We start from the raw sequence: 72089 nt of genomic DNA on the forward strand, positions 1-72089 counted from the left end.
AAGAGGGTGAACCTTAACCAAATCCTTCCAAAACTGTGACCCCCCTAGGGGAGGCAAACATAGGATTAGAGGAGTGGAAGTATATTGCCTTGAGAATAGATAACCAAAGGGAGTCTTGGCCCGAGGAGATGATTTTCCACCACCACTTGATCATAAGGCATTTGTTCATCACCGTGGTATTAATGATGCCCAACCCTCCCATGTTTTTGAGCCTACAAATGATGTTCCATTTGACCAACCGATACTTACGCTTATTCTCCGCAGAATTCCAATAAAAAGCACCTCTATGCTTGTCGAAACCATCATGCATACCCGCAGAGAGAAGGTAAAAGCCCATAATGAACATGGGAAGGGAGGAAAGACAAGAATTAGTCAAGGCCACTTTACTCGCGTTCGTATTATATCTACCGCTCCATGACATCACCCTATTACCAACCTTGGTCACAATAGGTGTGAAATCCTTGGCGCAAAGCTTATCCGAGACAATAAGAGACCCAAGTATTTAAAAGGAAAGGAACCCAGGCTATAATTAAGGAGGTGCGCCACGCGTATAGCCTCACCATCATCAACATCAATGATAATGACCTTGCTTTTCGCAAAGTTAATTTTGAGCCTCGACAGAGCTTCAAAGCAAAGCAGGATGAACTTGAGATGAGCAAGGCATGAGTCATTAAGCTCCACCATGATAATGGTATGATCCACATACTGAAGGTGGGTTACCCCGTGGGGGATGAGATGAGATATTACCGGAGGGATATGTCCAGAAGCAACAGCCCGAGACAGAATACGCAAAAAAGCATCGGCAACAAAATTAAAAAGGATTGGGGATGCCGTATCCCCTTGCCTTATGCCCCTGGCATTAGCAAAAAAGGTACTAGTATCACCGTTCACCAAGATCACCGTGTGCCCACCCGAAACCAACTGCATAATACGATGCACGTAAGCCCCTTCAAAACCTTTGGCGAGCAGAACCTACCTAAGGAAAGGCCAACTGACCGAGTCGTAAGCTTTCTCGAAATCCAGCTTAAGGATCACCGCCTTCGCATTGCGAGACTTAAGACCATGGACAATCTCATGAAGGCAGAGAAACCCATCCAGGATAAATCTACCTTTAATGAACGCAGAATGGAAAGGGCTAAGCGTGCGATGCGAACAGAGGACATGCACGTGGCAAAACCCTTGGCAGGAAATTTCGCCATATGATTGATAAGGGCAATCGGCCTAAATTGGGATATCAGCTCCGCACCTTTGACCTTAGGAATGAGGAAGATAACAACATATTTAAGGCGGGAGATATTCACCGTCCCAATATAGAACCCTGGAATGATCTTACAGACGAGGGCCTTAAGCTCTGGCCAGAATTCCCCTTACAGACGAGAACGACACTTATTGTCTCAAATTCCCCTTATCATGTTCGGGTCCCCACAAATTGGTATTTGAGCTCAAGTTCCTAGGCGGCGTTTTTGGTTGGTGATTTTTTGGTCAGATCGATCAAATCCCATCCTCTCGTGGCGGTGGTGTTGAGTGATTATAATGGCTCGGGTGATAGTGGCGGTGGCGGTGATTGTTTGCGTGAAGATCAGTCGAGCGGAGTGGTTGTTCAAGAATATCTCTTGTTTGGTAAGATTCCACGTCTAGCTCTGATATGTGCACCATGGAGTCAATGATCATTAGTCGCAGTAGGATCTGAATACGGAGATGGGCTGCTTGTTAGTGGTAAAATCCTCACCTGTTTTGAGATCAAGGAGATCATGAGGACCAATGAGAACATCAATGAGGCTTTGTTCGATTCCACTGGAAGCAAACCTCTAGGGTATTAGACCCATCTAGGGATTTGGTGTTCCCCACCTCGTCACCCAATCCCCTAACCAACAAACCTGCTAATCCCTGTACAACATAGTCTGTTCGGTTAGTCCCCAACAACCTCCCATTGATGGCCTTACACTGCAGCACCAAATCAACCATACCGCGTGAGGGGGGGGGAGATCTTACCAGCGTGAAAGCTTGGGGAGGGACACCAGAGTAGGTAGCCGTGGCCGCCGAGCTCACGCCAGGATGGAAGACGAGGGTCGCAGATCGTCTGCTGATTTGGGGAGAGGTGGGGAGGTGGGGAGGGGGGGAGAGCTAGAAGGATGGTCAGGAGCCGGTCTTCAGTCGCCTAGTTCTTCCGCGCCGGCGCCGCTCTCGTGGGGACGAGATGAGAGGTTTTCTTCCACGCGTTTATTTCAAGCGAGAAGACGAGATGATAGGTTTTCTTCCACGCGTGGGGAGGCGTGGGTCAAAACCCGGCAAAATCCCTGTGGTTTGGGGTGGATTTGGATGGGAAGTAAACCCGGTCGTGTTTAACTGAATACGCATGTAAGATACACGTGGAACCAACCCCGGCGAGGGTAAAAACCACGGGGTTCGGGCCAAAACCCCTCCTATCCCGGCGGGGGTGGGGATTAAATGAACAAAGCCTCAGGCGGATATGCAAGAAGTTCTGTCTATAAAAGAATAATTAATATTTTTTCAATAGGAGAGCGCAACTCTACGGACAAACGTCTCTAAATTACAGGAGGACGTTCGGTCTATTAGCTCCAAGCAAGGTCATATTTATCTAGAAGTTGGAAGAGTGGAACAAGCATTAGTATAACTAGCAAAAATGCCCGTGCGTTGCAATGGGGAGTAAACATTTTATTTTATTTAAGCTATTATTTTAATTTTGACTCAATTTGAATTTTGACTTGTTATATTGATGACATGCACTTACAATTATACTAAGGAGGCCGGCCTATAAATTAACTTTACTTAAGAAAACCTATATGTATCACTTTCACATACACCGAATGGAACACAAATTAGGATCCTACTTATTGGTTCAATATTAACGTTCATGGCTATCACACAAATAGTTCAAACATTTTTAAAATAAACCATCATGTACTTATAATGTTCATGAATTTATAAGTGTATGTACATCACAAAATTGCTTATATATTCAATACAAAGAGAATAAAAGATAGTATAGCCCGATGGTAAGTACGCATGGGTTTCAAAAAAATAAGGTATATACGTACGGTCATATATCGCCCAACATGTATAAAGAGAGAATCTCATGCAAATATAGCATTGACAAGGACTATATTTTTTTCCTTTGCTCACTCCTTGCCAACCAACGTTGATACGAAATAAAAACGTACCGTGTATCATCTATTAAGTTACACCCTAAATAACATTTTAAAAATATTGAACATGGAGAATATCGCCATATTCAAATTATACATATTTTTCTAATCAAATTTCATATATAACATGTTAAAATTGGAGTTACGATTTAAGAGATATGTTTATTTGAATATATATATTAATTCTTAATAGATGCGAGATGATTAACACATATATTAGGGGGATTTATGTGAAACTTGAAATACGGTTCATAGTCACTTAAAATAGGGATTGCGGGTTATTCGTATTAAATGTAGGAGGTCTTGCGTAAAACATAAAAACGGTTCAACCTAACTTACAGAAGGACGGTAGGTTAATTACTTGAATAGACAGGGACTTTTTTGCAAAAACGTCAGTGATGTACGACCAGAAGCAGTATTTTCTTTATTATTAGGTAGAAATTGGGCGAAAGACTATCAGCTTCAAGAAGGCATTGACTCATTTGAAAAACCCATGGTAAAGTGGGTTCTGAAGACCATCACTATCTCTACTTCATCAAGTGGTACCTCAACTCTGAGGATCTCTATCAAGTTGATGTGGCTCCTCAAAATAAGAACTAGAGAAGTTCTTGAGGGGTGACTCCGCCAGCAAAATTCACTCACACCTAATTCTGGCAAGAACTATTTGCAATCAACTCCAACATTATGCAATAGTTCAAGGAGTCACATATTCCCTCATAGGTAAGCAAGGGACAAGGTAATGAATTAATCAATGGCATCATGTGTTTCACTCCATGTCCATAGATATCCTTTTATTTGTTCCTTATGTGGGACTAACCCATGTAGGTGAGAAGAGTACGAAATAACAAGATGTCTCCCAACTCAAGATGATATTCATCAACTATGAGCATCCACTACTACAACACCTACATGAAGTTTCAACGACAAACCCAAGGTTAGTTTGTCCCTCTTAGGGGGGATATCACATCAAGGGGAGCTTTACTCCAAGATTTGAGTCAAAGCATCTGTTAAGATGTGAAAACATTAAAAGTTTTATGTAAAAGTGGTAACCCCACTTGTGCTTAAATGATGAGTATGCCCTATGATCAAGTATTCTTAGTTGGCTCCTAAGTCAATATACACATATATATAGATGACCTCGTCATCGCCAAAGTGCTTGGTAGATAGTAGAGTGGTTGTGCATGTTTTCCATGTTTTATTTGACATCTTATTGTGTGAGCATGTTGATATGCACATTTTTACTCATTCGAGGATATCCATTTGTTGTTATTTGGCTTTCACTTTCTTTGGCCAATTGGATGTACAATAATGCCTAAGTACCCCTCTCTAGCTATCTATGCTTTTTCGTCTCAAATTCTGTTCGTGCTTAATCAAAAAATTTGCACAAGCACTTTCCGGGCCCTCTTTGTGAGAAGCACTTGGAGTTCCGTCTCGACAAGGGTCGACCATCCCATGTGCCACTCGGTGTAACCAGCTCTAAAAACTTGGTTTCAACGACGCACTAGGGTTAATCTAGGTTTTCAATCTTGGCACCATCGATCTTAAAATCTCGGCATCATCGATTTGTTGTGTCCTCACGCAGTTAGGCAACTCGGTGGTTAGGTGTCACAACAATAGGAGGGTATATATATCATGTGGGTCTGAATTAATAAATCAATCTTCAAATGATGAACCCCGCATCCCTCTACCGCCGCCGCTTGTGTCTATAGACCTCTACTTGCCTCCCATGCACCCTCGCCGTGGGAGTCCGCCGTCGTTAACGAAAATCTTCCGTTCCGTTGTCATCATAGTGAAATCTTCACCAAGTCAGGGTAAGATTTTGATCCCTTATGCGCTCCAAACTCCAATTCTTGCACATTAGGATGAGTTTCACATCTTGCCACTATTTGCAATGCATCTATCCATGACAAAATTACGTTAGATTAGGCAAACAAAAGATTTCAGGTTTAGGTTTCCATCGTATGCGTCTTGGAGTCATCGAGCGAAAACGAATCGGTGTCCCTGATGACGAGTTGATGGATATACTTCTCGCCCCTTGTTGGTTACCCCAAGTGGAAGGTGGAGATGTAGTCAGCAACAGATCTCCCTTACACGGAGACTGTAAGGTTTATCGAACCAAGAGGACTCCTAGGCTCAACAAGTAGGTGTCTTCCACCCTGGCGCTTGCTGCGGCAACAAAAGTCCTTCCCTGGCGCGTAGGAATTCTTCTTGTTACTTCTCTGGTTTGCGTCGGTTTTTCCCTTGAAGAGGAAAGGGTGATGCAGCACAGGAGGAGTAAGTATTTCCCTCAGTTTGAGAACCAAGGTATCGATCCAGAAGGAGGGCCTCATCAAGTCCAAAGTACCTGCGCAAACACAAACAAGCTTGCACCCAACGCTTCAAAGGGGTTGTCAATCCCTTCAAGATTGTTTGCAAAGTGAGATCTGAAGGCGGAAAGTGCAACAAAGCAAAAAGTGTAAGGCTGAAAATATTGTGTGGAGTAGACCCTGGGGGCCATAGTGTTCACTAGAGGCTTCTCTCATAATAGCAAATATCACGGTGGATGAACAAATTACTGTTGATTAATTTATAGGACCGCGCAAAGTCATGACGATATCTAAGGCAATGATCTAGCATATAGGCATCACGTCCGAGACAAGTAGACCGATACTTTCTGCATCTACTAATATTACTCTACACATTGACCGCTATCCAGCATGCATCTAGTGTATTGAGTTCATGACGAACAGAGTAATGCTTTAAGCAAGATGACATGATGTAGAGGGATAATCTCAAACCAATGATGAAAACCCCATCTTTTTACCCTTGATGGCAACAACACAATACGTGCCTCGCTACCCCTTCTGTCACTGGGTGAGGTCACCGCATGGTATGAACCCAAAACCAAGCACTTCTCCCATTGCAAGAATCATAGATCTAGTTGGCCAAACAAAACCCACAACTCAAAGAGAATTACAAGGATATGAAATCATGCATAAGAGAGATCAGAAGAAAATCAAATAAGATTCATAGATAATCTGATCATAAATCCCCAATTCATCGGATCTCGACAAACAAACCGCAAAAGAAGATTACATCGGATAGATCTCCATGAAGATCATGGATAACTTTGTATTGAAGATCCAAGAGAGAGAAGAAGCCATCTAGTTACTAGCTATGGACCCGTAGGTCTATGGTGAACTACTCACGCATCATCAGAGAGGTCATGGTGTTGATGAAGAAGCCCTCCATGTCCAAATCCCCCCTCTGGCAGGGCACCAGGACGTGCCCCAGATGGGATCTTACGGAGACCTCCAGGGGGCCCACAAGCCTGGAATATATAGGCCCAGATTGCGATCGTCTCCTGATATTTTTGGGAATATTTGGGAATATATAGGCGCAAGATCTAGGTTAGGGGACCTCCAGGGGGCCCACAATCCTGGATGGCGCGCCCCCTGGCCGCGGGGTGGGGGCTTGTGGGGCCCCTGGGGCTCTTCTTGCTTGGCTCCCAAGTTCTCCGATCTTCTTCCGTTCGAGAAAAAATCTTTTCGGGGATTTTCTTCCGTTTGGACTCCGTTTCAAAATCTCCTCTGAAAGGGGTCAAAAACATGGAAAAAACAGGAACTGGCACTTGGCACTGAGTTAATAAGTTAGTCCCAGAAAATAAATAAAAGGCATGCAAAACATCCAAAGTTTGACAAGATAATAGCATGAAACCATCAAAAATTATAGATACGTTGGAGACGTATCAAGCATCCCCAAGCTTAACTCATGCTCGTCCTCGAGTAGGGAAGTGATAAAGAATGAATTTTTGATGTGGAACGCTACCTAGCATAGTTGTCATTTGCAACTTATTTCACGTGGCATGAATGTTCAGATCCGTAAGATTCAAAACAATAGTTTGCTATTGACATGAAAACAATAATACTTCAAGCAAACTAGCAAGGTAATCATGAACTTTCAAAATAACAAGGCCAAAGAAAGTTATCCCTACAAAATCATATAGTCTGGCTATGCTCCATCATCCTCACACAACTAATGTAAATCATGCACAACCCCGGAGTTGGACAAGTAATTGTTTTCGCACTCTTACTTTCTCAAACTTTTTATAACTATCACGCAATACATGAGCGCGAGCCATGGATATATCACTATAGGTAGAATAGAGTGTGGTGGTGGTTGTGAGGTAAAAAGGAGGAGATGGTCACACTGACTCAGCGTATCAATAGGCTATGAAGATGCCCATTAATAGATATCAATGTGAATGAGTAGGGATTGCCATACAAGATATGCACTAGAGCTATAAGTATGTGAAGCTCAAGAGGAAAACTAGTGGGTGTGCATCCAACTTGCTTGCTCACAAAGACATAGGGCAATTTTGAGGAAGCCTATCATTGGAATATAAAAGCCAACTTATAAAACGAAGATCCCCACTAGCATATGGTAGTGACAAAGCAAGAAGCTCTCAATCATGAAGAACAGGGTGCTAATCATGAAGCACAAGTGTGGAAAAAGATAGTAGCATTGTCCCTTCTCTCTTTTTCTCTCATTTCTTTTTTTCTTTGGTCTCTTAGGCCTCTTCTTTCTTTTCTCTCTCTTTTTTGTTTTTTGTTTTTTGGGGCTCTTTGGCCTCTTTTTTTTTATTTCCTCACATAGGACAATGCTCTAATAATGATGATCATCACACTTTTTAGTTACTCAAAGCTCAAAGATCACAATGATGATGACTCCATAGGAAATGCCTCCGGCAGTGTACCGGGATGTGCAACGATCTAGTATGATCCTGCAATGGCAATATGAGAGTGACGGCACAAGTCATGAGACGAAACGGTGGGAGTTGCATGGCAATATATCTCGGAATGGCTATGAAAATGCCATAGTATGTAGGTATGGTGGCTGTTTTGAGGAAGGAATTTGGTGGGTTTGTGCACCGGCGAGAATTGCGCGGCACTAGAGAGGCTAGCAATGGTGGAAGGTGAAAGTGCGTATAATCCATGGGCTCACATTTGTCATGAAGAACTCACATACTTATTGCGAAAGTTTTTATTAGTAATCGAAACAAAGTGCTAAACGCATACTCCGAGGGGAAGGGTTGGTAGGTGTAAACCATCGCGCGATCCCGACCTCAACACAAAGGATGACAATCAATAGATCAATTATGCTCCGACTTCCTAACATAGCGGTTAACCATACATGCATGCTATGGGAATCACTAACTCCAACACAAGTATCTCTAGATTCACAACACCCTACTAACATAACTCTCAATATTACCGAATCCACGTCTCAAAACTAATTGAGAGGTATCAAAACTTCTCTTTCTATTCAATGCACATGAAGATGGAGGTTTTTGCATCCTCTTTGGATATCTAGCACATTTGGGACTACTTTCATAGCATAAGCCAACTACCAAATCACGCACCGCCGTTCTATAAAGGTATAAGTGAAGCACAAGAGCAAAAGTATCTAGCTCAAAAGATATAAGTGAAGCACTAGAGCAAAAGTATCTAGCTCAAAATATATAAGTTAAGCACTAGAGCAAAAGTATTTAGCTCAAAAGATATAAGTGAAGCACTATGAGCATTCTAGCAAAATCACGATGAGTGCATGTCTCTCTTTCTCTCTCAAAAAGGTGTGCAGTAAGGATGATTGTGACACAACAAAAAGAAAAGACTCCTAATATACAAGACGCTCCAAGCAAAACACATATCATGTGGTGAATAAAAATATAGCTCCAAGTAATGTTACCGATGGATTGAAGACGAAAGAGGGGATGCCTTCCCGGGGCATCCCCAAGCTTAGGATTTTTTGGTGTCCTTGAATTTGGCTTGGGATGCCTTGGGAATCCCCAAGCTTGATATCTTTCCACTCCTTATCTCTTTGTCCATGAGAACGTCACCCACAACTTGAAAACTTCACAACACAAAACTTAAACAGAAACTTGTGATAACATTAGTACAAGAAAACAAACTACCACTTCTTTTGGTACTGTAGAAAACTTGAATTCCATCTATATTGATGACGGGGTACTATATTCTCACTTTTCCATGGCTAGTACCCCCCGATACTAACCATAGTTTCATCAAAACAAGCAACCAACTCAACAAAAACAGAATCTGTCAAAAATAGACTAGTCTGTAGCAATCTGTATACTTCATATACTTCTGATACCTCAAAAAATCTGAAACATTACGACGGTCTCGGGAAAAATCATATCAATAAGCAACATAAAGAATCAACTCAAAAGCTCTTTCTGAATAAAAATGAAAAATCATCTCGTGAGCGAAAAGTTTCTGTCTTTTTCCAGCAAGATCAAACAACCATTACCAAGACTAGTCATAAAAGTTTTGCTTGGCTCAAACACAAAAAGAAACACAAAAACACAATCACAACAGAATTGTGAAAGTGTGGACGCAACAAAACAGAAAGAAAAAGATAAATTCATTGGGTTGCCTCCCAACAAGCGCTATTGTTTAACGCCCTTAGCTAGGCATAGGAGCGATAGAATCACGCATCGTCGTCTTTGGTGCTCAAACCATAAGTGGCCCTCATCATGGATTCATAAGGCAATCTTATTTTCTTTCTACGAAAGTGTTCCATGCCCTTCCTTAAAGGAAATTGAAATCTAATATTCCCTTCCTTCATATCGATGATAGCACCGATAGTCCTTAGGAAGGGTCTACCAAGAATAATAGGGCATGTAGGATTGCAATCAATGTCAAGCACAATGAAATCCATGGGTACATAGTTCCTATTTGCCATAATAAGAACATCATTGATCCTTCCCATGGGTTTCTTGATAGTAGAATCAGCAAGATGCAAATTAAGAGAACACTCTTTAATCTCATTAAAACCCAGAATATCACATAAAGACTTTGGAATCGCAGAAACACTAGCACCCAAATCACACAAAGCATTGCACTCATAGTTTTTGATTTTGATTTTGATGGTAGGTTCCCACTCATCATGAAGCTTTCTAGGGATAGAGACTTCCAATTCAAGTTTCTCTTCAAGAGCTTTTAGCATAGCTTCGACGATATGATCGGTAAAGGCTTTGTTTTGGCTATAAGCGTGTGGAGAGTTCAACATGGATTGCATAAAAGAAATGCTTTCAATCAAGGAGAAACTATCATAATTGAATTCCTTGAAATCCACGGTAGTAATTTCATTACTACTCAAAGTTTTAACGTCTTCTACTCCACTTTTAATGCATTTAGCATCAAGATAGATGGACTCCGAATCCTTGGGGCACTTTTCAACCAAAGTGTATTCATATCCAGCCCCATAATCATTAGGTTTGACACAAGAAAACAAAGATTCAATGGGAGTCACACCAAGCACTTTAAGATCTTCGTGATTCTCATCACGGGAACATGTCTTTTTAAGTCATTCATGTCTAGCACGAATTTGGGTGGTTCTTTCTTGGCTCTCAATCATGGAAACAAGCATAGCTTTCAAAGTTTCATCCATGTTGATTTTGGGAGGAGCACATCTAACTTTCAAAGCATCAACATCACAAGAAATCCTATCAACGCTCTTAGCCAAATCGTCAATTTTGAGTAGTTTTTCCTCTATGGACGCATTGAAAATCTTTTGAGAGTTGATGAACTCTTTGATATTACTCTCTAGATCAGAGGGTAATCTATTGTAATTTCCATGAGGATTGTTGTAGGAGTTGCCAAAGTTATTAGAGGAGTTACTAGGAAAAGGCCTAGGAACATAGTTTCCTCTAAAAGCGTTGTTGTTCCCAAAGTTATTCCTACCAACAAAATTAACGTCCAAGCTAGCGTTGCTACTCTCAATCAAATAAGACAAAGGCATATCATTAGGATCCAAAGGAGCACTTCTACTAGCAAGCAAATTCATTAACTCATCCATCTTGGCACTCAATGAGTTAATTTCCTCTATAGCATGTACTTTCTTACTAGTAGGTGACCTTTGAGTGTGCCACTGAGAGTAGTTCATCATGATGTTGTCTAAGAGCTTTGTGGCTTCTCCTAACGTGATTTCCATGAACATTCCACCTGAGGCGGAGTCCAAGATATTTCTAGAAGCGAAATTCAAGCCAGCGTAAAAGATTTGAATAATCATCCAAAGACTCAAGCCATGAGCGGGACAATTTCTAATCATTAATTTCATTCTCTCCCAAGCTTGTGCAACATGTTCATGATCAAGTTGCTTGAAATTCATGATATCATTACGGAGAGAGATGATCTTAGCCGGCGGAAAATACTTGGATATATAAGCATCTTTGCACTTATCCCAAGAATTGATACTATTTTTGGGCAAAGAAGAAAACCAAGTTTTTGCGCGATCTCGCAACGAGAAAGGAAAAAGCTTCAATTTAATCACATCATTATCCACATCTCTTTTCTTTTGCATATCGCAAAGCTCAATGAAGGTATTGAGATGGGATGCAGCATCTTCACTAGGAAGGCCAGAGAATTTCTCTTTCATAACACGATTCAGCAAAGCGGCATTGATTTCATATGACTCCGCACTAGTGGCGGGAGCAATCGGAGTACTAATAAAATCATTATTATTAGTATTCGAGAAGTCACAAATTTGGTGTTTTTGTTCATGGTGAATTCAGCAAGGAAGCAAGCACACAAGCAAACAAAAAGCGGGCGAGAAAAAGGGTGAACGAAAAGGTGAACGAAAAAGGCAAATTGGTGAAGTGGGGGAGAGGAAAACGAGAGGCAACTGGCAAACAAAGTAAATGCAAGAGATGAGTTTGCGACAGCTACTTGGATGAGTTCCTGACTTGATCTTCCTCCCCAGCAACGGCGCCAGAAATTCTTCTGCTGCGGCAACAAAAGTCCTTCCCTGGCGCGTAGGAATTCTTCTTGTTACTTCTGTGGTTTGCGTCGGTTTTTCCCTTGAAGAGGAAAGGGTGATGCAGCACAAGAGCAGTAAGTATTTCCCTTAGTTTGAGAACCAAGGTATCGATCCAGAAGGAGGGCCTCGTCAAGTCCAAAGTACCCGTGCAAACACAAACAAGCTTGCACCCAACGCTTCAAAGGGGTTGTCAATCCCTTCAATATTGTTTGCAAAGTGAGATATGAAGGCGAAAGGTGCAACAAAGTAAAAAGTGTAAGGCTGAAAATATTGTGTGGAGTAGACCCTGGGGGCCATAGTGTTCACTAGAGGCTTCTCTCATAATAGCAAATATCACGATGGGTGAACAAATTACTGTTGAGCAATTGATAGAACCGCGCAAAGTCATGACGATATCTAAGGCAATGATCTAGCATATAGGCATCACGTCCGAGACAAGTAGACCGATACTTTCTGCATCTACTACTATTACTCCACACATCGACCTCTATCCAGCATGCATCTAGTGTATTGAGTTTATGACGAATAGAGTAACGCTTTAAGCAAGATGACATGATGTAGAGGGATAATCTCAAACCAATGATGAAACCCCCATCTTTTTACCCTTGATGGCAACAACACAATACGTGCCTCGCTACCCCTTTTGTCACTGGGTGAGGTCACCGCATGGTATGAACCCAAAACCAAGCACTTCTCCCATTGCAAGAATCATAGATCTAGTTGGCCAAACAAAACCAACAACTTGAAGAGAATTACAAGGATATGAAATCATGCATAAGAGAGATCAGAAGAAACTCAAATAAGATTCATAGATAATCTGATCATAAATGCACAATTCATCGGATCTCGACAAACACACCGCAAAAGAAGATTACATCGGATAGATCTCCATGAAAATCATGGAGAACTTTGTATTGAAGATCCAAGAGAGAGAAGAAGCCATCTAGTTACTAGCTATGGACCCGTAGGTCTATGGTGAACTACTCACGCATCATCGGAGAGGTCATGGTGTTGATGAAGAAGCATGCGGCGGCGGAAAAGTAATTGCGATCGTCTCTTTATTTTTGTGGGAATATTTGGGAATATATATGCGCAATATCTAGGTCAGGGGACCTCTAGGGGGCCCACAAGCCTGGATGGCGTGCCCCCTGGCCGCTGCGTGGGGGCTTGTGGGGCCCCTGGGGCTCTTCTCGCTTGGCTCCCAAGTTCTCCGATCTTCTTTCATTCCAGAAATAATCTTTTCAGGGATTTTCTTCCGTTTGGACTCCGTTTCAAAATCTCCTCTGAAAGGGGTCAAAAGCATGGAAAAAACAGGAACTGGAACTTGGCACTGAGTTAATAAGTTAGTCCCAGAAAATAAATAAAAGGCATGCAAAACATCCAAAGTTTGACAAGATAATAGCATGAAACCATAAAAAATTATAGATACGTTGGAGATGTATCAGCGCTAGCAGAAGTCGTGGACCTGCACACACAATAAATAATTTTTCTTCCCACGAGTACATAGAGGTTGTCAATCTCTCCGGCCTTGTAGTTTGCAAAGGATCAAAACACAAGCGGGAAGGTAATAATGATTGCAACGGAAAAGTAAATGAAAGCGGTAAATGATGGAGGTGTAAACAATGATGGTGACATGGACCGGAGTCACATGATGTTCACTAGTGATGTCTGTCTCCCAAAAGACGATAAACAACTATGCTTGGGTAAACAAATCACAGTTGGGCAATTGACAGAATTATGATCGCACCGCAATGCTAATTATGCTACTTGATAGTTAGAGGTTCAATAGTAATGGGCAGTACGCCAAGACAAGTAGACCATTTATTCATCAGCATCTACTTACTAATCATCCACCTTGAGATATCTATCCAGAACATCTCTCCGATATTAAATTGCGAGCCCCACCCAAAGTGTAAACTCAAAGCAACGGACAACTGTAGTAACGAACTATGCGTAAGGTAAACAATCCTTGCAACCGTGGTCACAAGCACCGTTGTTTTCTCCTTGGTGGCAACAAGCACATCCCCTAGTCTCATGTTTCTGTCACTCAAGCTAGACATCGAGGGGTATGAACCCACAATCATGCATAACACTCCCTCTTGGAGTTACAATCTACTACTTGGCCAAAGAATAAATAGCAACGGAGAACATGCATGAATCACTAAGGAACATAATACAAAAGGATAATAAAATATATAACTCATAACAATCTGAACATAATCTCATAATCCATTGGATCCCAACAAACCGAGCATAGCAATAGCAAGAGAATTACATAGATGCCTTGATCATGTATGGCAGCTCACAAGGACTAACCATTGAAGCACAAGATTGGAGAGAATACATCACATAGCTACAGGTCATGGACCCATGGTCCAAGGAGGACTACTCACCGCACGTCCGGGAAGTGTCCATGGCGGTGGAGAAGCTCCCGGAGGTCAATCCTCCCTCCGACAGGGTGCCGAGAAGAGGTCTCCTGATGCTCCCGATCTGGGAAGCGCTGCGGCGGCGGAACGATGGAGTAATTCGCGATTCGAGAAAGTCTGCGAGGGTTTCCTCTCGGGACTCTAAATATAGGTCAAAGGAGGGCACCGGAGGAGGTGGGACCCACCCAAGCGACCTCCTGGTGCGACCTAGGGCCTGGCCACGCCAGCAGACCGCCTGGGAGGCCCTTGGCCCCCCTCTCGCCCAGCTTCGGTGATCCGGAAGCTTCCGTTTCGCTCATTTTTTATATATTTTTTCTGGAAATTTTGGGCTTCGGAAAATTGGGTAAAAGCCCCTGCTTAATAGACATCAGCAGACAGAAACTGACACTCGGTGCACTGAGTTAGTAGGTTAGTCCAAATATGTGCAAAATGGTGTAAAAGTGTAGCAAAACATATAACAATGTCACCCAAAATATCATGGAACAAGCAGAAATTATAGATACGTTTGGGAGGTATCAGTCCTCGATTCGTGTTTTAGGATTCTCAGAACATTCTCGATGAGACGAGTCACTAAATTTCAATGAAACCATAAATAGTGACCAAGTTTCTGTTAAGGAGAATGTTTGTCTCGGATGCTCTAAAAAGTGATACTCGGTGGAACCAAAACCCATACAGCAGAATTCTGGAACTGAAATTTTTGGGTTCATTTTTGCAAAAATAGTTGTGTTTTGTCATGCTCATATATTCCATCTTCTATATCTATTCACAAGGACATATTGTTAGTGTAGCATGTCAGGACTAGAGGATATCCATAATGTGTTCAGAGAGCCAAGTGCATAACTTGATCGAGACACTAGTCGAGAATCTAGCTCTTCAAAGGACCCAGGCACACCCAGCTCACATGATTTTCCCAAGGCAGCTACCATGGCCAGGAAGAAGCTCAACTCAGATGAGGAGGATGCACACTTCATACTAGATGATGCTACTTCCAAGAGGAAGACTGTCAGAAAGTAGTATACCAGTTCAGATGGAGTGAAAGCTCCCGAGTCTGCTAAAGGGGGAGCAAAATCTCTAGAGGCTCCTACCTCCTCCAAGCAAACCAAACCCTTTGCCAAGAAGCCTGCAAAGAAGAGAGCGAGAGGAAGGGGACTATTGATGTGGTTGGAAGGCCAACCTCCATGGACAGAACTCCTGAGCAGAGTGGAGAGGAAGAGGAGGAACCTACTGCAAATCCTCCTCAACCAAGCAAAGGAAGCTCATGGCTGATGCAATGCCAAGCAATCCTGCTTCCAAGGCTAAGTCAACAACTCCCAAGGTTAGGAAGCCAGTTGCACATGCCCAAGAGAACTACTAGAGACATTCCCGATGCTGAGAAGAACAAGAGTTGAACTTCTAGAGATGCTGCAGCAGATGATGAAGAGATTGTTGTGTTGAGGAGGTAGAGACGTCATCTGCCAGAGCACAATGATGATCATCCTATTGCATAGAACATGAATGAGAGGAAAGATCAAAGGCTCGGAAAATGGAGAGCTCTTGATCCATATGCGATTAGGAGAAGGACAATTGTAGATGCTCTCTTACACATTAAGGAGCAGCAAGATTTCTATGCGACTATCATGTTAGACAAGAGTCCAGCTGTGAGTGACATGAGATATGTTGACTGGGAGTACATCAAGGAGAATGAAGATTACTTCCCTCATGTGCTAGATAATTTCATGGTCATTGACATAGATGCTTTTGTTGGTAGAGAGACGACAACTTGGAATGATGAAATGATGATGCAATTTTACTCTACAACTCATTTCTATACAGATGAGAAAAATGTATGGATGACTGAAGGCACTACGTACCAATCTTCTGTTAACGAGTGGGCTACCATCTTAGGAGTCCGGGAGGTCCATGATGGAGATCTTGATGTATATGCCGAGGCCAAGATGAACCACAACTTCATGGCCAACATGTATAATCCCATCCCCACATCATATGTGAAGTCACACAAGTTTGACTCTGTCTACTATGTGCAAGCAGGACTACCCGCCACCAACACCATTATGAGGTGCACCTTGATGCCTAAAGCATGTGATGGCAAGATGATCAGGGGGTATTCCATCAATATGCTGCATTATGTAGACACCCACACGAGGATAAGGGGTGATGAATTTGATTGTGGAGACAATCAAGATGACTGTTGCTGACCATAAGAGGTCATGTGGATATGCTCCATACATTCAGATGCTAATCAACTCCAAAGTTGGGAAGAGCAAATATCTACTTGATGGACAACACCTGCCACTTCAGCCAAAGTTCGAGGATAATGTTGTGGTCAAGGATCATAGTCATCCCACTTCATCTACGACACGCGCTAAGGTTGAGACTGAGGCCTAGGCAGAGGCAGCCACAACCACTAGTGATCCAATGCTCAAGGACAAAAGTTATCAAATGGCTTTTCTCATCAGCACCATCCAAGGGATGGAGAAGAACATCAGTGGGATCCTCCAGAACCAGAAGAGCCTTGAAGGATAGTGGAAACCAAGTGTCATGACCTGGAAATCATGGTGACTGAGCTCACGACCACAATCAATCAGTTGAAGCGGGAGGTAGATGCAGTGCCCCTACCAAGCTCTAGTGATGATGATGAGAGTCCTCCTCTTCATACTCACACTCAGTTGAGGACACATGCCAGATCTTCCGTTGTGCCACTTGCAGAGACGAGACCATCTTCATCAGCACCAACATCAGCTCCTTCAGTTCCATTGTCTACAACATCACCTCAAGGGACATCTGGTGAAGCATTCACGTATGCTTTTCTTCCGACTCCATCCACGAACACTGGAGGAGACCATGCCCAGAGGGGGAGATGTGTATAGATCATATGGATCATAGGGTTGAGAGAGAGAGAGAGAGAAAGAGAGAGATAGATAGAGAGAGATAGATAGATAGATAGATAGATAGATAGAGAGTGTAACATCCCAAAATTATAAATTTTGGAATGTTAATATAATTATTAGATTGAGAGTTTGTTTGTTTGAGTGATTGAAACTTGAGTGGAATTTGAAACATTTTTAAAACTTTTGAATGAGAGGGAATAAAATGACTTTCCCATTTTCTTGTGAATTCAAATTCATCCATTTAAAATCAGTGAGAGAAGATAACATGACTTCTTCAACTATAAAGAATTTGAATGAATGTGGCATTTGATTTTTCCTTTGGTTTTGATGTGAATTTTATTTTGGCACAAGATTTCAACCACAATTTGTTTCCTGAAAATATACTTGCCAAGCAAGAAAGAGAGGAGGTAACATGACACCCCCCAAAAAATAAAAGTCAGAAGAAAAACAGTGCCAAAAATTTTAGAGACAAAAATTGAATTTTATTGAATTTAAAAATAAATAAATTTTTATAAAGTTTTTATTTTGTGAAAAGTAAAATGTCCAAGTTGTAGGAAATTTTATTCTGAAAATTTTGATATGTAATATGCCTATATAAAATATTCTCTTAAGTTCGCGTATATTTTTTTTCGCTGTTTATTTTCAAAAATAAAAAAGACACTATTCACGAGGAAACACTATTCATTTGAAATTAAAAAAAACAAAGCTGGCCGAATTGCCTGGTGAGGTCGGCCGAGTTGAATTTGGCCCATGCGGCACCTTTGTCCCTCTTCTTTCTATTTTCTCCATAATACGTATATGTTTAGTCCCACATTGTCTATCTATGGACCATTAGACATCCCTTCCACCTATAAATATAGCCCCATAGGAGCATCCAAAAATCATCTATTTCGGGTTAAATCAATCTTTTGGTTTGACTAGGTTTATTAAATAAAAAAATATTATTTTCTCTTCGACGAGATTTCTCGAAGTTGTCTACTCATTGGAATTAATTCTTACTCTGCATTCTGAAGGTATTTCTCTTAGTATTTTTTTATACTCCCATAGTTTATTATTTCTAGACTAGTATTCCTACACTAGTATATGATAGTGTAATTAGATTTATCAATTAGTCGCTGTATTTATACCTATAATTCTTTTAGATGTAGCACTTTTATTCCGTAAAACAGCTTGGTCCTGATTTTTCAAATAGCAATAACTTTTTACTCGTTTATCCGAATTAGATGAAACCAACGCCTAGAGTTTCGCCTTGATATCACCTATCCGGTGAACCTATCATATCAACTTTTTAAAATTTTAAAATTTCGAAATTTGTTCATATTCATATTCAAACTTCTTTTGATCATATCTTTTTATCCATAGCTCCATTTTAGATGAATCCAATTGCGTCAGATTCGTATCAAAGTAATCTTCCCATTTGTATCATTAGTTTTAACTTTTAAACTTAGAATTTTGATCAAATCAGATTTATCTATTAGTGCCCAAAAGTGTTCACATCATTCTAAGTCGATTCAATGTTATATTGAAGTATTTGTATCTTTTGATCCGCTATTTCAAATCTAGTAATTCTTTTTCTACACGCTCATATTGATCTCCTATATCCAGTAGCATCATTAGTTTCGACCTTTGAACCTTACAAATTTGAGCGATTCAAATTTGTATTCGAACATTCATTTGATCTTATCTTGCAAATCGTACCACCTTTTCAATTGATTTCTTTTACCCCTAAACACTCATGTCATATATTTTTGTATGTAACCATCATACTTCAGTTCAGCTTCTCTTGACCTTCTGAATGCAAATTCAATTCATACTTCAATTCGCTATAACTTGTGTTGTAGTGCTCCATTTCAAGAAATTCTTTCTACAAATAAATTCTTATGTCTTATACTATTTGTCAAACAACATTCATGTTGTTCTCCCAATATTTTTTATCTTCTCCCATAGTGTATGCAAGTCGAGCTTATATAGCGATAGTTGATCATCCTTTGACTCTTTTGAGTTGACCCCTTTCACCTTTCCTTTTACAACACCATAAGGACCTATCTTTTCTTATTAAATCTTGGTATGTTGTTATTTTGCACCAAGACATGTTTTGTTCTTATGTTCTTTTGGATCTTCCTTTTGGCATGAATGTTTATTGAATGATATTCATTTACGATAGATTGTTCGGAGTGTGACGAGTAGAATTATCAGGATTATGAGAGTGACTATCTTCATCAAGTAATACCAAGCAAGTCATTTGATCATGTATCTCCTATGTTTTATGCATCGTAGTTCTACCATCCTATACCCATTTGCATGCTGACTAGGTACTTGGAAAATTATGGTTACCTGATGTAGTATCATGTGGTAGGCTCCCCAACAACCCTGTTACTTGGCCCGGGACGACAAATTCTATTATGCTATGCTTGTGTAGACGGGGTTCTGGTTGAGAGTTTATCACGAGTGATGCGAGAATAATTTAATAACCAAGACCGGTTAAGTCAAGATTTTCAAGACCTCGTGAAGCAATGCAACTCTGGGTGAAGGACGGTTGATCGGCTCCCTGGAGAAACCAGTGGATGACCCGGGATGCATGGAGACGTGTCATGACATCTTGCGGAAAGCTTCACCCAGGCTCAAAGAGACGGACGAATATTTTCAAGACCCAAGGCTTACCTGCACAGCCACAAGTCATTATGGGCTCTGGCTTGGTTGGACAACGTGGAGACTCTCGACGGGCGGTGCTAGCAGATGTAGAAGAACGGTAGGATTGGATGGGCACCGACAGAGGATCAGAGGAACCCGTTGAAAGACCATGTTTTGATCATCCGGTCTTCAAACACCTTGAAGTGCGAGGACATAAACGGAGGCGATCAAATCTTGTGGGGAACGGGTGCAAAACTCTGCAAAGTACTCAAACCTAATCGATCAGCCGTGTCCACGGTCATGGAAAACTAGAGCCAAAGGAACTGAAACTATCACGAATTCTCAACACCATTATATATATTTGATGTGGGTAATATTGATAACTTGGGTATGAGAACTGGTTGGCGGAACCATCTCATTAACAACCAACAATGTAGTAACATTTTGCTTTTAGCCCCTCTCTTGTTGTAGGAGAAAACACTGCTTTCCGCTAAAAACTTACAGTCCCACCTGCCATATATGCATATAGTATAGATGATATTTTTACCCCTCTCCTTTGTGACTTGCCGGCATATTCAATATGTTAACCTACACGGCTGCAACGTCTTATGTTGCAGATACTTTCTTCGACGAGTAAGTGTATGATTCAGGGTTACGGTCCGCACGCAACCTGCCGTTGGTGTTATTTGGGACTCCACTCCCTTGACTGCTTCCGCTGAGATTTTAAGGTATATATATCAATTTTACGCTATTTACATGTTATTGCACTTTGATATATACATTGATGTACTGTGTGTGCCAGCATACTGATCCAGGGATGGCAGAGATACACAGAGGCTTGACTCGTTTTGAGTCGGGTCGCTACAGAAATGGTATCAGAGCACATGTTGACTGTAGGACGTGACCCTAGAAACTAGAAACTTCTTAGGAAAGTATCTCTCAAAAAAAATATCCAAGAACATCCTTTACTTCTCATCTCTTCTGATTTCATCAAATGTTCAATCTCCCTCAAATAGTTAGACAATATCCTTTCCCCTTGACCACATGAAGTATCAACTGAGTCCCACTTCAAATTAAAGAGGATTTCACAATGCATTTGAAGAATTGAAGTTGCACCAATTGAAGACTCTGAAGACCCAAAGAATTTGAAGCCCCTCAAACGTTCCAATGGCCATTAGAGGTCCAAACCCCTGTTATATACCCACGTTAGATACGATGATTTGTTAGCCGTCATTTGTGTGTGTTTTCCGACAGCCACAAATAAAATCTATTCTCAAAAATATTGTTTGTATTGTGTGTATCTCCCTCTATCCCTCTCTCTCTTACCCATCTCATCCCCAAAACCTTAGACCCAATAGATGGCGTATGAAGCTGGACTTGTAATCTCTGGACCAATGACCCAGCTGGAGGCTCAAATATGGATTCAGAACATGGAGAACCATTTCGGGAGCAATTTGATTTCAAGGAAATATGAAGTGGCACACGCTCTTCAGTACTTTACCCAAAGTGTTGCTATCTGGTGGAAAATGCATCATGCCATACAAGGATTTAGTGGAGCAGAAACCTTGGACGAATTCAAGAAGACGTTGTTAAGATCCCGTCTTATACAAAAGTGCTATGAAAGCCCGATGAAGAAGCCTTGTGCATGCAAGATCTATGGAGAAATAGGAAAGACCCAGGAAGAACAGAAGGATGGATGCCCTCATTGTGAAGAAAATCACCTAGCTGAGGAATGCCCAACTAGTCAGGTGACTTGTTTCTTGTGTGAAGGAACCACCCACTACCCAGTCCAGTGTTACAGTTACCCCAAGGACCAACAAGTTGTCAAGCAGCGGGAAGAAGTAATAAAGGAAACACTCAAGAAGAAGATTTTAGAAGAACAGGTGATGAAGGAAAATATTGAAGACCCTGATGGACAAAGCCTAACTAGATTTTTCTCCAATGCCTGCTACTCATGTGGAGAAGTAGGACATTTTTCACAGGATTGCATGAAAGAAAGCCAAGAGTGTCTAGGAAACTTCCCAACGGAAAAAGTAGAGTTGGATCCACTTGAAATAGAAGAACTGGCCAGAATGAAGGAGTCCGGAAAGAAGAGAAAGTACACCAGCCAGAGTCAAATCCCGACGCATAAAGACCTGAGTCATATCAGATGTTTCGACTGTAAGGAATTGGGCCACTACAACAATATGTGCCCAAGAAGGAATCATGAAAACCAAGGAGTAATAGCAAACACCAAGAAGCCCCAAGACTTGTCGGAACTCATTTGTTTTCATTGCAAGGAAGCAAGACATTATGCTAGAAATTGTCCACAGGGGAAGAAAGCTAAAGATGGAGTGGTTAAGTTTTTACAATGGCAATAAGTGTAACATGAAGCATTCTTGTTTCATGAGATTATGGAGTTGAATTTTGTAACGGAAGTCTCTGAGAATGTAATAACTTCATGAATCAATAAAAGTTATTGTGTCATGATTTCCTATGTTGAAACTGTATGCGTTGTTTCTCTACAAACAAAGTTCTCTAAACATTTATGAGGATATGAGAAAATATGGTCTATGCAGGCATGAGTACATTTCATTTTAAGTGTGGTAGTAATCGGTAAACCCACAGGATCAAATGAGTAGGAATGTACCATGCATACCAAGGAGCCAAACCCACTAAATACCATTGAAGGAAATGTTGGACCATATCAAACTATGTGGGTGACAACATTTGTAACCAAGTACTTTTGAAGTGGAATTTCGAGAATAGAATGAGGATGAAATAAAGGAATTATTATGAGGAACCAGTACCTGAGGATAAACAGACCAATGGAAAGGAAAATGAGTTCAAGGAATACAACCTGTACCAAGGATGCATCTCAAGATTTTCATGAAGGTTTCCCCAAGCGCATGAGGTAATAAGCTATGATGGATTAGCAAACGTTTTTCTTAGGAGCATACGAAAACCTGAGAGTGGTGATGTAGCGACCTGACTCAAAACGAGTCAAGCCTCTGGTGTTTCCGTACCATCCCAAGATCATGCTGGTACACACTCAATACATCAATGTATATATCCAGAGTTCAATCACACAACTTTATTAATCGAAATCTCATATCGAGTACTTTATTACAATAATGGATTACAATGAAGTGGCTGAAGGCCATCTCATGAGATATCTAACGAAGACTAGCGGAAGCATCAGGTAGACGAGTCCATCCGACTCCAGGGCATGTCATTGAGCGTAGATCGTAGCCTCACTCCTGGTCGGAAAAGTACTCTCCGACATGATATGTTGCAGCCGTGTAGGTCAGCATATGGAATATGCCGGCAAGTCATCAAAGAGAGGGGTAAAATAATAATCAACTATCTCTACATGCATATTTGGCAGGTGGGGCTATAAGTTTTGCATAAAGCCAATTTTCTCCTACAACAAGAGGGGCTGGAAGCAAAATATTACTACATTGTTTGTTGTTAACGAGATGGTTCCGCCAACCAATTCTCGTACCCGAGTTGTTGTTAATACCCACATCATTATTAAGTTGTGTCGAGAGTTCAAGGAAATTTCAATGCCTTCGGCTCAAGTTGTCCATGACCATGGACACGGCTAATCGATTAGGTTGGGCACTCTGCAGAGTTTTGCACACGTTGTGTCACATCCCTGACACTTTAAGCAAGTTAGCTTTGTGCTCATGTTTTATTTGGATTGCATCTAGGAAATTTTCAACAAGAATAAAGTAAGTGGTGAAGGAAAACTCAAAACCCTAGCCACTTCTTTAAATAAAGGAAATCCCAAACTAGTTAAAATCAATGAACCCAAAATGGCCTCAAGAAAAGTTCAAACTTTCTGATAAATCATGAAAGTATATAAGCAATGAAGAAAACCTTTTTCTTGACACTTTAAACATTTTAAATAAATGCAAAAAGCTACTGGTTTCAAGTTTTAAATTTGAAATTAGAAACTTTAAACTTTCAAAAATGTTGAAAACTTTAGGAATGATTGGAAAGATTCCAACAAATATTCTAAGGTGCTCAACATAGTTTTTACAAACTATTTGGGAGCTGAAATAAATAGCAAATCAATTTCAGTATTTAAAACAGAAACAAAACAGAAAGAAAATGAGAAAACCTTACCTGACGCTCACCTGGCCCGGCCCATCTTCTTTTGTCGTCTTCCTCCCCCGCCAGTGGACAGCAGGAGGTGGCCGCCGCGTACTCCAGTGCGGCCACACACGTGTGCGCCTGCCTGGCCGCCGCTTAGCGCTGGCAAGCACGGGGATAAGCTCCCCGAGCTCGTAGCTATCCATTCCCCAGCTCATTCCTCCCCCTCTCCTCTCGGTTCCCTCGATCCCCTCTGCGCCATTGACAGGAGCTCGAGCTCGAGCTGCCCGTGCCCCTAGCCATAGGATCCTCATTCTGAGTGTGCCGTTAGCTCCGCCTCGTCGATCTGGTCCTCCCTGCAGAAGCCGAAGCCTTCCCGAGCCCTGCAACGCCCTCGGCACCGTCGTCTTCAACCTTCGGCCGCCTGCGAGCTCTGCTCGATTCGTCGCCCTCGGTGCTTCCCCGAGCCGTCTAAGCCCTTCTCTGCACTCCTCGTGAGTTTGCACATCTTTTCCCTAAGCTCTCCCTGTCGATCCCCTCCTCTAGGCTTAGTTTTTTCGGTGCCCGACGAGGACCGCCGCTGCAGCTCGTCGCCGGTAGCCCTCCGGTGAAGGGTTGGTCCGTCTGAGGCCACCAGCAGCCTTAGGACATCACGTAGATGCTTTAGGTGCCCAGCCCCGCGCGTTTTGACCCTGTATTCGATGGCTTCGACGATGGCAGAACTTGGTCGCCGCCAAGCTCGTCGCCGACGTTGATTCCGGCCACCCCAGCCCCTTGGGCTTGTCCCATCATGCGCGTCGTCGAGTGGCCGTTCTCCCCGTGGTCTCTGCCATGAGTTTGGCCGTCGGAGGCGAGTTTCCGATGCCCTCCACCGTACTAGTGGTCGCCGGAGGCTCCCCGCCGGCGAGGACGACCTTCCCGCCGGTGGATCTCAGCTGGCCTGAGCCACTGACGTGTGGGGCCAGCCTCTGGGAGATTAAGAATAATAAAAATAAAATCAAATAAGTTTATAAGACACTGACATGTGGGTCCAGTAAGATTAATCAGCAAATTAAGTTTAATTTTAATCTAATACTGACCAGAGACACTGACAAGTGGGTCCCACTGGTCAGGTTTGACTTTCAACGGCCAGTTGGACCTGCTGATGTCATGCTGATGCAGTAAAGGGATTTTCCAGTATAAAAATAATTCCAGAAATGTTTAAAACTTCAAAAATTCATAGAAATTAATCTGTAACTCCAATGAAAATAATTTATATATGAAAAAGTATCAGAAAAATTCAAGGAATCTGAATATATCGTTTTCAAACATGTTTGAAAATGTTACAGAACCCAAACATGTAGATTATTGAATAAGTCAATTCTTATAAGTACTTTATAAATGGAATATGGAAAATATTTGAATTTCACTATGATTGACATGATCAAATACTGTCCTAATTACAAACCAGCAACCTAACATGTCATCCCATGCATGTTAACATCAAGTTGATCTGAGCATCAGGCGAATCAATTAAAATGGTATCCGAGAATACCTCGTTTGAAGTGGTATTTGAACGTGATTCAAATCAACTTCAAACCTAATACATGTTAGTTATAATAGTATATCACCTTGCATTCTCATGCCATGCTCATGCATCATCTTGATTGCATATGCTTGATATTGATTGTTGTCATTCCTTCCGGTAGGCTCCGCTCCCCCGGATTCCACCGAATATCCGTCTGACGGATATTGTCACTCCTCTGAGCAACAAGGCAAGCAACCATTTTGATCATCCCGATAAATCCCATGTTCTTGCTCCTGCACTTACTTATTGCATTAGGATCAAATGCTTCAACTGCTTTTGCCACGTTAGTTGAACCCACTTCCTTTGCATGACCTATCCTTGTCACAGTAAATAGCTGAACCTTGCAACCTAGCATACCTGGTAGTTGCTGGAGCCGTGATGTGCCTTATCCTGCTATGCATGCTATGCTTAGAGTTGTGTATGGTCTGTCATCTAGAAGATGAACAAAATTGTGAGAATGTGTTCGGTAAGCAAAGGTTGCGTGTTGAACCTGATTTGGTAAAGGTACCGGTGAAAGGCTGTGTAGGAGTACATGACGGGTTGTTTCATTGGAACCGTCCTTAGGAACTGAGTTCCGTGTATGTAATCCAAGACTAGATACTACCACACGTTGGGATACTTAATTGACCCTCTCGACTTATTAATCGCTCAGTGCTCGGTCCAGGAGTTGCAAGTAGTTTCTGGTGTTTATAGTCATGCTGGAGTCCGTGCATAGCGCTGACCTGAGAGGTGGGCTGTGATGCGGTAGGCAGTGGCACGGTGTACCAAGTGGCACCCGGATGGTGGGCTTGGGAACCCTGCGCACATCGTTTGGGGCCGTGGCGGAAACCTCGGCCAGACTTCCGTACGGGTTACTCTCAGATAGGCGATAAACCTGGACTAGGTACTAGTGTGGTTAACGGTCGTGGCCGACTCCCTCGCTAGGCTTCCGCTTGAAGGTTGCCGAGGTGCATGACGTGCACATGGCGATAAGTGGCGAGAGCGTGTGTGACGAAGTACACCCCTGCTTGGTTATGATCTATTCGAATAGCCCCGTCCGCGGATATGGACTACTTGGAGACATATGTTGTTCATAGATAACTTCAATGGCTACTCATAAAATTTTCAAGATAAGCGTGAGTGTCGTGGACGGCATTTCCGTATGGAGACAGAATGATTCCACGATGGTGTATTGTTGTGGTGTTAGTGGACTCGTGTGCGAGAAATCAAGTTGTCAAAATTATTTAAAAATGCAAGTTGTCTAGCCACGAGTCAAATGCTGGCTTTTCGCATGAAACCCCAAAATACCTTATTGATACTTTGCATGAGTAGTTAGTTATCCTAAAGTCTTGCTGAGTACCTTCGTACTCATGTTTGTTTAATAAATGTTGCAGAGGTTGCTAATGACCCTAATGGAGGGTTCTTCGTAGACATCGACGACAACGAGTAGCTGGTGTCCCAGCTACGATCTGGCCCTACGTTGGGTCTGTAGTATAGTCAGGCCATGTGCCTTCTAGTTGCACCTGTCTGCACTCAGACAGTTTTAAACTCTTCCGCTGGCTTGTAACTGAATGACTGCTATTATGGGTCGTGAGACCCTTAATGTGTAATATTATGTGTGTGGCTCTTCCGAGCCTCTTAAATAAAGTTTGTATGTTTATGGTTATGTTGTGATGCCATCGATTTATCTATACATATCGGTATGCCATGCGTACGTGTGTCGTACTTGATATGTATGGGGTTCGATTACCTAGTCGTGAACTTTAGTAGCACTCCTTACAAGGAAATGCCCCTTTGTGATCCAACGAGCCTTGGTAGTTCGCTACTGCTCCAGACACATTGGTTGACCGACATGTGTCCTTCTTAGCTGTTGTGTTTGTCCCCTTTGGGGAAATGTCACGCGATGTAATGGAGTCCTTGTAGCTTGCTATGACTCATCTACACTCGCTGATGACCGACACCTGCTTTGTTGGGTCATGTATGCATGTCCTTGTGCGGTACTGCCTCTTTGGTTTATGACTAGACTTGTCGATCCGGGTTCTTTGACATCGGAATGCTAGCGACACTTTTGCATACGTGAGTCAAAAGACACAAACGGTCCCGGCTAAGGTAAGGCTGCAGCCGTGGAGTTAACCGTGCGTGAGACCGCAAAGGGATGCGATGTGTTACAGGCTGGATTCCTATGGCTTAGGATCGGGGTCTTGACAACGTTGGTATCAGAGCCTGACTGATTGTAGGATTACTAAGCCAAACTAGTCGAAGTTGAGTCTAGAATTGCGTTAGTTATATATAAGGGAATTGTTTGTGGAAGGGAACGTAAGACTCTTGTTCTCTCCTCAAGTTATTCTTTTCTGATCATCCTCGTCTTTTCGGCGGGAATTAAGGACTAGGTTACTCATCTTATTCTAGGCTCGTGTTTCTGATCGGTAGATTATAGGACTACGGGTCAAGAGATATTTGGGTTTCTTTCATTCCTAGGAAAAAGGAAGTAAGTTTGATGATCAGAGAATTGAACTTGATAGTTGAGTGGTTACGCTATTCCATTTTTGGGTTGTCTCAAAATTTGTTTTTGAGCATTTACAACTATTATGCTGCCCAATTTTTGCATTCAGAGCTTTAATGCTTTTGCATTACTCTCTATTTACAGATGCCTGGCCATCCTTCTCGTCAGGTGGTACGTCTGACCAGGTGCATTGATGTACCGGGTCATACGACCATGCTGGTCAGGGTGATGTCAGTGTGCGGTTACCGCTGGTACCCCGAGTACACAGTGGAGGAACAGTACCGAGACTTCAACTAGAGTCAGTACATCTGCACTGTTAGGGTATTTCCAGACTACCCTGGAGCTGAGGAGACAATCCATTGGTCCTATGGGTTGGGAGTCACTGTTGACATGGCAGTACAAGATGCTGCCTATTCAATGCTGACCATTATGAGAGCGAGACATGCACTGCTGCAGAATTCAGAGTTCTGCTATGTTCCGGCCTCTCAGCCTGGTGAAGAGGGATACCTCAGCGGAGTCTATTTTGATTCTTCTATGGAGGATCCACTACTGCAGTCCACTGTTGAGATGCTAGAGAACAGAGACAGGGATGCTCGTGCTCTCTGCATGGAGCTTTATGCTACCCGTGCCCGTCTGCGGACGGCTTTGACGCAGCTGGCACCGGTAGTGCAGACACGGTACGGAGATATGGAGATGCTGAACCCTGTTAGGACCCATCTTCCGGCCCACGTTGACTGGCCAGCTATAGGAGGAGTCACCCCTCTTCGGGGGCCCCTCTTACCACCAGTCAGGGGACCAAAGCCACATCCGTGTCCTTATGGATCCCAGGGATCTCAAGCTAGAGTGTTTCCTGATCCGCAGGTTGAGCTTCCAGGTCATGGAGGTAATCTCTATGAGATGTTCTATGCGGATGCCTGAGCTGTGAGCGGAAGGATAGTATGGTAGTAGCCGTACGTTCACAGTCCTGTGTGACTTGTGAAGTATGCCTGTGATGTCAAATGAATTCCGGAGGCCTAGATAAATAATGTATAGGAAGCTTGTAAGCCTGTGATGAGTAGTTTCATAATTTCAGTAGTTTGCTCTTCGAGTAAGTTTGTACTGAACTATCTAAGGGTGTGTATGAACCATGGTGTATATATAGCAGATGCTTGTTACCATGTTGTTCGGATATTCATTTCCGCATCTCGTGTGTTGAGTACATTCTTAATCCATAGCTAGTAATGATATGATATTGGTCTAAGCTGTGAGTTTGTTTGTCAGGATGGTGTTCACCTGGTTGAACCGTGCCCCTTCTCATGAGCAAGGCGAGGGTAGTCAAGCGTCGCAGGAAGACCTGCCTCACCCGCCCTCCCTGGCGGAAGTTATGCTTGAGGCAGAGAGAAACAAAAGGGAGACCAACCGACTGTTAGAGCGTATTGAGCAGAATATGGCTCGTCAGCCTAGGAATGCTGCAGTGTCCCTCAACGACTTTGTGAAGTTGAATCCTCCAAAGTTTCATCATTCAGTCGATCCCCTCGGCGCTGATGACTGGCTGTGCAGTATCGCACGCAAGATTCGCTCTGCGAATGTTTCTGAGGCCGACAAGGTGACCTTTGCGACATATTTCCTGGAAGGACCCGCCAATCTGTGGTGGGAGAACTTTGAAGCTATGCGTCCTGCTGAACCAGTAGCCACATGGGCAGACTTCAGTGCAGCCTTTCGTCTGCACCATATTCCAGAGGGCCTGATGGACAGGAAGAGAGAGGAGTTTTGTGCCTTCACTCAGGGCAAGTTGACCGTGGATGCCTATAGCCGCGAGTTCGGTAACCTCGCCCGCTATGCAATAGAGGAGTTGTCTACTGACACCAAGAAGCAAGCAATATTCCGTAAGGGTCTGAGCCCTGAGCTTCATCGTGATCTGCGCCTCCACGAGTGTGCAAGCTTTCAAGCCCTGGTCAACAAGGCGATCAGTGCCGAGACTGGTCATACTGACTTTGAAGCCACAAGGAAGCACTCCCGTGACTTTGGCTCGTCTTCTGGTTCCGCGTTTCCAAAATGCAGGCTGTGGGTTCCGAACAGTTCTCTTCCGCCAAGATACACCCCGAGGCCATCCTACGTGGCGCCTCAGATGAATCAGACCAACCCTCCAGCAAAAACTTACGGTGGTCCAGCTAGCAATGCTGCACCACGTGCCAACCAAGTGATATGCTACAAGTGTGGAGAACCAGGGCACTATTCCCGTGAGTGTCCTCAAAATGTGGGTGCCAAGCAACCCAGAAAGTCCGTCGGGCAAGGCAAGTCGGGCAAAGCTTACTATGTGAAGCCAACTCCTGCACGTGGCCTTGTGAACTATGTGTCAGCAGAAGAAGCTGCAGAGGATCCTGACGTCATGCTGGGTACGCTTCTTGTTAATCATCACCCAGCGTCTGTTCTCTTTGACACTGGGTCTTCTCATTCCTTCATTTCAGAAAGTTATGCACAGTTGCATAACATGTCTTTTTGTGATATGCCAATTCCATTGGTTGTCCAAACTCCTGGTAGTAAATGGAAAACCTCTAGGATAACCTATGACAATGAAATTCTAGTAGACATGCTAGTTTTTCTAGCCTCATTGATAGCATTGAAATCTTCGGATATTAATATCATCTTGGGCATGGACTGGATGTCAGCTCACTATGCCAAGATTGATACTCATTCTAGAAATGTCCAGCTTACCCATCCCTCGGGTGAGATATAAAATGTCCCCACTCGAGTTGCCAAATGCCAACTCTATTCCTTAAATGCCAACCCTCTTCCGGAACTTGAAGACATTCCAGTAGTCCGTGACTTCCCGGATGTTTTTCCACAGGAACTGCCAGGAATTCCACCTGACAGAGATGTAGAGTTTGTGATAGATCTTGTTCCGGGAACTGTCCCAATAGCCAGAAGACCATATAAGATGGCACCCCTGTCAACCCCGAGAGAGTTCAAGCTGTCCTTGATTGGACTCAACCTGAATCGGTTAAGCAAGTTAGGAGTTTTCTTGGTCTAGTGAGCTATTGTCGCCGCTTTGTCGAGAATTTCTCCAAGGTTGCAAAGCCTCTAACTGAACTCCTCAAGAAGGATAAAAAGTTCGAGTGGACACCACAGTGTGAGCATAGTTTTCAGGAACTGAAAAGACGCCTGACTTCCGCACCTGTGTTGCTACCACCAGATTTTTCTAAGGACTTTGTTATCTATTGCGACGCCTCGCGACAAGGATTAGGTTGCATTCTCATGCAAGATCGTCATGTGATCGCATACGCATCTCGACAGTTGCGTCCACATGAGGATAATTATTCCACACATGATCTTGAGCTTGCAGCTGTGGTCCATGCACTAAAAACCTGGCGACATTACCTTCTGGGTAATCGTTGCGAAATATTCACTGATCACCAAAGTCTGAAATATATCTTCACCCAGCCGGATTTGAATCTCAGGCAAAGACGGTGGGTTGAGTTGATCTCGGATTACGACTTAGGGATAACTTACACCCCGGGGAAGGCCAATGTTATGGCCGATGCACTAACTCGTAAATCTTATTATAACAATTTGATGCTACAACAAGGTCAACCACATCTCTATGAGGAATTTCGGAAGATGAATCTTCATATTGTTCCTCAAGGATTCCTTTCTACCCTGGTGGCGAAGCCTACTCATAAGGATCAAATCATAGCTGTGCAGGCTTATGATAAGGGTATATCCCGGATCAGGGAGAATATTGCTAGCGGTAACGCTAGGGATTTCTCCATCAATGAGAAAGGTGTTGTGTTCTTTCAGAACCGTTTAGTAGTTCCTAAGAGCAAACGTCTGCGGCAATTGATCCTTAAGGAGGCTCATGATTCTTCTCTCACCATTCATCCCGGTAGTACTAAGATGTATCAGGACCTACGCCAGAGGTTCTGGTGGACTAGGATGAAGAGAGAAATTGCTGAGTTCGTTGCTAACTGCGACGTTTGTCGTCGAGTTAAGGCAGAACATCAAAGACCTGCTGGCACCCTTCAACCTCTAGCTATTCGTGAATGGAAATGGGATAAAGTTAGTATGGATTTCATTACCGGATTTCCCAAGACCAAGAAAGGAAATAATGCTATCTTTGTGGTCATTGACCGTCTTTCCAAAGTGGCTCATTTTCTTCCCGTTCGTGAGAGTATCACAGCTAGCCAGCTAGCAGAGTTATATGTCTCTCGAATAGTGTCTCTTCATGGTGTTCCCTTGGAGATTAACTCGGACCGTGGGAGTATCTTTACTTCTCGCTTTTGGGAAAGTTTTCAGAATGCCATGGGGACTCATTTATCTTTTAGCACTTCTTTCCATCCCCAATCAAGTGGTCAAGTAGAAAGAGTGAATCAAATCCTAGAAGATATGCTCCGAGCTTGTGTTATATCGTTCGGTATGAATTGGGAGAAGTGCCTTCCATTCGCCGAATTTGCTTATAACAATAGTTATCAATCAAGCTTGGGCAAAACTCCTTTTGAAGTTCTCTATGGACGAAGATGTCAAACACCTCTTAATTGGTCAGAAACCGGGGAGAGGCAACTCTTTGGCCCGGATATGATCCAGGATGGAGAAGAGCAGGTTCGCATTATTCGTGAAATGTTGAAAACAGCCCAGTCTCATCAAAAGAGCCAATATGATTGTCATCATAAGGCTGTGACCTTTGAAGTTGACGAGAAGGCTTACCTTCGGGTTACACCTTTGAAGGGTACCCATCGATTCGGTATCAAGGGCAAGTTGGCTCCTCGTTACATTGGTCCTTTTCGCATTCTTGCCAAACGAGGAGAAGTTGCCTACCAGTTGGAACTTCCTCCGCATCTTTCCAAGGTTCATGATGTCTTCCACGTCTCGCAACTCAGGTGTTGCTTTTCGGATCCTATCCGTGAAGTGGACCACGAAACGCTTGATCTGCAAGATAACCTTTCATACCGAGAATACCCCGTGCGTATTCTTGATCAAGCTGAGCGTACCACTCGACGTCGAAACCACAAGTTTCTTAAAGTTCAATGGTCAAATCATTCTGAAAAGGAGGCAACTTGGGAAAGAGAGGATCGTCTCCGACTTGAGTATCATGCGTTATTCCCCATGACTTCTAAATCTCGGGACGAGATTCTTTTGAGTGGGGGTGAGTTGTCACATCCCTGACACTTTAAGCAAGTTAGCTTTGTGCTCATGTTTTCTTTGCATTGCATCTAGGAAATTTTCAACAAGAATAAAGTAAGTGGTGAAGGAAAACTCAAAACCCTAGCCACTTCTTTAAATAAAGGAAATCTCAAACTAGTTAAAATCAATGCACCCAAAATGGCCTCAAGAAAAGTTCAAACTTTCTGATAAATCATGAAAGTATATAAGCAATGAAGAAAACCTTTTTCTTGACACTTTAAACATTTTAAATAAATGCAAAAAGCTACTGGTTTCAAGTTTTAAATTTGAAATCAGAAACTTTAAACTTTCAAAAATGTTGAAAACTTTAGGAATGATTGGAAATATTCCAACAAATATTCTAAGGTGCTCAACATAGTTTTTACAAACTATTTGGGAGCTGAAATAAATAGCAAATCAATTTCAGTATTTAAAACAGAAACAAAACAGAAAGAAAATGAGAAAACCTTACCTGACGCTCACCTGGCCCGGCCCATCTTCTTTTGTCGTCTTCCTCCCCCGCCAGTGGACAGCAGGAGGTGGCCGCCGCGTACTCCAGTGCGGCCACGCACGTGTGCGCCTGCCTGGCCGCCGCTTAGCGCTGGCAAGCACGGGGATAAGCTCCCCGAGCTCGTAGCTATCCATTCCCCAGATCATTCCTCCCCCTCTCCTCTCGGTTCCCTCGATCCCCTCTGCGCCATTGACAGGAGCTCGAGCTCGAGCTGCCCGTGCCCCTAGCCATAGGATCCTCATTCTGAGTGTGTCGTTAGCTCTGCCTCGTCGATCTGGTCCTCCCTGCAGAAGCCGAAGCCTTCCCGAGCCCTGCAACACCCTCGGCACCGTCGTCTTCAACCTTCGGCCGCCTGCGAGCTCTGCTCGATTCGTCGCCCTCGGTGCTTCCCCGAGCCGTCTAAGCCCTTCTCTGCACTCCTCGTGAGTTTGCACATCTTTTCCCTAAGCTCTCCCTGTCGATCCCCTCCTCTAGGCTTAGTTCCATCGGTGCCCGACGAGGACCGCCGCTGCAGCTCGTCGCCGGTAGCCCTCCGGTGAAGGGTTGGTCCGTCTGAGGCCACCAGCAGCCTTAGGACATCACGTAGATGCTTTAGGTGCCCAGCCCCGCGCGTTTTGACCCTGTATTCGATGGCTTCGATGATGGCAGAACTTGGTCGCCGCCAAGCTCGTCGCCGACGTTGATTCCGGCCACCCCAGCCCCTTGGGCTTGTCCCATCATGCGCGTCGTCGAGTGGCCGTTCTCCCCGTGGTCTCTGCCATGAGTTTGGCCGTCGGAGGCGAGTTTCCGATGCCCTCCACCGTACTAGTGGTCGCCGGAGGCTCCCCGCCGGCGAGGACGACCTTCCCGCCGGTGGATCTCAGCTGGCCTGAGCCACTGACGTGTGGGGCCAGCCTCTGGGAGATTAAGAATAATAAAAATAAAATCAAATAAGTTTATAAGACACTGACATGTGGGTCCAGTAAGATTAATCAGCAAATTAAGTTTAATTTTAATCTAATACTGACCAGAGACACTGACCAGTGGGTCCCACTGGTCAGGTTTGACTTTCAACGGCCAGTTAGACCTGCTGATGTCATGCTGATGCAGTAAAGGGATTTTCCAGTATAAAAATAATTCCAGAAATGTTTAAAACTTCAAAAATTCATAGAAATTAATCTGTAACTCCAATGAAAATAATTTATATATGAAAAAGTATCAGAAAAATTCAAGGAATCTGAATATATCGTTTTCAAACATGTTTGAAAATGTTACAGAACCCAAACATGTAGATTATTGAATAAGTCAATTCTTATAAGTACTTTATAAATGGAATATGGAAAATATTTGAATTTCACTATGATTGACATGATCAAATACTGTCCTAATTACAAACCAGCAACCTAACATGTCATCCCATGCATGTTAACATCAAGTTGATCTGAGCATCAGGCGAATCAATTAAAATGGTATCCGAGAATACCTCGTTTGAAGTGGTATTTGAACGTGATTCAAATCAACTTCAAACCTAATACATGTTAGTTATAATAGTATATCACCTTGCATTCTCATGCCATGCTCATGCATCATCTTGATTGCATATGCTTGATATTGATTGTTGTCATTCCTTCCGGTAGGCTCCGCTCCCCCGGATTCCACCGAATATCCGTCTGACGGATATTGTCACTCCTCTGAGCAACAAGGCAAGCAACCATTTTGATCATCCCGATAAATCCCATGTTCTTGCTCCTGCACTTACTTATTGCATTAGGATCAAATGCTTCAACTGCTTTTGCCACGTTAGTTGAACCCACTTCCTTTGCATGACCTATCCTTGTCACAGTAAATAGCTGAACCTTGCAACCTAGCATACCTGGTAGTTGCTGGAGCCGTGATGTGCCTTATCCTGCTATGCATGCTATGCTTAGAGTTGTGTATGGTCTGTCATCTAGAAGATGAACAAAATTGTGAGAATGTGTTCGGTAAGCAAAGGTTGCGTGTTGAACCTGATTTGGTAAAGGTACCGGTGAAAGGCTGTGTAGGAGTACATGACGGGTTGTTTCATTGGAACCGTCCTTAGGAACTGAGTTCCGTGTATGTAATCCAAGACTAGATACTACCACACGTTGGGATACTTAATTGACCCTCTCGACTTATTAATCGCTCAGTGCTCGGTCCAGGAGTTGCAAGTAGTTTCTGGTGTTTATAGTCATGCTGGAGTCCGTGCATAGCGCTGACCTGAGAGGTGGGCTGTGATGCGGTAGGCAGTGGCACGGTGTACCAAGTGGCACCCGGATGGTGGGCTTGGGAACCCTGCGCACATCGTTTGGGGCCGTGGCGGAAACCTCGGCCAGACTTCCGTACGGGTTACTCTCAGATAGGCGATAAACCTGGACTAGGTACTAGTGTGGTTAACGGTCGTGGCCGACTCCCTCGCTAGGCTTCCGCTTGAAGGTTGCCGAGGTGCATGACGTGCACATGGCGATAAGTGGCGAGAGCGTGTGTGACGAAGTACACCCCTGCTTGGTTATGATCTATTCGAATAGCCCCGTCCGCGGATATGGACTACTTGGAGACATATGTTGTTCATAGATAACTTCAATGGCTACTCATAAAATTTTCAAGATAAGCGTGAGTGTCGTGGACGGCATTTCCGTATGGAGACGGAATGATTCCACGATGGTGTATTGTTGTGGTGTTAGTGGACTCGTGTGCGAGAAATCAAGTTGTCAATTTTTTTTAAAAATGCAAGTTGTCTAGCCACGAGTCAAATGCTGGCTTTTCGCATGAAACCCCACAATACCTTATTGATACTTTGCATGAGTAGTTAGTTATCCTAAAGTCTTGCTGAGTACCTTCGTACTCATGTTTGTTTAATAAATGTTGCAGAGGTTGCTAATGACCCTAATGGAGGGTTCTTCGTAGACATCGACGATGATGAGTAGCTGGTGTCCCAGCTACGATCTGGCCCTACGTTGGGTCTGTAGTATAGTCAGGCCATGTGCCTTCTTGTTGCACCTGTCTGCACTCAGACAGTTTTAAACTCTTCCGCTGGCTTGTAACTGAATGACTGCTATTATGGGTCGTGAGACCCTTAATGTGTAATATTATGTGTGTGGCTCTTCCGAGCCTCTTAAATAAAATTTGTATGTTTATGGTTATGTTGTGATGCCATCGATGTATCTATACATATCGGTATGCCATGCGTACGTGTGTCGTACTTGATATGTATGGGGTTCGATTACCTAGTCGTGAACTTTAGTAGCACTCCTTACAAGGAAATGCCCCTTTGTGATCCAATGAGCCTTGGTAGTTCTCTACTGCTCCGGACACATTGGTTGACCGGCATGTGTCCTTCTTAGCTGTTGTGTTTGTCCCCTTTGGGGAAATGTCACACGATGTAATGGAGTCCTTGTAGCTTGCTACGACTCGTCTACACTCGCTGATGACCGACACCTGCTTTGTTGGGTCATGTATGCATGTCCTTGTGTGGTACTGCCTCTTTGGTTTATGACTAGACTTGTCGATCCGGGTTCTTTGACATCGGAATGCTAGCGACACTATTGCATACGTGAGTCAAAAGACGCAAACGGTCCCGGCTAAGGTAAGGCTGCAGCCGTGGAGTTAACCGTGCGTGAGACCGCGAAGGGATGCGATGTGTTACAGGCTGGATTCCTATGGCTTAGGATCGGGGTCCCGACACGTTGCCCACAAGATTTGATCGCCTCCGAGTATGTCCTCGCACTTCAGGGTGTTTGAAGACCGGATGATCAAAACATTGTCTTTCAACGGGTCCCTCTGAATCCCTGTCGGTGCCCATCCATTCCTACCGTTCTTCTACATCTACTAGCACCGCCTGTCCAGAGTCGCCGCGTTGTCCAACCAAGCCAGAGCCCATAATGACTTGTGGCTGTGCAGGTAAGCCTTGGGTCTTGAAGCCTCCGTCCGTCTCTTCGAGCCTGGGTGAAGCTTTCCGCAAGATGTCATGGCCGTCTCCAGCATCCCGGGTCATCCACTGGTTTCTCCAGGGAGCCGATCAACCGTCCTTCACCCAGAGTTGCATTGCATCACGAGGTCTTGAAAATCTTGTCTTAACCGGTCTTGGTTATTTAATCAACCTCGCATCACTCGTGTTATGCACTCAACCAAAATCCCGTCTACTCAAGCATAGCAATATGTAATTTGTCGTCCCGGGCCAAGTATCTGGGTTTGTTGTGTGCCTACCACATGATACTACAACCTATACTAAAATTTCCAAGTACCTAAGCAGCATGCAATTGGGCAAAGAAAGGTGAAACTACCATGCATCAAAAAACATAGGAGATAGTATGATCAAAATGACTTGCCTTGATGATAGTTGTCTTGATCGAGCGCTTCTAAGTAGCAAGCTTCGCACTCCGGGTGATCTACCGATACAAACAAATACACACCATAAGCACTACAATCAATCAACAAGTAAAAAATAACATCACAAGTAGTAAGTAGCTATGGCCTAAGTGAAAGAATTCACTACACGTCACTAAGGCAGAAACTTGTTTCTGTTAAAACCCCAATTAAAAATATTTAAAAACATTTTAAACTTATACCACAGTAAGATATAATCACTAGGAAGCAGTAGCAAAAAGAATCAAATCAAAATCATTTTTTAAACTCCTGGAATAAGCAAAACAAGGTTTAAACTAAATCTGATCTAATTCACATTTCAAAATTTCAAACATAGACAAATTATATGTTTTTAAAAACTACAGAACAATTGTGATCTAAGATCTAATCTAACCCATTTATCTAAGATCCTACGGTGGAAAAACAACAAAAACAAAAACTAGAGGAGGGGGAGGATCTCACCGTGGCTGGGAGGAGCTGGGCAGCTCCGGTGGCTATTCCGGCGAGGGGGGGCTGGTCGCCGGCAGGGTGGGGCGGCGGAGGAGGGGGCGGTCGGCTCCGAGGCGTCGAGGAGGCAGCAGGGGAGGCGTCCGGGGCGACGGGGAGGCAGCAGGAGCTTCTGCTGGCTCGAGCAGGGCGGAGCTCCGGCGACGTCGAGGGGGCGGCGTGGGGCTCGGGCAGGGCGGCGTGGGGGTGGAACGGGGCGAGGGCGGCTCGGGGCGTCGGTTTTTATAGGGGGAGAGGGTGGCCGAGGAGGGTAGGGAATCGGGCCAGCCATGGAAGGTGCGCTGCTTGCTGGAGAAAGGAAAGTCACGGGAGAAGAAAGAAGGAAGGAAGAAGAAGAGGGAAGGAAAGAGAGAGAAGAAAAAAAAGAAAGAAAAGAAAAGAAAAGGGGAAAAAAGGAAGGGGTGGCGCTGCGGTTTGCCAGGGATTGGCTTCTTGGCGATGGGGATCTCACCCCACAATATCTCCCGTGTCTTTTTTTTAACAGAAACTAAAACGAAAAGAGGAAACAAATAAAATAATTAATATAGGATATTATATACTAAAATGATCAGAATAATATCCTCTACTCAATTAACATTTTTCCAAGGCAAAAATAAAAACTTTAAAAAAATGTTTTTCAAAAAAAACCCCTTATGCTATATTTTCTTTTTGCAATTATTTTCACGATAAAACTGTGGCTCTCTTGGCTCAAAATATTTCAAAAATGCCTCACACTTTGGAGGGTCATTTTCCTCCGCTCTCTCTTGCGTGCAAGAGATTTTTTCCCGACACTTCTCGTGTGAAGAAAAAAAAATAGAAATGCAAAAGCAAAAGTCAAAAGAATTCAAATGCAAACTTTATTTGAATCAATATGCATAGATGCTTAGCTACAATGTAAAACATTCCCAATTAGGAAAATTGGGATGTTACACGTGAAGAATGCGATAGATTTTTTTATTCAGCTTGCAGAACCAATGGATTTGTACAAACTTTGTTCGTGTACAAGAAAAATTCTGCAATGCTTTTGAGGATGCCCGAGTGTTAGAATGCAAGATTCGCTAAACCCTATACAGAGTAATGATTTGGGTGCGGAATGGATTGATCACCATGACGACTTACTCTTATCATTCTCTTGCTATTCGGAGTGGTAAATCTGAGAGACTTACCCATAGTGAGAGACGAAGTCTTTGAAGCTTTTGTTTAAGCCTTAGAATGGTATGATGAAAGCCCATGTACATGGCACTTGTTGTCACGCGTAGGAAATTTTACGCGAGGATGAAACCAGGACCCTTCTCAGTGCAGCATAACCACAAATGGTAGACCACCATGAGAATCATCGATAGGTTATTTAGGATGATCACGAGACTTGTCAGTTAAGAAGACCCAGTGATGGAAGAAGCTTATATCAATAGAAGAACCCTCTTTTTGATGGAAACGTGACGAATCTAATGGAAGGGCATCACCAAAGGAGTTATTATGAAGAATGTGAGGAGTCAGATGCCAAGACCCAAGAAGATTGTTAGAATTTTGAGGGACCAGTAACTCTCACTTTAAGTGTGGTAGCACCCCACTTTGCAGGAGATTGGATTTGTTAGAAGACCTCCAAAATCTAAACCTTTTCTTTCTAGCCTCTTCGAATCTCGAGGACGAGATTCATTTTAAGTGTGGTAGTTTGTAACATCCCAAAATTATAAATTTTGGAATGTTAATATAATTATTAGATTGAGAGTCTGTTTGTTTGAGTGATTGAAACTTGAGTGGAATTTGAAACATTTTTAAAACTTTTGAATGAGAGGGAATAAAATGACTTTCCCATTTTCTTTTGAATTCAAATTCATCCATTTAAAATCAGTGAGAGAAGATAACATGACTTCTTCAACTATAAAGAATTTGAATAAATGTGGCATTTGATTTGAATTTTATTTTGGCACAAGATTTCAACCACAATTTTTTTCCTCACAATATACTTGCCAAGCAAGAAAGAGAGGAGGTAACATGACACCCCCCAAAAAATAAAAGTGAGAAGAAAAACAGTGCCAAAAATTTTAAAGACAAAATTTGAATTTTATTGAAATTAAAAATAATATTTTTTTATAAAGTGTTTATTTTGTGAAAAGTAAAATGTCCATGTTGTAGGAAATTATATTCTGTAAATTTTGATATATAATATGCCTATATAAAATATTCTCTTAAGTTCGCTTATATTTTTTTTCGTTGTTTATTTTCAAAAATAAAAAAGACACAATTCACGAGGAAACACTATTCATTTGAAATTAAAAAAAGCAAAGCTGGCCGAATTGCGTGGTGAGGTCGGCCGAGTTGAATTTGGCCCATGCGGCACCTTTGTCCCTCTTCTTTCTATTTTCTCCATAATACGTATATGTTTAGTTCCACCTATAAATATAGCCCATAGGAGCATCCAAAAATCATCTATTTTGGGTTAAATAAATCTTTTGGTTTGACTAGATTTATTAAATAAAAAAAATATTATTTTCTCTTCGACGGGATTTCTCGAAATCGTCTACTCATTGAAATTAATTCTTACTGTGCATTCTGAAGGTATTTCTCTTAGTATTTTTTTATACTTCCGTAGTTTATTATTTTTAGACTAGTATTCCTACACTAGTATATGATAGAGTAATTATATTTATCAATTAGTCGATGTATTTATACATAGAATTCTTTTAGACGTAGCACTTTTATTCCGTAAAACAACTTGGTCCTGATTTTTCAAATAGCCATAACTTTTTACTCGTTTATCCGAATTAGATGAAACCAACGCCTAGAGTTTCGTATTGATATCACATCGTTCTAAGCCGATTCAATGTTATATTGAAGTATTTGTATCTTTTGATCAACTATTTCAAATCTAGTAATTCTTTTTCTACACGCTCATATTGATCTCCTATATCCAGTAGCATCATTAGTTTCGACCTTTGAACCTTACAAATTTAAGCGATTCAAATTTGTATTCGAACATTCATTTGATCTTATCTTATAAATCGTACCACCTTTTCAATTGATTTCTTTTATCCCTAAACACTCATGTCATATATTTTTGTACGTAACCATCGTACTTCAGTTCAACTTCTCTTGACCTTGTGAATGCAAATTCAATTCATACTTCAGTTCGCTATAACTTGTGTTGTAGTGCTCCATTTCAAGAAATTCTTTCTACAAATAAATTCTTATGTATTATACTATTTTTCAAACAACATTCATGTTGTTCTTCCAATATTTTTGATCATCTCCCATAGTGTATGCAAGTCGAGCTTATATAGCGATAGTTGATCATCCTTTGACTCTTTTGAGTTGACCCCTTTCACCTTTCCTTTTACAACACCATAAGGACCTATCTTTTCTTATTAAATCTTGGTATGTTGTTATTTTGCACCACGACATGTTTTGTTCTTATGTTCTTTTGGTTCTCCCTTTTGGCATGAAAGTTTATTGAATGATATTCATTTATGATAGATTGCTCGGAGTGTGACGAGTAGAATTATCAGGATTATGAGAGTGACAATCTTCATCAAGTAATACCAGACAAGTCATTTGATCATGTATCTCCTATGTTTTATGCATCGTAGTTCTACCATCCTATACCCATTTGCATGCTGACTAGGTACTTGGAAAATTATGGTTACCTGATGTAGTATCATGTGGTAGGCTCCCCAACAACCCTGTTACTTGGCCCGGGACGACAAATTCTATTATGCTATGCTTGTGTAGACGGGTTCCGGTTGAGAGTTTATCACGAGTGATGCGAGAATAATTTAATAACCAAGACCGGTTAAGTCAAGATTTTCAAGACCTCGTGAAGCAATGCAACTCTGGGTGAAGGACGGTTGATCGGCTCCCTGGAGAAACCAGTGGATGACCCGGGATGCATGGAGACGTGCCATGACATCTTGCGGAAAGCTTCACCCAGGCTCAAAGAGACGGACGAATATTTTCAAGACCCAAGGCTTACCTGCACAGCCACAAGTCATTATGGGCTCTGGCTTGGTTGGACAACGTGGAGACTCTGGACGGGCGGTGCTAGCAGATGTAGAAGAACGGTAGGATTGGATGGGCACCGACAGAGGATCAGAGGAACCCGTTGAAAGACCATGTTTTGATCATCCGGTCTTCAAACACCTTGAAGTGCGAGGACATAAACGGAGGCGATCAAATCTTGTGGGGAACGTGTGCAAAACTCTGCAGAGTACTCAAACCTAATCGATCAGCCGTGTCCACGGTCATGGAAAACTAGAGCCAAAGGAACTGAAACTATCACGAATTCTCAACACCATTATATATATTTGATGTGGGTAATATTGATAACTTGGGTATGAGAACTGGTTGGCGGAACCATCTCATTAACAACCAACAATGTAGTAACATTTTGCTTTTAGCCCCTCTCTTGTTGTAGGAGAAAACACTGCTTTCCGCTAAAAACTTACAGTCCCACCTGCCATATATGCATATAGTATAGATGATATTTTTACCCCTCTCCTTTGTGACTTGCCGGCATATTCAATATGTTAACCTACACGGCTGCAACGTCTTATGTTGCAGATACTTTCTTCGACGAGTAAGTGTATGATTCAGGGTTACGGTCCGCACGCAACCTGCCGTTGGTGTTATTTGGGACTCCACTCCCTTGACTGCTTCCGCTGAGATTTTAAGGTATATATATCAATTTTACGCTATTTACATGTGATTGCACTTTGATATATACATTGATGTACCGTGTGTGCCAGCATACTGATCCAGGGATGGCACAGATACATAGAGGCTTGACTCATTTTGAGTTGGGTCGCTACAGAGAGAGAGAGAGAGAGAGTTGCATTTTATTTGATCTCTTCATTTTAAAAACATTTGATTTATCCTCTCGATGCCTTAAACCTTGTTGTATTTGATAATACACTTTATGTTTGGTGCTACTGTTTCTTATCCTTGAAATATCTATGTGATGATCATTCACTCATTATAGGTGTCATGTGCATTGTAATTCAGTCATATCACTTATGCGCACCACTATGATGTATGTGGCATGGAAGAGTGTCCCATGATCCTAATCTATTATGCATTTGCATTCCACCGCAAATTTAAAAATAGTGCACAAATTTAGGGGGAGCTCTTGCTTATCACATACTTGTGAAAGCGACGATGCTATTCATAGATTATATTACATGCCGAAGCTTTAACCTATATGTTGTCATCAATTACCGAAACGGGGGAGATTGAAAGCAAAACTTCTCCCTAGGTGGTTTTGGTAATTAGTAACAACAAATATTTCATCGGACTAATTATTCTACCGAGTATATTCTAGGAAGCGTTCAATGAATGGATTGACTAAGGATTGTGAGGAGATCCCCTAATGCAAGAAACATCTATTGGCAACAAGCTTCAAGACTCTACATTTTGCTTTTATGTGAGAAACCACAATTGAGTCCATAGGAAAGCCAATACTATTAAAAGGGGATGAGGTATCTATGATGATCTGGTTGCTTAAGTGCTTAGAGTTAGCCACCAAAGATACCCATGAATTCTCCCACAAAATACTCTGTCCAAACCCTAACACTTCTTTTGGGTGCCACCAATATGTTCCATTTGGCCCCATCGAGTTTCACCCTAGACAAATCTAGAGCCAAACCCTAGCATCTCAGTGCTACCAAGTTTGATTTCGGTGCAACTGAAATCAGTGACTAACTTTCTGTTGTCCCATTTCTAAAAATCAGAATTTACGAGTTTTAGGAATTGGTGACATCGAAACTGGAAACTGACTAGGCCATCCAAAATCAGACCCACCGAGACTTATATATCGGTCCCACCGAAACGCCAAAAGTTGTCACATTTTACACTAGTCGGTGAAACCGAGTTTTTGCTTCGGTTTTACCGAGTTGGGTAATAATGTTGTAACGGTTGGATTTTTGGAGATGCCTATATATACCCCTATTCCTTCCTCTCATTCGTAGAGGAAGCACTGAGAACACGCCAACACTTTCCCCATCCATTTTTTGAGAGAGAACCACCTACTCATGTGTTGAGATCAAGATATTCCACTCCAACCATATGAATCTTGATTTATAGCATCCCCAAGTTGCTTTCCACCCAATCAACCTCTTCTACCAAGCCAACTCCGAGAGAGAGTGATTGAGTATTGAGGAGACTATGTTTTGAAGCACAAGAGCAACTAAGGAAGGAGTTTATCATACTTACCACATCTATTACCTTTTGGAGAGTGGCATCTTCTAGAATCATTAGGTGTCGCTTGGGAGCCTCTGACTTCGTGTGGAATTCAACAAAGAAGTTTGTAAGGGCAAGGAGATCATCTACTTTGTGAAGATCTACCCCAAGTGGGGCTAGTCCTTCATGGACGTAAGCCATGATGGAATAGACAAGGTTGCTTCTCCGTGGACCCTTTGTGGGTGGAGCCCTTCATGGACTCTCGCTGCCGTTACCCTCCATGGGTTGAAGTCTCCATCAACATGGACGTACGATAGTACCATCTATCGGAACCACGCCAAAAAAATTCCATGTCATCTTTGCATTTGAACTTCCTATCCCTACCCTCTACTTTCATGTGCATGTCTTTACTTTCTGTTGTTGTACTCTTAGACTTACATGTGTAGGGTGTGCTTGACTTGGTATAATTGCTAAAGCTTGCCAATTATTAAAACAAAGAAAGGCTAAGTTTTTATTTGGTCAAGTAGTCTAAGCACCCCCCCTCTAGACATACTTCAGATCCTACAACCACCCTTGGATCTATTCTGAAATCTTTTGCTCAAAACAAAGTCATCGTCATCATCACTCTTCATTTTTTTGGAGCTAGCACCACCCTTCCCTAAGGCAACTCGGACCTTGGATATTTTCTGAGCTTGTTTGCTTGGCATAAAGTGATCATCATTTATGCTCACTTTCTTTGAGCTAGCACCATCCCATGCTAATGACGTGCTTTGGGCAGGTCTCACAGAGTTGATACTGGACATGGTTTCATAAAGGGCTATGGAAAAATGCGGACACAACATGTGAGGGGGATGACTTTTTAGCGTTGGTAAGGCTAGAGAAAAGGAGAGAAAAAACGGACGGGAAAGTAAATGATGAGAAGGAAATGGCGGGAAAGTAAATGGCAGAAAAATGATGAGAATAAATTTGGTCGGAGAAAAGGGCGACAACAAATTTGGCGGGCGAAAAGGACTTGAAGAAAATTGGCGGGAGAATAGAGAAAAATTGGTTGGCAGAAAAAACAAAGGGAACATTAGTTGTGGTGATCTCACATTCTATTTCAGAGCAAGATCTTTTCCATTACAACATGGTACAACCGAAATTAATATACATTAAACTATTGATGAAATAGAGATACATTCCAATACTGAAAGTAAGACACAATCGGCTGCAAAATTTATGATACTACCACATAAATCTATTGATTCCAACATGAATGTTTTCCTTTTCCATCACCAACTTCTTTTCCTTCCTTGGCCTCTCGAGCCCCTACTTACTTTCTGTGCCTCTCCGCCTCACGAGCCTTTCTTTTGCTGTCGTTCCTCTTGCTCCATGCGACGTCCCTCTTCCTAATTTTTTGTAAATAAATCTTAAAAAATGTTTTTTCTCTCCATAGTATTTTTTTAACTCCGTCTCTTGTTCTGCTTTCTCCTTTGCTACCACCTTCTCGCGTCGTTCTTCCGACTGTAAACTTTTCTATGCACGACGACCTCTTGCAAATATCTTAGTCACCACCTAAGCCCGCATCTTCGTATCATCCAACAATAATACATGCAGGAAGGCGAATGGGACTACACCACAAAAAATAAGAACGTTACTAAAGAAGTCAACAAAAGCATGAACAATAAATATATTCATGATGGTCAAAACATACTGGTAGTTTGTTGTATGGTGAATCGGCTACGGATGGATCTTTCTCACAATTGGCGCACATGAAAAATTTATTGCCCAATCAAAAAATTCGGTCACCTTCTTCACCTTGTAAAGATCGCCATACCAACACGTAGGACTGCCATCCCTCGAGGCAAACTCGCATTCTTCATTTTCCTAGGCCTAATGCTTTGATCCCAGCATGACAAACTCATAGCGACTAGAAAAGTATTACACACTAAGCGCACTAAAAATTTTGAGTGTGCTTGACGAAGGATGAACAGCGGCTCAATACCCCGTTTTATAGCCCTAGATGACAAATGTGACGTTGGAAAATAGGACGCGGTCAAGCAAAATTTTAGACGGGAAATACACATGATTCAAAGACACAACAACCAGTGTGAGCACAGCCCACAATGTTGTCATGTCGTGCAGCACACCAACAATGTTGGCTGCCTCGAATGGTGGCGGCATGGCCCACTAGGTGACCCCGTTCCGTTGCGGCTTACAGGCTGCGAATGAAACCTGTCACGTGGGCGTCTGTCGCCTCGCCCCGTGGCAGAGCACGTGTCACGTGTCTACTCGCATCCGAGCCGCCACAGCCCAACTTATCGTTTTTAACAATATGCAGATGCAAGCGCTTATATACACGCGCATACACCCATCTTTATAAAGGCACACACATCCTATCTTTATGAGCACCTTCGAGACACTCAGCCGGCATATCATCTTGAGATTTACAAAGTCAACATGAACGTCTCGTCGTCGATGAAAATGTCTCCTCCCACAGAAAGCGTATCGTCGGAAATCCTGAAAAAAATTCAGGAATAATACGAGCACGAGGATTTGAATCCTCGTGGGCTCGGATACCATAGTCCCTCTAAACCATCTGACCACACATCGGTTCACCCGACTCATCTTTTCTCTCACTAGCAAAACAGCTCGTGCGTTGCAACTAGAGGAAAAATAATCATAATCTCGAATGGTAACGATCATATTTTACTATATCAAAGAGATACACTATCACTCTTATTTTTCTAAAATTGCGAACAATTTTTACTACTTATGAACAATTTATAAAAATCATGAACATTTTTTTAAGCTCGTGAACATATTTGAAAGTGTAAAAAAATTCTGAATTCATGAACATTTTATACTATTTGCAAATAAATAAATAAAGTGAACATTATCTAAAACATTTTTATTTAATCGGTGAACATTTCTAGAATCGACCAACAATTTTCTGGGACTTGATGGAACAATATTCGAATCAAATGAACATTTTTTGAGTTGCATGATTTTTTTTTGAATCAGTGACTATTTTATGAATCCATTAATTATATATTTTAATTTAGGAACATTTATGAATTTTGAGGATATTTATGACTACATGACTGTTTTGAATAGGCGAAATTTTGTGCAATTTCATTAACATTTTTTAATACACGAACTGTCTAAAAAACTCATGAACATATTTATATTTCTCGAACATTTGTTTTAAATTTGCAAATATTTTTTAAAAATTGCAAACATTTATGAATTATTAAACACTTTTTATAAATTCTTTTTTTATTTTTCATAACTTTTTGCAATTCTCAAATTATTTAAAATAGAGAAAACAACGACGGATAAGAAAAATCAAAAATGTAAAACTAGTCGCACATACACGGGCAGACCCAAACTGGCGAATTGTGTCTTTTTGTAACGCGCATAGTGCAGTACAGGGTGTTTCTACATGGGCCGGCCCAATCCGGGATTTTTCAGAGTGAAATGTTTTTTTATCACTTATAGGTAGCATCGGTGGATAATATTTTGCAACTTTACGGGCAATTTCGATGACGGACGACGAGAAGCACTCCGTACTTTATTATTAAACTACCAAATGAGCGTGTGCGTTGCAATAGATGAAAAGAAAACACGCTTCCTAACCTAATAAGCATGACTTGAGACTTCAATAGGACCATATCTTTTATTTCAACACATGCCATCCCACATGTGTTTTTATTTATCCTTCTTCCTACTCTCGTCGATGGTGGCCTTAGTGTTCATACCATCACAACTCGTTTGAATGTTGTCAATCTTAATACGTCTTCCTCTTGGTATAGGATGATAAATCTATTTTTATGATACTTTTGCAAGTTGTGCATGCGTCGTTATAGATATTTTTTCGTTCCTCGTCTTAGTTTAGCCGACGTGTTCATTGTCAATTCGGATTGACACCGGTACGAAAGAAAGACTGACCATACGCTGTTGATTAAGATTTCATCATAAATATCAACTTTTCATAGGTTAACATGTTAAATAATATCATATTCAGATCCTATATATTTTTTTAATCAAATTTTATATATGACATGTTAAATTTAGAGATAGGGTTCCAAAGATATGGATTTTCAAAAAATCAATTAAAATGTACTACGGGTTGATGATCATAAATTTGAGAGGCTTTCTAAAAAATAGTATGACGGACTAAGAACATCTATTTTTTATTAGTATTAGTAGGTATAGATAATTAGCACATATGTCCATGCACTGCAATGGGGAAGAAAATTTGTGTCTACTTAAATTTAAGGAATATGGGATGTGCAAGCACAATCTATCAACTAATTAAGTAGTTTAATTCACACACTCAATTACTCTAAGAGCAGTCCCTATTATATTTGAAGTTATAATCATATGTATTAACCCTAAATATAGGTTGTGCAAGTCGAGTACATGAACCAACAAAGCAGCCAAGTTAAACATTGTTCGATTGCAATTATATATTAAGTTATACCATACTTAGTAGTATCATAATATACCGCCTATCTCATGTTCACTCACAATCCCACGTACAAACCATCAAATTTATTGGGAGTTAATTTCTTATTTTTGAGAAATGCGGAGTTAAATCATTCCCTCATATATGTAACAAAACAATGGTGTGTTTGTTTGTGTGGGGTAATCGGGACCCACTCTTCACTCTCTATCTATTCTTGGAGCAGATAATTGATTCTCCATACAACTTCAAATGTATATAAACTAATGGAATTTAATATAGAAAAAGAGAAGTGATTATTTAACTTCATAAGTAAATAAACCCTTCAATTAAGAACAGAGTAACGCATTAGGTAAGATGACATGATGTAGAGGGATAAACTCAAGCAATATGATGAAAACCCCATCTTTTTATCCTCGATGGCAACAATGCAATACGTGTCTCGCTACCCCTACTTTGTCACTGGGTGAAGACGCCGCAAGTTTGAACCCAAAACTAAGCACTTTTCACATTGCAAGAATTACCAATCTAGTTGGCGAAGCCAAACCAATAACTCGAAGAGACTTGCAAGGATATGAAATCATGCATATAAGAATTCAGAGAAGATTGAAACAATATTCATAGATAATCTGAACATAAACCCACAATTCATCGGATCTCTACAAACACACCGCAAAAGAGTATTACATCGGATAGATCTCCATGAAGATAATGAAGAACATGGTATTGAAGAACAAAGAGAAAGAAAAAGCCATCTAGCTACTAGCTATGGACCCGTAGGTGTGTGGTGAACTACACACGCATCATCGAAGGGGCAACAGAGTTGATGTATATGCCCTCCGTGATCGATTCCCTCTCCGGCATATTACCACAGAGGCTCCCTGATTGGATCTCACGGTAACACAGGCTCTCGACGGCGGAGAAGTATATTTTGGTCTTGTTCTGGTATTGGGGGAATATTGGGAATTTATAGGCCAAGGATTAGGGTTAGGAGAGCCGCACGGGCCCACAAGTCAGGGGGCGCGCCCTGTAGGCTTGTCGCCTCCCGACAGGTCTCCTGTCCCCTTCTCCTAGTCTAGCAGATGTATTATGGTCCAAGAAAAATCATTCCGGAGATTTTATTCCGTTTGGACTCTGTTTAATATCCTTATCTGCAATACTCAAAAACATGCAAAAAAACAGAAACTAGCACGAGGCTCTAGATTAATAGGTTAGTCCCAAAAATAATATTAAGTAGCATATTAATGCATATAAAACATCCAAAACAGATAATATAATAGCATGGAACAATAAAAAAAATATATACATTGGAGACGTATCAAGCATCCCGAAGCTTAATTCCTGCTCGTCCTCGAGTAGGTAAATGATAAAAACAGAATTTTTGATGTGGAATGCTACCTAACATATTTATCCATGTAATATTCTTTATTGTGGCATGAATATTCAAATCTATAAGATTCAAAACAAAAGTCTAATATTGACATAAAAGCAATAATACTTCAAGCATACTAACAAGGCAAATGTGTCCTTTCAAAATAACATGGTCTTAGAAAGTTATATCTACAAAATCATATGGTTTGGCTATGCTCCATCTTCAGCACACAAAGTATCTAAATCATGCACAACTCCGATGAAAGTCAAGCAATTGTTTCACACTTTTTATGTTCTCAAACTTTTTCAACTCTCACGCAATACATGAGCGTGAGCCATGGATATAACACTATAGGTGAAAATAGAATATGGTGGAGGTCGCAAAAAGAAAGAGGAGAAGATAGTCTCACATCAACTAGGTGTTTCAACGGCCTATGGAGATGCCCATCAATAGATATCAATGTGAGTGAGTAGGGATTGCCATGCAACAAATGCACTAGAGTTATAAGTGTATGAAAGCTCAAAAATAAAACTAGGTCGTTGTGCAAAAAAAATGAAATTCCACTAGTTATATGAAAGTGACAAAAGAGGAGACTCTCTACGAACAACATGGTGCTAGTTTGAAGCGCAAGTGTGGAAAAAGATAGTAGCATTGTCGCTTCTCTCTTTGTCTCGTTTTTTTTGGTGGACATCTTTCGCCTCTTTTTTTTGTGGGCTTCGTTGGCCTCTTTTATTTTTTCTGAAGTCCGGAGACTCATCCCATCTTGTGAGGGAATCATAGATTCGAACATCCTTTTCTCACACGGGACAATTCTCTAACAATACAAATCATCACACTTTTATTTACTTACAACTCAAAGGTTACAACTCGATATCTAGAACAAAATATGACTCTATAAGCAATATGGAAGTGATGGTGCGTGTCATAAAAGAAACAGGACGGTGGTATTGCATGGCAATATACCTCGGAATGGCTATGAAAATACCATAATAGGTAGATATGGTGGCTGTCTTGAGGAAAGTATATGGTGGCTGTTTTGAGGAAGGTGGGTTTAATGTACCGGCGGAAGTTGCACGGTACACACAGGCTAGAAAAGGTGGAAGGGTGAGAGTGTGTATAATCCATGAACTCAACATTAGTCATAAAGAACTCACATACTTATTGCAAAAGCCTATTAGTTATCGAAGCAAAGTATTAGACGCATGCTCCTAGGGGAAGGCTTGGTAGGAGTTAACCATCTCACGATCCCGACCTCCACACAAAGGTTGACAATCATTAAATAAATCATGCTCCGACTACATCACATAACAGTTCACCATACGTGCATGCTACAGGAATCACAAGCTTTCACAATTACTTACTAGCATGACTCTCATATTATCACCTTCATATCTGAAAACTATATGCAAGGAATCAAACTTCTCATCATATTCAATGACTAATACGAAAGTTTTTATTATATACCTCTTGGATGCCCATTATATTAGGACTAAATTCATAACCTAAATCAATTACCATGTTGTTTAAAGACTCTCAAAATAATATAAGTGAGGTACGGGAGTTTAATAATTTCTATAAATAAAACACTGTCGTGCTCTAAAAGATATAAGTGAAGCACTAGAGCAACATTGCCTAGCTCAAAAGATATAAGTGAAGCACATAGAGTATTCTAATAAATTCACAATTTAGCGTGTCTATCTCAAGAGATGTGTGCAGCAAGGATGATTTCCGCAAACTAAAAAGCAAAGACTCATATCATACAAGACGTTCCAAGAAAAACGCATATCATGTTGGAAATATGCCCTAGAGGAAATAATAAAGTGGTTATTATTATATTTCCTTGTTCAATAATTTTCTATTATTCATGCTATAATTGTATTAACCGGAAATCGTAATACATGTGTGAATACATAGACCACAACATGTCCCTAGTGAGCCTCTAGTTGGCTAGCTCGTTGATCAATAGATGATCATGGTTTCCTGATCATGGACATTGGATGTCATTCATAACGGTATCACATCATTAGGAGAATGATGTGATGGACAAGAACCAATCCTAAGGATAGCACTAGATCGCATTGTTCGTATGCTAAAGCTTTTCTAATGTCAAGTATCATTTCCTTAGACCATGAGATTGTGCAACTCCCGGATACCGTAGGAGTGCTTTGGGTGTATCAAACGTCACAACGTAACGAGGTGATTATAAAGGTGCACTACACATATCTCCGAAAGTATTTGTTGGGTTGGTATGAATCGAGACTGGGATTTGTCACTCCGTGTGATGGAGAGGAATCTCCGGGCCCACTCGGTAAGCCATCGTCATAATGAGCTGAATGTGACTAAGGAGTTAGCCACGGGATGATGGGTTATGGAACGAGTAAAGATACTTGCCGGTAACGACATTGAACAAGGTATAGGGATACCGACGATCGAATCTCGGGCAAGTATCATACCGGTAGACAAAGGGAACTCCATACGAGATTGATTGAATCACCGACATCGTGGTTCATCTGATGAGATCATCATGGAACACGCGGGAACCAACATTGATATCCAGTCCCCGATGTTGCTTATTGACCGGAGAGGTGTCTCGGTCATGTCTGCATGGTTCCCCAACCCGTAGGGTCTACACACTTAAGGTTCTATGATGCTAGGGTTGTAATGGGAATAGTATGTGGTTACCGAAGGTTGTTCCAAGTCCTGGATGAGATCCCGGACGTCACGAGGAGCTCCGGAATGGTCTGGAGGTAAACATTCATATATAGGAAGTGGAGATTTGATCGTCGGAAGTGTTTCAGGAATCACTGGTAATGTACCGGGACCACCGGAAGGGTTCTAGGGGTCCACCGGGAGGGGCCACCAGCCCCGAGAGGCTACATGAGCCAAAAGTGGATGGGAACCAGCCCCTAGGTGGGCTGGTGCACCACCACCAAGGGCCCAAGGCGCACAAGGGGTGAAGGGGCCAAACCCTAGGCGTGGGAGGCTGCCTTGGGCGCTAAGCCCACCCTAGGGCGCCACCCCTCCTCTCAACTTGCCGCCGCACCTCCTAGGCTTTCCCTAGGGGTGGCCGGCCCCTCTCTCCCTCCCTCCTATATATAGAGAGGGATTTAGGAGGGCTGCATGCACAATTCCACCTCTCCAAGGCGTAGCCCTACCTCTCCCTCTTCTCCTCCTCCGCGGTGCTTGGCGAAGCCTTGTCGGAGAATTGCATAGCTCCACCGTCACCACGCCGTCATGCTGCCGGAGCTCTCCCTCAACCTCTCCTCTCTCCTTGCTGCATCAAGGCATAGGAGATAATACCAGGCTGCACGTGTGTTGAACGCGGAGGCGCCGTTGTTCGGTGCTTAGATCGGAATCTTCTATGATCTGAATCGCTGCGAGTACGACTCCATCAACCACGTTCTAGTAACGCTTCCGCTTAGCGATCTTCAAAGGTATGAAGATGATCTAAACCCTTGCTCGTTGCTAGTTTCTCCTAGATAGATCCTTGTGCGACGTAGGATTTTTTTTGAATTACTACTATGTTCCCCAACAGTGGCATCCGAGCCAGGTACTATGCGTAGATTCTATGCACAAGTAGAACACAAAAGTTGTGGGCGATGATTTTGCCAATTGCTTGCTGTTACTAGTCTTATCTTGATTCGGCGGCATCATGGGATGAAGCGGCCCAGACCGACTTTACACATACTCTTACGTGAGACTGGTTCCACCGACCGACATGCACTTGTTGCATAAGGTGGCTAGCGGGTGTCTGTCTCTCCCACTTTAGTCGGATCGGATTCAATGAAGAGGGTCCTTATGAAGGGTAAATAGCATTGGCATATCAATGTTGTGGCTGTCACGTAGGTAAGAAGCGTTCTTGCTAGAAACCCAAATTAGTCACATAAAACTTGTAACAACAATTAGAGGACGTCTAACTTGTTTTTGCAGGGTATACTATTTGATGTGATATGGCCAAAAGGATGTGATGTTACATGTGTGATGTATGAGATTGATCATGTTCTTGAATAGGATTCACGACTTGCATGTCGATGAGTATGACAACCGGAAGGAGCCATAGGAATTGTCTTAATTTATTGTATGAGAAGCAATGCCATGTAATTACTTTACTTTATTGCTAACTGTTAGTTATAGTAGTTGAAGTAATAGTTGGCGAGACAACTTCGCAAAGACACAATGATGGAGATCATGATGATGGAGATCATGGTGTCATGCCGGTGAAAATGATGATAATGTCGTGCCCCGAAGATGGAGATCAAAGGAGCAAGATGATATTGGCTATATCATGTCACTATATTATTGCATGTGATGTTTATCATGTTTTTCATGTTATTGCTTAGAACGACGGTAGCAAAGATAAGATGGTCCCTCATTAAAATTTCGAGATAAGTATTCCCCTAAGTGTGCACCTTGCGAAGTATCGTTGTCTCGAAGCACAACGTGATGGTCGAGTGTGGTAGATTCTAACGTTCGCATACAACGGGTGTAAGCCAGATTTACACATGCAAAACACTTAGGTTGACTCGACGAGCCTAACATGTACAGACATGGCCTCGGAATACGGGAGACCGAAAGGTCGAACATGAGTCGTATGGATGATACGATCAGCATGGAGATGCCCGCCATTGATGACTAGTTCGTCTCACATGATGATCGGACACGGGCTAGTCGACGTGGATCATGTCACACTTGGATAACTAGAGGGATGTCTATCTGAGTGGGAGTTAGTTAAATAATTTTATTAGATGAACTAAATTATCATGAACTTAGTCTAAAATTGTCTTTACAAATATTGTAGATCCAATGGCCAACGCAAATGTGCCATTCAACTTCAACGCGTTCCTAGAGAAAACCAAGCTGAAAGACAATGGGAGCAACTATGCGGACTAGCCTCGTAATTTGAAGCTCATCCTCATGGCTTCCAAGAAGGGATATGTCCTTGATGCGTCGCTAGGTGACCCTCCCGTTCCCGCGGCAACCCAAGACGTTCGGAACACCTGGCAGTCGCGGAGTGATGACTACTCCCTCGTTCAGTGCGGAATGCTGAATAGTTTAGAACCGGGGCTCCAAAGGTGTTTTGAGCAACATGGAGCATATGAGATGTTCCGGGAGTTGAAATTAGTTTTTCACGCTCATGCCCGGGTCAAGAGATATGAAGTCTCCAACAAGTTCTTAAGTTGTAAGATGGAGGAGAATGGCTCTATCAGTGAGCACATACTTAGAATGTCTAGGTTGCACAACCGCTTGTCTCAGCTGGGAGTTGAACTTCCGGACGATGCTGTCATTGACAGAATCCTGCAGTCGCTTCCACCTAGATATAAGGGCTTTGTGATGAAATACAAAATGCAGGGGATGGATAAGACTACTCCCGAGTTATATTCAATGCTGAAATCAGCAGAGGTGGAAATCAAGAAAGAACATCAAGTGTTGATGGTAAATAAGACCACCAGTTTTAAGAAAGGCAAGGGTAAAAAGAACTTCAAGAAAGAAGGAAAAACAGTTGCCGCGCCCGGTAAACCAGTTGCCGGGAAGAAGCCAAAGAAAGGACCCAAGCCTGAGACTGAGTGCTATTACTGCAAGGGAACCGGTCACTGGAAGCGGAATTGCCCCAAGTAGTTAGCGGATAAGAAGGCCGACAACGTCAAAGGTATATATGATATACATGTTATTGATGTGTACCTTACCAGCGCTCGTAGTAGCTCCTAGGTATTTTATATCGGTGTTGTTGCTCACATTTGCAACTCAAAACAGGAACCACGGAATAAGCGGAGGCTGGCAAAGGATGAGGTGACGATGCGCGTCGGGAATGGTTCCAAGGTCGATGTGATCGCCGTCGGCACGCTACCTCTACATCTACCTTCGGGTTTAGTTTTAAACCTTAATAATTGTTATTTAGTACCAGCTTTGAGCATGAACATTGTATCGAGATCTCGCTTGATGCAAGATGGCTACTCATTTAAATCTGAGAATAATGGTTGTTCTATTTATATGAGTGGTATGTTGTATGGTCATGCCCCGCTGGTCAATGGTTTATTCTTAACGAATCTCGAATGTGATGTTACACATATTCATAGTGTGAGAACCAAAAGATGTAAGGTTGATAATGATAGTCCCACATACTTGTGGCACTGCCGCCTTGGTCATATCGGTGTCAAGCGCATGAAGAAACTCCATACAGATGGACTTTTGGAGTCACTTGATTTTGAATCATTTGACACATGCGAATCGTGCCTCATGGAAAGATGACCAAGACTCCGTTCTCCGGAACAATGGAGCGAGCAACCAACTTGTTGGAAATAATACATACTGATGTATGCGGTCCAATGAGCGTTGAGGCTCGCGGTGGCTATCGTTATGTTCTCACCCTCACTGATGATTTAAGTAGATATGGGTATGTCTATTTAATGATACACAAGTCTGAAACCTTTGAAAGGTTCAAGGAATTTCAGAGTGAGGTAGAGAATCAACGTGACAAGAAAATAAAGTTCCTACAATCTGATCATGGAGGAGAATATTTGAGTCACGTGTTTTGAACGCACTTAAGGAAATGTGGAATTGTTTCACAACTCACGCCGCCTCACACACCGCAGCGTAACGGTGTGTCTAAACATCGTAATCGCACTTTATTAGATATGGTGCGATCTATGATGCCTCTTAATGATTTATCGCTATCATTTTGGGGATATGCATTGGAAACTGCCGCATTCACTTTAAATAGGACACTGTCTAAATCCGCTGAGACAACACCGTATGAATTATGGTTTGGCAAGAAACCTAAGTTGTCGTTTCTGAAAGTTTGGGGCTGCGATGCTTATGTGAAGAAACTCAACCTGAGAAGCTTGAACCCAAAGCGGAAAATGCCTCTTCATAGGACACCCTAAGGGAACTATTGGGTATACCTTCTATCTTAGATTCGAATGCAAAATCTTTGTTGCCAAGAACGGATCCTTTCTAGAGAAAGAGTTTCTCTCGAAAGAAGTAAGTTGGAGGAAAGTAGAACTTGATGAGGTAATTGTACCTCCTCTCGAACCGGAGAGTAGCGCAGCGTAGGAAAACGTTTCTGAGGTGCGTGCACCATCCAGAGAAGAAGTTAATGATGATGATCATGAAACTCCAGATCAAGTTGCTGCTGAACCTCAAAGGTCCACATGGACACGTTCCGCACCAGAGTGGTACATCAACCCTGTCATGGAAATCATGTTGTTGGTCAACAGGGAACCTTTGAACTATGAAGAAGCAATGGCAGGCCCGAATTCCAACAAATGGCTTGAAGCCATGAAATCCGAGATAGGATCCATGTATGAGAACAAAATATGGACTTTGGTGGACTTGCCCGATGATCGGCGAGCCATAGAAAATAAATGGATCTTTAAGAAGAAGAGTGATGCAGATGGTAATGTGACCATCTATAAGGCTCGACTTGTCGCTAAGGGTTATCGACAAGTTCAAGTAATTGACTACGATGAGACTTTCTCACCCGTAGCGATGCTGAAGTCGGTTCGAATCATGTTATCAGTTGCCGCATTTTATGATTATGAAATCTGGCAAATGGACGTCAAAACGACATTCCTGAACGACTTACTTAAGGAAGAATTGTATATGATACAGCCGGAAGGTTTTGTCGATCCTAAAAATGCTAACAAGGTATGCAAGCTCCAACGCTCCATCTATGGGCTGGTGCAAGCATCTGAGAGTTGGAACATTCACTTTGATGAGGTGATCAAAGCGTTTGGGTTTGTACAGACTTATGGAGAAGCCCGTATTTACAAGAAAGTGAGTGGGAGCTCTCTAGCATTTCTCATATTATATGTGGATGACATATTGTTGATGGGAAATGATATAGAGCTTTTGGAAAGCATAAACGCCTATTTGAATAAGAGTTTTTCAATGAAGGACCTTGGAGAAGCTGCTTACATATTAGGCATCAAGATCTATAGAGATAGATCGAGACGCCTCATAGGTCTTTCACAAAGCACATACCTTGACAAGATATTGAATAAGTTCAATATGGATAAGGCTAAGAAGGGGTTCTTGCCTGTATTACAAGGTGTGAGGTTGAGTACGACTCAACGCCCGACCACAGTAGAAGATAGAGAAAAGATGAGTACCGTCTTCTATGCTTTAGCCATAGGCTCTATTATGTATGCCATGTTGTGTACCAGACCTGATGTGAACCTTGCCATAAGTTTGGTAGGGAGGTACCAAAGTGATCCAAGAGTGGATCACTGGACATCGGTTAAGAATATCCTAAAGTACCTGAAAAGGACTAAAGATATGTTCCTCGTTTATGGAGGTGCCGAAGTGCTCGTCGTAAAGGGTTACGTTGATGCTAGCTTCGAAACAAATCCGGATGACTCCAAGTCACAAACCGGGTACGTGTATATATTGAATGGTGGGGCAGTCAGCTGGTGCAGTTGCAAGCAAAGCGTTGTGGCGGCATCTACATGTGAAGCGGAGTACATAGCTGCTTCAAAAGCAACACAGGAAGGAGTCTGGATGGAGGAGTTCATCACCGACCTAGGAGTGATTCCCAGTGCATCGGGCCCGATGACTCTCTTCCGTGACAACATTGGAGATATTGCCATTGCCAAGGATCCCAGGTTTCACAAGAAGACCAAGCACCTCAAGTGCCGCTTCAACTCCATTCGTGGATACATCGAGGATGGAGATATATATATTTGTAAAGTACATACGGATCTGAATGTCGCAGATCCGTTGACTAAACCTCTTCCAGGAGAGAAACATGAGCAACAGCAGAACTCTATGGGTGTTCGATTCATCACAATGTAACTAGATTATTGACTCTAGTGCAAGTGGGAGACTGTTCGAAATATTCCCTAGAGGCAATAATAAAGTGGTTATTATTATATTTACTTGTTCATGATAATTGTCTATTGTTCATGCTATAATTGCATTAACCGGAAACCGTAATACATGTGTGAATACATAGACCACAACATGTCCCTAGTGAGCCTCTAGTTGGCTAGCTCGTTGATCAACAGATGATCATGGTTTCCTGATCATGGACATTGGATGTCATTGATAACGGGATCACATCATTAGGATAATGATGTGATGGACAAGACCCAAACCTAAGCATAACACTAGATCGTATTGTTCGTCTTCTAAAGATTTTCTAATGTCAAGTATCATTTCCTTAGACCATGAGATTGTGCAACTCCCAGCTACCATTGAAGTGCTTTGGGTGTATCAAACATCACAACGTAACTGGTGATTATAAAGGTGCACTACAGGTATCTCCGAAAGTATCTGTTGGGTTGGTACGAATCGAGACTGGGATTTGTCACTCCGTGTGACGGAGAGGTATCTCTGGGCCCACTCGGTAAACCATCATCATAATGAGCTCAATGTCACTAAGGAGTTAGCCACAAGATGATGGGTTATGGAAGAAATAAAGAGACTTGTCGGTAACGATATTAACAAGGTATAGGCATACCGACGATCGAATCTCGGGAAGTATCATACCGGTAGACAAAGGGAACTGCATACGGGATTGATTGAATCCGTGACATCATGGTTTATTCGATGAGATCATCGTGGAACATGCGGGAACCACACGGTATGGTTCCCGAACCTGTAGGGTCTACACACTTAAGGTTCGATGACCCTAGGGTTGTAATGTGAATAGTATGTAGTTATAGAAGGTTGTTCGGAGTCCCGGATGAGATCCCGGACGTCACGAGGAGCTCTTGAATGGTCTGGAGGTAAATATTCATATATAGGAAGTGGAGATTGATACGTCTCCAACGTATCTATAATTTATGTTGGTTCCATGCTATTATCTTGTCAACTTTCGATGTTTTATATGCATGAATATGCTATTTTAAAACTTTTTTGGGATTGACCTATTAACTCAGTGCCAAGTGCCAGTTTTATGTTTTTTCCGTGTTTTTGACCTTTTTCAGAGAAGAATATTAAACGGAGTCCAAACGGAATAAAACCTGCGGGGGGATTTTTTTCCATAACAGAAGATACGGAGGGGACTTGAGAACCAAGGCAAAGGACCTCGGGGGAGGTCACCAGCCACCTAGCCGTGGCCTCGGGGGCGCGCCTGGCAGGCTTGTGGGCCCCCCGTGGCTCCTTTGCCCTACCTCTTTTGCCTATAAATTTTCTAAAAATCCAAAACCACCAAAGAGAGCCACGAAAATACTTTTCGCCGCCGCAAGCTTCTGTCTCCGCAAGATCCCATCCGGGGACCGTTCTGGTGCCCTGCCGGAGGGGGATTCAGACACGGAGGGCTTCTTCATCAACACCATTGCCTCTCCGATGATGCGTGAGTAGTTCAGCACATACCTTCGGGTTCATAGCTAGTAGCTAGATGGCTTCTTCTCTCTCTTGGATCTTCAATACAAAGTTCTACATGATCTTGATGGAGATCTATCCGATGTAACCTTCTTTTGCGGTTTGTTTGTCGAGATCCGATGAATTGTAGATTTATGATCAGATTATCTATGAATATTATTTGAGTCTCCTCTGATCTCTTATATGCATGATTTCATATCCTTGTAATTCTCTTCGAGTTTTGGGTTTTGTTTGGCCAACTTGATCTATAATTCTTGCAATGGGAGAAGTGCTTGGTTTTGGGTTCATACCGTGCGGTATCTTCACCTAGTGACAGAAGGGGTAGCGAGGCACGCATCATGTTGCTGCCAACAAGGGTAAAAAGATGGGGTTTATATCATATTGCATGAATCTATCCCTTTACATCATGTCATCTTGCTTAAGGCGTTACTCTGTTTGTTATGAACTCAATACACTAGGTGCATGCTGGATAGCGGTCGATGTGTGGAGTAATAGTAGTAGATGCAGAAAGTATCGGTCTACTTGTCTCGGACGTGATGCCTATATGTATGATCATTGCTTTAGATATCATCATGACTTTGCGTGATTCTATCAATTGCTCGATAGTAATTCATTCACCCACCATAATACTTGCTATCATGAGAGAAGCCTCTAGTGAACACTATGGCCCCCGGGTCTACTTCACATCATATTTTCAGATCCACAAAATTACTTTGTTGCACTTTTCACCTTAAAATCTCACCTTGCAAATAATCGTGAAGGGATTGACAACCCCTTTATAGCGTTGGGTGCAAGTTTGTTTGTTTTTGCGCAGGTACATTGGTGCCTCATCTTGATACAACTACTGGATTGATACCTTGGTTCTCAAACTGAGGGAAATACTTATCGCAACTATGCTGCATCACCCTTTCCTCTTCAAGGGGAAAACCAATGCAAGCTCAAGAGGTAGCAAGAAGAATTTCTGGCGCTGTTGCCGGGGAGTATTCAAAGTGAAGCTTATCCAAGTAACCATCACAAACTCATGTCTTGCATTTACATTATTTTCCTTTTGCCTCTCGTTTTCCTCTCCCCCACTTCTGAAAAAACAAAATTTACAAAAATATTTGCCTTTTTCGTTCACCCTTTCTTTCGAGTGTTTTCTGTTCGTTTGTGTGCTTGTCTGCTTTCTAAGTCACCATGACTGAAAACACCAAATTGTGTGACTTCTCGAATACTAATAATAATGATTTTATTAGTACTCCGATTGCTCCCGCCACTAGTGCGGAATCATATGAAATCAATGCTGCCTTGTTGAATCTTGTTATGGAAGAGCAATTTTCTGGCCTTCCTGGTGAAGATGCCGCATCCCATCTTAATACCTTCATTGAGTTATGCGATATGCAAAGGAAGAAAGATGTGGATAATGATGTGATTAAATTGGAGCTATTTTCGTTCTCATTACGAGATCGAGCAAAAACTTGGTTTTCATCTTTACCCAAAAATATTATTGATTCTTGGAACAAGTGTAAAGATGCTTATATTTCCAAGTATTTTCCACCGGATAAGATTATCTAATGATATCATGAATTTTAAGCAACTAGATCATGAACTTGTTGCACAATCGTGGGAGAGAATGAAATTGATGATTAGAAATTGTCCCGCTCATGGCCTGAGTCTTTGGATGATTATACAAATCTTCTATGCTGGTTTGAATTTTGCTTCTAGAAATATCTTGGATTCCACCTCCGGTGGAACTTTCATGGAAATCACATTAGGAGAAGCCACAAAACTCCTAGATAATATCATGACAAACTATTCTCAATGGCACACAGAAAGGTCACCTACTAGTAAAAAAGTGCATGATATAGAAGAAATTAACTCTTTAAGTGCTAAGATGGACGAGTTAATGAAATTGTTTGCTAGTAAAAGTGCTCCTTTAGATCCAAATGATATGCCTTTGTCTTCCTTGATTAAGAATAGCAATGAGAGCTTGGATGTTAATTTTGTTGGTAGGAATAATTTTGGCAACAACAATGCTTATAGAGGTAATTTAATCCTAGGCCTTTTCCTAGTAATCCCTCTAATAACTTTGGCAATTCCTACAACAATGCTCATGGAAATTACAATAAATTACTCTCTGATCTTGAGAGTAATAATTAAAGAGTTTATCAACTCGCAAAAGATTTACAATGCGTCCATAGAAGAAAAACTGCTCAAAATTGATGACTTGGCTAGGAACGTTGATAGAATGTCTCTTGATATTGATGCTTTGAAATTGAGATGTGCTCCTCCCAAGATTAATATGGATGAAACCTTGAAAGCTATGCGTGTTTCCATGAATGAGAGTAAAGACAGAACCAACCAAATTCGTGCTAGACATGAATGGCTTAAAAAGGCGTGTTCTCGTGATGAGAATCACAAAGATCTTAAAATGCCTGGTGTGACTCCTATTGAATCCTTGTTTTCTAATTTCAATCCTAATGATGATGGGGCTGGATATGAATCCACTTTCGTTGAGAAATGCCCCAATGATTCGGAGTATATTCGTCTTGATGCTAAAAGCACTGAAAGTGGAGTAGAGAATATCAAAACTTTGAGTAGTGATGAAATTACTACTTTGGATTTCAAGGAATTCAATTATGATAGTTGCTCTTTGATTGAATGTATTTCCTTGATGCAATCAGTGCTAAACTCTCCACATGCTTATAGCCAAAATAAGGCCTTTACCAATCATATTGTTGATGCTATGATGAAATCTCTTGAAGAGAAACTTGAGTTGGAGATATCTATTCCTAGAAAACTTCATGATGAGTGGGAACCTACTATCAAAATCAAGATTAAAAACTATGAATGCAATGCTTTGTGTGATTTGGGTGCTAGTGTTTCCGCTATTCCAAAGTCTTTATGTGATGTTCTAGGCTTCAATGAGATTGATGAGTGCTCTCTTAATTTGCATCTTGTGGATTCTACTATTAAGAAACCTATGGGAAGGATCAATGATGTTCTTATTATTGCAAATAGGAACTATGTACCCATAGATTTCATTGTGCTTCATATTGATTGCAATCCGACATGTCCCATCATTCTTAGTAGACCTTTCCTTAGGACTATTGGTGCTGTCATCGATATGAAGGAAGGGAATATTAGATTTCAGTTTCCATTAAAGAAGGGCATGGAACACTTTCCTAGAAATAAAATAAGATTTCCTTATGAATCCATGATGAGGGCTACTTATGGTTTGAGCACCAAAGACGACGATACTTGATTCTATCGCCTTATGCCTAGCTAAGGGCGTTAAACAGTAGCGCTTGTTGGGAGGCAACCCAATGAATTTATATTTTCTTTTTTGCTTTCTGTTTTGTTGTGTCCACACCATCATAATTATGTTACGATTGTGTTTTTTATGTTTCTTTTTGCGTTTGTGCCAAGTAAAACCTTTATGATCAGTTTTGGTGATGGTTGTTTGATCATGCTGAAAAAGACAGAAACTTTGTGCTCACGAAATTATTTTTAATTCCTATCCACATAGAGCTTTGGAGTTGATTCATTTTGCTTCTGTTTTATACGCAAATTTCCCTAATTGTCATAAGTTTTCAGAATTTTGGGATACCAGAAATATACGAAGTATACAGATTGCTACATACTGGTCTGTTTTTGACAGATTCTGTTTTTGTTGTATTGATTGCTTATTTTGAAGAAACTATGGTTAGTATCGGGGGATACTAGCCATGGAAAAGTGAGAATACAGTAATCTAACGTCAATCTAAATAGAAATCAAGTTTACTACAATACCTAAAGAGTTGGTGGTTTGTTTTCTTATGCTAATGATATCACGAGTTTCTGTTTAAGTTTTGTGTTGTGAAGTTTTCAAGTTTTGGGTGATGTTCTCATGGACAATGGAACAAAGAGTGGAAAGAGCTTAAGCTTGGGGATTCCCAAGGAATCCCAAGCCAAATTCAAGGACACCAAAAATCGTAAGCTTGGGGATGCCTCCCCGAGGCATCCCCTCTTTGGTCTTCAATCCATCGATAACGTTACTTGGAGCTATATTTTTATTCACCACATGATATGTGTTTCACTTGGAGCGTCGTGTATTAGAGGAGTCTTTTATTTTTGTTTTATCACAATCATCCTTGCTGCACACCCTTTTGATAGGGACATGCACTCATCGTGAATTTGCTAGAATACTCATTGAGCTTCACTTATATCTTTTGAGTTAGGCAATTTAGCTCGCATGTGCTTCACTTATATCTTTTGAGCTAGATAATTTTGCTCTAGTGCTTCACTTAAATCTTTTTAGAGCACGGCGGTGTCATATTTTGAAGAAATAAAAACTCTCGATCTTCACTTATATCTTTTTGAGAGTGCTCTCTCTAAGTAACTTGGTAATTGGCATGTGCTATGAAATTAGTCCCAAATATGATAGGCATCCAAAGAGGATATGTAAAAACTTCCATATTCAAGTGCATTGATTAGTAAGAGAAGTCTGATTCCTCATAATTAGTTTTGAGATATGGATATGGTAATATTAGAGTTATGTTAGTAGGGTGTTGTGAATCTAGGAATATGTGTGTTGAAGTTAGTGATTCCCGTAGCATGCACATATTGTGAACCGCTATGTTAGGAAGTCGGAACATAATCGATTTATTGATTGTCATCCTTTGTGTGGCGGTCGGTGATACGTCTCCAACGTATCTATAATTTTTGATGGTTTCATGCTATTATCTTGTCAAACTTTGGATGTTTTGTATGCCTTTTATATATATTTTGTGACTAACCTATTAACTCAGTGCCAAGTGCCAGTTCCTGTTTTTTCCATGTTTTTGACCCCTTTCAGCGGAGGTTTTTGAACGGAGTCCAAACGGAATGAAACCGCCAAAAAGATTTTTTTCCAAAACAGAAAAAGATCGGGAAGCCGGAGAATCAGGGCATGGGGCCTGCAGGGACCCCACAAGCCCTCATGGCACGGCCAGGGGGGCCATGCGACCCTGGCTTGTGGGCTCCCTCGGCCACCTCTGCCCTAGGTTTTGCGCCTATATATTCACTAAAATCCTAGAAAAAAAATCAGGAGATCATCGAGAGTACTTTTCCGCCGCCGCAAGCTTCTGTCTCCACAAGATCCCATCTGGGACATGTTCCGGTGCCCTGCCGGAGGGGGGATTCGGATACTGAAGGCTTCTTCATCAACACCATGACCTCTTCGATGATGCGTGAGTAGTTCACCATAGACCTACGGGTCCATAGCTGGTAGCTAGATGGCTTCTTTTCTCTCTTGGATCTTCAATACAAAGTTCTGCATGATCTTCATGGAGATCTATCCGATGTAATCTTCTTTTGTAGTGCGTTTGTCGAGATCTGATGAATTGTGGATTTATGATCAGATTATCTATGAATCTTATTTGAGTTTTTTCTGATCTCTCTTATGCATGGTTTCATATCCTTGTAATTCTCTTCGAGTTGTGGGTTTTGTTTGGCCAACTAGATCTATGATTCTTGCAATGGGAGAAGTGCTTGGTTTTGGGTTCATACCGTGCGGTGACCTCACCCAGTGACAGAAGGGGTAGCGAGACACGCATCGTGTTGTTGCCATCAAGGGTAAAAAGATGGGGTTTTCATCATTGGTTTGAGATTATCCCTCTACATCATGTCATCTTGCTTAAGGCTTTACTCTGTTCGTCATGAACTCAATACACTAGATGCATGCTGGATAGCGGTCGATGTCTGGAGTAATAGTAGTAGATGCAAAAAGTATCGGTCTACTTGTCCCGGACGTGAGGCCTATATGTATGATCATTGCCTTAGATATCATCATGACTTTGCGTGGTTCTATCAATTGCTCGACAGTAATTTGTTCACCCACTGTAATACTTGCTATTTTGAGAGAAGCCTCTAGTGAACACTATGGCCGCCGGGTCTACTCCAACAATATTTTCAGCCTTACACTTTTTACTTCGTTGCACTTTCCGCCATCAAATCTCACTTTGCAATCAAACTTGAAGGGATTGACAACCCCTTTAAAGTGTTGGGTGCAAGATCTTTTGTGTTTGTGCAGGTACTCTGGACTTGACGAGATTCTCCTACTTGATTGATACCTTGGTTCTCTAACTGAGGGAAATACTTACTGCTCCTGTGCTGCATCACCCTTTCCTCTTCAAGGGAAAAAACCAACGCAAGCCCAGTCTCCATCAACGTGTCAATTTCTGGCGCTGTTGTCTGTTGCCGTAGCAGAAGAATTTCTGGCGCCGTTGCCGGGGAGGATCAAGTCAAGAACTCATCCAAGTAAGTGTCGCAAACTCATCTCTTGCATTTACTTTGTTTGCCAGTTGCCTCTCGTTTTCCTCTCCCCCACTTCACCAATTTTCCTTTTTCATTTGCCTTTTTCGTTCGCCCTTTTCTCTCGCTTGCTTTCTGTTTGCTTGTGTGCCATGTGCCTTCTATATGCTTGCATCTTCGCTTGCTGAAAATCTAGTGATATGGATCCTCATCCACTTGCTAATCTCTTTAAGAGATCCAATTATGTTGATTCAATTGCTAGTGAGTTGAGTGCACTTGACTATCTTTTTGGAGTTTTGCTTGAGATGTGGGAATCTAAAAATTGTGAGGAAGAAATTTATTAAGTGATTCACGAGGGCTCCTTGGATGAAAAGCATGATTGCAATGGTTTCACTATAAATTCTATTAGTGACAATCATGCTAAAAATATGCAAAACCCTAAGCTTGGGGATGCTAGTTTTGCTATGTCCACTACTTGTTGCAATGATCATGAGTGGGGCGATGATTTTTCTTATGATCTTGAAAATTTGTTTAAGCCTCATGATGAATATGATATTTGCAATATTATTGAAAGTGGGTTTGGAGAAGTCATTACTTTAGTTGATAATATTCCCACTATTTTTGAAGAGCGTCAACTTTGCATGCATGTGGATCATGAAAAGAATATCCTATGTGATAGTTACATTGTTGAATTCGAATTTCATCCCACATGTAATTATTATGAGAGAGGAAAATATGGTGGTAGAAACTTTCGTATCACTAAATCACCTCTCGTTATGTTGAGATTGCTATTGTCTCTTTCTTCTTCCTTGAATATGGTAACTATTGGTTGTCTTGACAATCTGTTTTCCTATAAAATGCCTATGCATAGGAAGTATGTTAGACTTAGATGTGACTTTCACATGCTTTATGATGCTCTCTTTGTGCTTCAATTCTTGTCTTTTGTGTGAGCATCATTGAATTATCAATGCCTAGCTAAGCGCGTTAAACAATAGCGCTTGTTGGGAGGCAACCCAGTGAATTTATATTTTTCTTTCTGTTTTTTTGCGTCCACACTTCCATAATTCTGTTGTGATTGTGTTTTTTGTGTTTCTTTTTGTGTTTGAGCCAAGCGAAACCTTTATGACTAGTCTTGGTAATGGTTGTTTGATCCTGCTGGGAAAAGACAGAAACTTTTCGCTCACGAGATGATTTTTCATTTTTATTCAGAAAAGATTTTGAGTTGACTCTTTTTGCTGCTGGTTTATATGCCTTTTTCCCAGGCAGTCGTAATTTTTCAGAATTTTTGAGGTACCAGAAGTATACGAAGTATAAAGATTGCTACAGACTGGTCTGTTTTTGACAGATTCTGTTTTTGTTGAGTTGGTTGCTTGTTTTGATGAAACTATGGTTAGTATCGGGGGGTACTAGCCATGGAAAAGTGAGAATACAGTATCCCAACACCAATATAGATAGAATTCAAGTTTTCTACAGTACCAAAAGAGGTAGTAGTTTGTTTTCTTGTGCTAATGTTATCACGAGTTTCTGTTTAAGTTTTGTGTTGTGAAGTTTTCAAGTTTTGGGTGATGTTCTCATGGACAAAGAGATAAGGAGTGGAAAGAGCTCAAGCTTGGGGATACCCAAGGCATCCCAAGAAAAATTCAAGGACACCAAAAAGCCTAAGCTTGGGGATGCCCCGGGAAGGCATCCCTCTTTTGTCTTCAATCCATCGGTAACATTACTTGGAGCTATATTTTTATTCACCACATGATATGTGTTTTGCTTGGAGCGTCTTGTATCATAGGAGTCTTTTCTTTTTGTTGTGTCACAATCATCCTTGCTGCACACCCTTTCGAGAGAGAGAGAGACATGCACTCATCGTGATTTTGCTAGAATGCTCATAGTGCTACACTTATATCTTTTGAGCTAGATAATTTTGCTCTATGTGCTTCACTTATATCTTTTAGAGCACGGCGGTGCGTGACTTGGTAGTTGGCTTATGCTATGAAAGTAGTCCCAAAGGTGATAGGTACCCAAAGTGATATAAAAACCTCCATCTTCATGTGCATTGAGTAGAAAGAGAAGTCTTGATTCCTCTCAATTAGTTTTGAGGCGGGGATTCGGTAATATTAAGAGTTATGTTAGTAGGTTGTTGTGAATCTAGAAATACTTGTGTTGAAGTTAGTGATTCCCGTAGCATGCACGTATGGTGAACCGCTATGTTAGGAAGTCGGAGCATAATTGATCTATTGATTGTCATCCTTTGTGTTGAGGTCGGGATCGCGCGATGGTTAACACCGACCAACCTTCCCCTAGGAGTATGCGTTTAGCACTTTGTTTCGATTACTAATAAAAACTTCCGCAACAAGTATGTGAGTTCTTCATGACTAATGTGAGTCCATGGTATAGATGCATTTTCACCTTCCACCATTGCTAGCCTCTCCAGTGCCGCGCAAGTTTCACCGGTACACAAACCCACCATATGCCTTCCTCAAAACAGCCACCATACCTACCTACTATGGCATTTTCATAGCCATTCTGAGATATATTGCCATGCAACTCCCACCGTTCCATCTCAGGACTTGTGTTGTCACTCTCATATTGCCATTGCATGATCGTAAGATAGCTAGCGAGATGTTTCAACGTCATACGCCAAGCTAGATCGTTGCACATCCCAGTACACTGCCAGAGGCATTTCCTATAGAGTCATTTCTAAGATTTGAGCTGTGAGTAAATAAAAGTGTGACTATCATCATTATTAGAGCATTGTCCCATGTGAGGAATAAAAAAAGAGAGGCCAAAGTGCCCAATAAAAAAAAGAGGAGAAAAGAGAAAAAAGAGGCCCAAGAGCCCAAAAAAAGAGAAGGGAAAATGCTACTATCTTTTTCCACACTTGTGCTTCGTAATAGCACCATGTTCTTCATGTGTGAGAGCCTCTCGTTTCGTCACCACTATATGCTATTGGGAATCTTCATTATATAACTTGGCTTGTATATTCCAATGATGAGCTTCCTCAAAATTGCCCTAGGTCTTCGTGAGCAAGCAAGTTGGATGCACACCCACTAGTTCTACTTTTGAGATTTCACATACTTATAGCTCTAGTGCATCCTTTGTATGGCAATCCCTACTCATTCACATTGATATCTATTAATGGGCATCTCCATAGCCTTTTGATACGCCGAGTCAATGTGACCATCTCCTCCTTTTTGTCTCACAACCACCACCACACTCTATTCCACCAATAGTGCTATATCCATGGCTCACACTCATGTATTGCGTGATAGTTATAAAAAGTTTGAGAAAGTAAGAGTGCAAAAACAATTACTTGCCCAATACCGGGGTTGTGCATGATTTACATTAATTTTGTGAGGATGATGGAGCATAGCCAGACTATATGATTTTGTAGGGATAACTTTCATTGGCCTTGTTATTTTGAAAGCTCTTGATTACCTTGCTAGTTTGCTTGAAGTATTATTGTTTTCATGTCAATAGCAAAATATTGTTTTGAATCTTACGAATCTGAACATTCATGTCATGTGAAAGAATTTGCAAAGGACAACTATGCTAGGTAGCATTCCACATCAAAAATTCATTCTTTATCACTTCCCTACTCGAGGACGAGCAGGAGTTAGGCTTGGGGATGCTTGATACGTCTCCAATGTATCTATAATTTTTGATGGTTTCATGCTATTATCTTATCAAACTTTGGATGTTTTGTATGCCTTTTATATATTTTTTGGGACTAACCTATTAACTCAGTGCCAAGTGCCAGTTCCTATTTTTTTCCATGTTTTTGACCCCTTTCAGAGGAGGATTTTGAACGGAGTCCAAACGGAATGAAACTACCAAAAAGATTTTTTCCAAAAGAGAAAAAGATCGGGAAGCTGGAGAATCAGGGCAGGGGGCCTTCAGGGACCCCACAAGCCCTCATGGCGTGATCAAGGGGAGCCCGCGCCACCCTGGCTTATGGGCTCCCTCGGCCACCTCTGCCTTAGGTTTTGCGCCTATATATTCCCTAAAATACCAGAAAAAATCAGGAGATCATCGAAAGTACTTTTCCGCCGCCGCAAGCTTCTGTCTCCGCAAGATCCCATCTGGGGCACGTTCTGGTGCCCTGCCGGAGGGGGGGGATTCGGATACGGAAGGCTTCTTCATCAACACCATGACCTCTTCGATGATGCGTGAGTAGTTCACCATAGACCCACGGGTCCATAGCTAGTAGCTAGATGGCTTCTTCTCTCTCTTAGATCTTCAATACAAAGTTCTCCATGATATTCATGGAGATCTATCCGATGTAATCTTCTTTTGTGGTGTGTTTGTTGAGATCCGATGAATTGTGCTTTTATGATCAAATTATCTATGAATCTTATTTGAGTTTCTTCTGATCTCTCTTATGCATGATTTCATATCCTTGTAATTCTCTTCGAGTTGTGGGTTTTGTTTGGCCAACTAGATCTATGATTCTTGCAATGGGAGAAGTGCTTGGTTTTGGGTTCATACCGTGCGGTGACCTCACCCAGTGGCAGAAGGGGTAGCGAGGCACGCATCATGTTGTTGCCATCAAGGGTAAAAAGATGGGGTTTTCATCATTGGTCTGGGATTATCCCTCTACATCATGTCATCTTGCTTAAGGCGTTACTCTGTTCGTCATGAACTCAATACACTAGATGCATGCTGGATAGCGGTCGACGTGTGGAGTAATAGTAGTAGATGCAGAAAATATCGGTCTACTTGTCTCGGACGTGATGCCTATATGTATGATCATTGCCTTAGATATCATCATGACTTTGCACGGTTCGATCAATTGCTCGACAGTAATTTGTTCACCCACCGTAATACTTGCTATTTTGAGAGAAGCCTCTAGTGAACACTATGGCCCCCGGGTCTACTCCACACCATATTTTCAGCCTTACACTTTTTACTTCGTTACACTTTCCGCCTTCAGATCTCAGTTTGCAATCAAACTTGAAGGGATTGACAACCCCTTTAAAGCGT

The sequence above is a fragment of the Hordeum vulgare genome, chromosome 5H (assembly GCF_904849725.1).
Source record: "Hordeum vulgare subsp. vulgare chromosome 5H, MorexV3_pseudomolecules_assembly, whole genome shotgun sequence".
In the NCBI taxonomy this organism is placed as follows: Eukaryota; Viridiplantae; Streptophyta; class Magnoliopsida; order Poales; family Poaceae; genus Hordeum; species Hordeum vulgare.